Source organism: Pistacia vera, unplaced genomic scaffold (genome assembly GCF_008641045.1).
Source record: "Pistacia vera cultivar Batoury unplaced genomic scaffold, PisVer_v2 Contig160, whole genome shotgun sequence".
In the NCBI taxonomy this organism is placed as follows: domain Eukaryota; kingdom Viridiplantae; phylum Streptophyta; class Magnoliopsida; order Sapindales; family Anacardiaceae; genus Pistacia; species Pistacia vera.
The window spans coordinates 191,304-263,392 of record NW_022195685.1 but is presented as its reverse complement, the minus strand read 5'-3'; the positions used below and the strand labels follow the sequence as shown (position 1 = coordinate 263,392).

The window sequence follows — 72,089 nt, the reverse complement described above, 5'->3', positions numbered from 1 at the left end:
ATTGCTTTCCCCAACGCGGGTTTGACCCTCGCGATTACGGTTGAGGAAAGTCCGAAGGTCCGATTCCTCCATGCCTCGGCCAGCAGTTCTGACCGCTCTTGACACACACTGGCTAGAGTCTTGCGAGGGCGCTGACTGGTCCGAGGAACCCTCCCGACCTTGACGGTGGTGTGAACTGACCTGCGGATGGTGCGAACTTCCCACGCGACGACGATCGGAGTCGTCATTCTAGCGATGATAGGAATCTCCCCGCCTTGCACTTTTGTGGGAGTGCTCGCGCGACGTGGCACGGGACAGCTCGGGCCGCGACATGTCACCGAGTCTGCATGCCACGGGTATTCTACCTGGGGTGCGGTCGGTGTTCGCTGGTCCCTCGGAGCCTCTAGGCCCATTGTTTGCCACCTGCTTTCCCTTTCTTTAATGCGCTGTAGTGCGCGCGGCACGGGCTTGCCCTTTTCCGCACTTTCATATGACCTGTAAGCTTTTTTGGTTGTGGCACCGCCTCATTTGATTCAGGTGGCGCGACCCGATCCAAGCAGTCCAGCCTTTGGTTGACCATTTAGAGAGTATTGTTGAACCTCTCCAGGTAGCTCATGACGACTGGATCAAGCCGTGAGCTTGAAGAGATATCCCCCACGAGATTTTGCGGGATTGGGGGCACTTCGGAAGAAGTGTCCTCTTGCAACTAGGGGATCTCTTCCTTACCATGATTGGGTCACTCAGATTCGAATCGGCGAGCCATTTGTTGTTGGGCCGATTAGTCAGAGATTCTCTTGATGAAGGACGAGTACTAAATCAGGCTCTCCTTCTAGCGCCAAACTGTTGATGCGTGATTTTGACACCAACTAAACGCATGTGGAAATGTTGAGCTGACTCAGAAGACACAGGTGTACGGGGGTATTGAACTGAATAGAAGATGAAGAACAGTGTTTAAAGTGGTTCGGACGCTTAAGTAAGCGAATCCTACGTCCACTGGTATTGTATTAATATATGAGGTCAGGTCGCGTTTAGCGAGCTGACTTACAAGAGATTACAAGAGAGATAAAGTATATATATGATATTCCAGAGAGAAATTAGCTAATCCCACAAATGGGAGAGGAACCCTCTATTTATAGTGGGATGAGTTGAGGTGATGATTACTGAATTTGGGAGTGGGTCAGATTGCCGTGCAAATCCTTCCTTGCGTCTCGTTGTTCACCTGCTCGAGTGATTTACTCGACTTTTGTAGGGATTGGACACGTGAATCGCCTCTAGCCTTTCACCAGCCTGGCGCACACCCACTGCAATGGCAAGAGCATGCTGCTTGCGTCAGCGTGCGACATGGCTACGTCTAAATGGCTGCAAGACTTACATAAGCTCTGACCGCTTACGTTGACAGGGCTCTACGTCAGCCCTACTTTTCCAGGCATAACATATTATAAAATTTGTGAGAGAAGTATATATGGTCCAGTGTTGTTGAAAAGAATTTGAAGGCAATAAGAGAAACCTAAGGGGTGTTGTTTAAGCTTATAAGCTGGTTAAACTAACTTTTAAGCTCTAAAATTAACCTGACATGTTTGTTTATAACTTTTTTGAGCTTACAAGTTAAGCTTATAGGCAAAAAAAAAAAAAATAAGTTGGGGGGAGGTAATTTTTTTTTTTTTTTTTTTTTGCTATAAACACTCTGCTATAACTAGTTTGATCAATTTATTACTACATATCCTTGTTAATTTTAAATTTCATAGTTAACCTTTGTTTAATGTAGTACCCTTTTTAGTCATTTTTAATAAAATGTACTTATAAGCCACATTTTACCAAACACGTCAACTACTTATCAATCACTTATAAGTATTTTAACCAAACATGTAATTGCTTAAATTTCAAATGTTTATAGCTAAAATTAGCTTATAAGCACTTGTTGCTTATAAGCTAATTTTTATAAGCTCAGACAAGCACCCCTAATTGAAAATGGGCACATATCAATGGGAAACCGACTACTATATTCATGAGATCGAAAATGGATTGCTTACTTTTTACGGCAATTTGAAGCGTGTAGAAAGAGAGATTGTGACAGAATAACATTTTTTTTTTCAAGTAATCAACTAATATGTGCTCCTTTTACAAACCCATATCATTGAATCTATGATATGAATAGTTTGCTGGGTATTTTTGGTCATTTTTTAACAGGGCAATTTTTTTTTTTTTTTTTGGTAACGAGGCGTCCAAGCTAGTTTATGCGCACCTCAACTAATTACTGGTCCATTGAACAATCTACAAGCTCAAAGACCAGAATAACCACAATATTATTGTGGTAGGTGACTCCCGGTTTGAATCCAAGAACTCATGGAAGGGAGCAAACCTCCTTGACTACTAGGCTAACCCCTTGGGGTTCTAACTGGGCAAATATTCCCAAGCGTAAGACCTCAAACAATCACTGAACCTTAAATAGGGTACATGTGCAAGTATAATACCACCAAAAATTCTCTAACAAATATCAATTTAGAGATTTGTTATAGTTGCCCTTATAGATATACAATAAGAGTATCTCAGAATTTTTTTATATATTATGTTGATGCGTGATTTTGACACCAACTAAACGCACGTGGGAAATGCTGAGCTGACTTAGAAGCACACGTGTACGGGATATTAAACTGTAAAGAGGAGAACAGTGTTTAAAGTCGTTCGGATGCTTAAGTAAGCGAATCCTACGTCCACTGGTATCGTATTAATATATGTCAGGTCGCGTTTAGCGAGCTGACTTACAAGAGATTACAAGAGATAAAGTATATATATGCTATCCAGAGAAATTACGAATCCCACAAACGGGAGAGGAACCCTCTATTTATAGTGGGATGAGTTGAGGTGATGATTCCTGATTTGCGAATGGGTCAGATTGCCATGCAAATCCTTCCTTACGTTCTATTGTTCACCTGCTCGAGTGATTTACTCAACTCTTGCAGGGATTGGACACGTGATCGCCTCCGCCTTTCACCAGCCTGACGCACCCCCACTGCACTGGCAGAGCTGCCGCTTGTGTCAGCGTGGCGACGTGGCTGTGTCTGAATGGCTGTGGACTTACCTAAGCTCTGACCGCTTATGCTAACAGGGCTCTGCGTCAGCCCTACTTTTCCAAGCATAACAGAAGTCCCCTAGTTTTTAAGATTTGAGAATCGAACCTTGGAAACTACATATTATGCCTGATTTGATGTGTTGAAGAGATACTAGTCGATCCGACCTGGCTGCAAAGGGGTCGAAGAAACGTTTCATGCAGACGACCTAAAATGACTTACTCTAGGTCAGCGACCTATTCTTAGACATATTCGTGCCTAACGATGACTCTGGTCTTTATCCGAATTTCATGACCTTATGGCACTTAGCATAATTTTTGCCGAAGACAAGAAATCAAGGTTCTTCGCAACTGACGTAAACGAAGAGTGTTCTATATAATGACCTCTTCAATGTTATCCGTTGCACTTTTGTAGCTGATACATTTAATGAAATATCTTTTGTTCTGACAGACATGTCCTGTGCGTAATATGCCAGCCATGCGCATTAATGTGATCATGCTGAAACAACATTCCCTATCAGGGCATTAATGCCGATGGGGTGCATTTAATGTGGAGGAGGGAAATGTGCCGTCGTTTGAGTGTTTCAATAAGAGAACGATGATTTGGTTTCTCGAAGCGTACAGTCACTTTTCTTCGTTGATTTGCGACATGTGGTCACGATCAATGGTCAGATGCTTTTTTTCGCCCAAATGTCGTTTGACTTCGGAAACCAAAGCACCACTTCCTTCACTATAAAACTCCAAGCCCTTTCAAGTAATGCCACAATACTCCCCTCTCAGAAAGAGCAAAAATTTTTTGTGAGCCCGGTGCTTTGTCTATCTGACTGGTGCACGCTTGATATTCGAAGCAAGAGGATTCATCTTCTCATTCCAAGAGGTAAGATGGTTTCTCTGCCACTTTTATTATTTTTCTTGTTTTCGATAGTTGCCATGCGATGATAGTCTGCCGATAGTTGATCAGAGATGAATATTCTCCTTGGATTTGAGCCATTTGATGGTGGCCTAAAAGTATTCTGTTAGGGTTTTTCTAGGGTTTAAGGGAGGAAGCTTTTACTTTCTTCTCCACGTCATCGTACGAAACAGTGTACGAGACTGAATGATTCCCTGCATGTCATTTTTTTCAGACTGCAGTAGAATGGACTCCCCACGACTAGAATTGAGGATGGGACCAGCTCGCTTGTACAGGATGCTCCTGTGGTCCCCCTCAGAGATCCTGTCAATTATTATTGCCGAGGAGATTCAGAAGGTGGTAGATCAATACGCTCTCAGCATGGAGGTCTTCCAAGATAGGATACCATAGCTCGGAGTCCGCCACAAGGGATGGTTGCAATCTCCGAGAACATTTTCAAGAGTGGAGGGTTGATCCCTTTCCACCCTTTTGTCAGTTTGGAGATGTTCAGCATTCCAAGCTCATGGTACTTCAGAACCATTCAACCTTTTGAGATGATAAGTCTTCGGTCTTATCACTTTAGCGATGCAGTATGGGCCCTCCCAATTCGGTCCCAAAACTCCTGCACTTGGTATTTAGTATAAGAATGACTTCCTTCAAAACGAGGTCCCTGACCTAGAAGTCTCTTCTTCCGACCTTAGAGTCGAAGAATCTTTTCGTGCGTTGCTGATAGGCTACTATTCTTAGCTGACCCTTGCTGCGATGTTCTTCAACTAGATCCAGACTTGCACGCATAAACCCTCATTGTCTGTCTTGTTGAATAGGTCCCTTCGAAGTGAACCGGTTCCTACCTCCATAGGGATCATTGCCTCGCAGCCATATGCTAGCAAAAAAGGGGTTTCTAGGTAGGTTCTCGGAGTTGTCATGTATGCCACAAAACTTCAGGAAGGTCGTCTGCCCAATTTCCCTTGGCTGCCTAAGTTTGGCCTTCAAAGTGTGCTTGATGGTTTTGTTGATGGCTTCAACTTGACCTTTGCTTGCGGTCTTGTGACTGAGGCAAATATCTATGGATACCCAGCTCGTCGCAAAACTACTTGACACTCCTATTATTGAACTGCTTCCCGTTATTAGAGATAAGGGTATGAGGAATCCTATAGCGGCACACAATATTTTTGAAGACGAATTCTTTGAGCTTTTTGGTGGTGATCGCGGCTAATGGCTCTACTTCGAGCCACTTGTTGAAGTAGTCACCTCAACCACCGTATACTTAAATCCCTCTTTACCAACTAGCATGGGTCCGATGAGATCGATTCCCCACATAGAGAATGGCTAGGGGCTGGACATGGTTACTAGCTGGTGGGAAAGAGCTCGTGGTACGTTTGAACCGCTGGCACTTGTCACACGTTTTAACAAAGTTGTATGTTCTTCTTAATCAGGGGCTAGTAATACCTTGACAAACAACCTTGTGGCGAGGATCGTGTGGCCGTGTGATTACCACAGATTCCTTCATGTATCTCCCATGATAAGTCTGCTTCTCATCGGTTACACATCGAAGAAAAGGTGTTAAACCCTGCTTGTACAACTGATCTCCTATGAGTGTGTAACAGCAGATCTTGTTTGCATTTTCTTGCCTCGACCTTGTCGTTGGGCAAGATCCTATCTCGGAGTACTGAATGATAGAGGTCATCCAGGAGACTGATTCAGTTATATTCATGGCCTGTTCAAGCGAACTAATACTGGGGGCCTCTATGAATCGAATAGAATGCTCTTTGCACGTCCGAGTCTAGCGATGAGGTTATCTTTGCCAAGGCATCCACGACAGAATTTTTGTCCCTAGGAATCTGCGTGATCGTGAAGTACTTAAACGGCTCGAGTGCAACCCTAGCTTTCTTCAGATAGCCTCATGTTTTCTTCCTTAGCTTGATATTCCTCAAAAATTTAGTTGACAACTACATGGAGTCGTTGTGGATGCTGATCGCGGTTGATCCCATCTATCTGTCGACCGCAATCCAACAAGTAGACTTCATACACAGCCTCAGTTGGTCGCTTTGCACCCAAACTGGAGGATCCATGATATGATCCCTTTGGGACTTAGAGAAGAGGCTTCTCGGCCCTTTCCTGTCGATGATCCATCAACAATCAAGCTCCAGGTCACAGGTTCTGCACAGTTTTCTGGGTGCTTCGCTGGCTTGTTGCTCGATTCCTTATCTGTGATATGAGAATTTTGAGATGAAATCGACAACAGCCTGCCTTTTGATGGTTGCTTTCGGTCTATACTACAGATCGAACTAACTTAGTTCCATGCCCACTTGAGCTTTACCCGATACCGCTGGCTTCTGTAGCACTTGCTTGAGCGTAACTGGTCATTACATAGATTGTGTGGGCGTGGAAGTAAGGTCGCAACTCTGGAGGCGATCAGCAGGGCTAGGCCAATCACTCCATTTTTGGATACCACATCTTGGCATCCAGCAGACGCTTGCTCATGAATAAACTGGCCATTGAACCCTGTTCTCTTCCTGTACTAAAGCTACATTGACCGCATACTGAGAGACGAAATCAGTAGGAGAATTTCTTGGCGGAGAGGCTTGACAGAATAGTGGCTTTCCGAGGGTTCTTTAATGCTGGAATGCCTGTTCGCACTTGGGATTCCACTCAAACTTCTTATTGGCCTTGAGTATTTGAATAATGGCAAGCAACGATCTGTTGCCCTCGATATGAAGCGACTAAGTGCTACTATTACCCATTGAGACTCTAAACCTGTTTTCTATTGGTCGGGCTTTTCATGTCGAGAGACTTGGATTTTCTTGGGGCTGATCTCTATCCCCTTTGGTTAACCATGTACCCCAAAATTTTCCTGAGGATACTTTGAATGAGCATTTGAAGGGTTGAGCTTCATTTTGTACTTCCAGAGGATGTCGAACATCTCAGCGAGATGCGCTTGTGATCTAAAGCGACATGCGACTTGACTAGCATGTCATCGCATAGACTTCCCGATTTGCTCAAAACATTCGTTTAACCAGCCGCTGTAAATTGCTCTACGTTTTTCAGGCCGAGGGCATAACTTTATACAATACAGCCCTCATCTGTACAATGAGGTATGCTCTTCGTCCGCACATACATCAGAATTTGATTGTATCCCAATTATGCGTCCATAAAACTTAGCAGCTCATGCCTGGAGATGGCATCAACGAGTTGGTCGATCCTTGGTAGGGGAAAATTGTCTTTTAGGCAAGCTTTGTTGAGGTTGGTGAAGTCAACACAGGTCCGCCACTTGCCGTTGGGCTTTTTTACTAGAACTGGGTTGGCACCCAACTCGAGTATAGCGCTTCCCGGATGGACCCATTCTGAAGTAGATTATCTATCTTAATTTTCAAGGCAGCATATCGTTCTGGATCCATCGCTCTTCTTTTCTGGCGGACTAGCCTGGCTTCACTATCGATGTTCAAGGCAGGGCAAATAAGTTTGGGCTAATCCCGACCATATCAGCATGCGGCTATGCGAACATATCATATTTTCTCTAAGGAAGCTGGTCAAGTCAGTAGCGAGCTGGGGTTGAGATTGCTTCCAATCTTCAACACCCGGCTCGACTCTTCTGGTCGACTGACACTTCCGATAGATCCTCAACTGGCCCACTGGAAGGACATTCTTGGATACGAGGATCCATATATCCTCAGCTAGGCCAGGCTGTGGTTCGATCTAATTGATCGTCATTACCTGTTCGGGAATGCCACGGAGGATGCCTTTCCCTTGCACCCATCTGCACTGCCTCTACATAGCAGTCGGTGAGACGCGTGTTGAGATCCACTTACTTCCCCTATCCCCGTCGAGGTGGGAACTTCATCTTGAGAGTAGATCGAAGTGACTGCCTTGAAGTTTCTTAGTAGAGGTCGCCTTAGGATGCCATTGAAAGCGAAAGGGCAGTCCACTACCAAGATTCAGTGACCTTGGTCACTCGTCGGAGTCACCCAGCATGACTGCAAGCGAGATCGTTCCCTTGAGGTAGGTGATCCTCTGTAAAACCATATAGGAGGATAAGGCGGGCTTCAGGTCGGTCTCATCCAATTTCATTCTTTCGAAAGCTTGCTGGAACATGATGTTCACAGCGCTTCCTTTATCCACCAATATTCTGTGGCGTCGCAGCGCCCTATTTGGGGCGTGTTAACAAGAGCATCATCATGGGGATGATGCAATCGGACTGCGTCTTTTTCGGAGAAAGTGATTCCTCCTCCCTACGAACCTTTGATGGTTTGTTGCATCATGTTCATCACAATGATAGGGTCGTGATGGGCTGCGCGGCATATCTTTCTTGGGCACCTCGTGAGTTCCCTCTGGGGTGTGTTCCCCCAAAGATTATCCCCACGCTGTAGATACCTTTGCGATCATGACGTCTTACCCGTTCCTCTCGATTTTTCTCCCTACGGGAGCAGAGTCCAAAAAAAAAAAAAAAAAAGGCCTTGTAAATAGTTGCATGACAACAAGCAATACTTGTTGCAATTAAAGTATTTTTCAATGTGCCCATGCGCACACATTGTATAATGTTTTCATTTCACAATAAATGCAGTTGGCATGCTATAAAAAAATTTGTATTTAATGACGTTCAGAGTTTGTATTTAGATTTCAAAAATTTCAAATCTATTAACTGTTTGGTGAAATACAAACACTACTTAATGTGACTTTTAACTTTTGATTTGAATAATAGAATTAATGTAAATAAATAAATAAATGGATGAAAACATCGGTTAGAAGGATCATTTTCTACATATTTATTTATATATTTCTGGTATATGGAACGTAAATACATGACAACCAAACCAACCACCCGAAATAGTTTTTTACTTTTTTATTAATTGGCACAGCACGGAGAATTTAATGCTTCAATTTGGCCTTCTAGATTGAAGGATCTTTTATTTTTCAATTAAAGAGAAATCAGAACTGCAATCATGTATATATTATCAGTATATAGCTTATAGAAACGTACTTTCGTTTTGAAATGAATTCATATACTAGGGCATCAAGAGAAACAATAGAGTATTCGGAATAATACCATGTCCACAGTCCGATCTCACAACATTCTCTTATAACCTCAAGGTGACAGTTATCACGTCAGTTCTCATCATACTAAAGACATTAAATAATTTTAACTAGGCAAGAACAATTGTTCTTTCATAAGGAATAGTTATTCTTTTTAAGGAATGGTCGTTCCATTCATCAATAATTATTGTTCCTTATTTATAGAATAATCATTCCTTATGAATGAACAATCATTCGTCTTTAAGAAACGACCGTTCATGTTTGGTCAAAGTCATCAGTTGACGTGATAATATCAACTTTGCTGTCACGTTACAGCTATAAGAGAAGGTTGTAAGATTGGATTGTAAACGTAGTATTTTTGTTATTAAAAAAATTTAGTACTTAGAAAAGCACATGCAAAAAAATATGTTAATAATACATGAAATGTACCAGAAGATCCATTTTGTTGACTTAATTGGTGCATCAATGGAAGGCCTTACAGCCACAAAGATTTAATGTCTGCAATAGGGATAGAACACCGGCAATTAGGGCTATCAGACGAGCCGAGCTACTCGCGAGTCGGCTCGGCTCGTCTGAAGCTCGTTTATGACTCGACTCATGATTAGCCGAATCAACTTGGCTTGAGCTCGCTGTATAAAACGAGCCGAGTTCGAACATGGGGAAGCTCGGCTCTTAGGCTCGTGAGGCTGATGTGGCTCAGCTAAACAGGGTTCTATTTGTTATATTTTATAAACTGTGGGGACTGAAGTGTTATCTTCATTCTTTAGTTTTAAAAATTTGTAAAAACGACATTTAACCCCCCGATGTAATTAACCCTAAAACACAAAATTAAACCCAAAATCAGATTTCCCAAATCGACAAACCCTAACCCCTAAATTTGTTCTTGCAAATTTTAATAATCAAAAATCAAAATCAAAATCAAAATAAGGTTGTGTTGAGGAAGAACATGAAGACGAAGACGAAGATGAAGAAGAAGAAGACGAAGATGAAGATGAAGAAGATGGAGATGGAAGCAGCGTAAATCGTGATGTTCTGCAAGATGAAGAAGAGATAGAGACGAAAATGAAGATGAAGATGATGGAGATAAAGATGCAGATGATGAAGACTTGAGTGGTAGTGTGTGTATTGAGAGCGATGGATCTTCCATGTCTAGAAAAAGCTGCAAAGGAAAAAAAAAATTCTCCTTTCCTCTCCTTTCCTTGTATGTTTAAAATGGCAGATGTTAAAATGGAAAAAGTTTCAATGATATTCATCGTGTAGAGTGCTGGAAGGAAAAAGTGTGGTAATCCTAGTCGAGTCAGTCAAGTCGGCTCGAGTTTGAGTTCGAGTTCGAGTCCCTTTTATCTGACTCGACAGGTTCAAGCTTGAACTCGAGCTCGATCCTGTAGCAAACGAGCCGAGCTCAATAAGTCAAAAACTTGACTCGGCTCAGCTCGTTTACAACGCTACCGGCAATTAATAAGAGAAACTAACTGAAAATGGGCGCATTTATTTGGGCTGTAAACTAAATGCTTATAGGACAAACCAATGGAAACCGACTACTATATTCATGAGATCGGCAAATGGATTGCTTACTTTTTCCGGCAAATTTGAAGCGTGTAGAAAGAGAGATTGTGACAGAATAACATTTTTTTTTTCAAGTAATCAACTAATATGTGCTCCTTTTACAAACCCATATCATTGAATCTATGATATGAATAGTTGCTGGGTAATTTTGGTCATATTTTAACAGGGCAATTTTTTTTTTTTTTTTGGTAACGAGGCGTCCAAGCTAGTTTATGCGCACCTCAACTAATTACTGGGGTCCATTGAACAATCTACAAGCTCAAAGACCAGATAAACCACAATATTATTGTGGTAGGTGACTCCAAGGTTTGAATCCAAGAACTCATGGAAGGGAGCAAACCTCCTTGACTACTAGGCTAACCCCTTGGGGTTCTAACTGGGCAAATATTCCCAAGCGGTAAGACCTCAAACAAATCACTGAACCTTAAAATAGGGATACATGTGCAAGTATAATACCACCAAAAATTCACTAACAAATATCAATTTAGAGATTTGTTAATAGCTGCCCTTATAGATATACAATAGGAAAATAATACAGCCACCGACGGTAGTGCACCGAATTCGTGCACCGAATGACGTGACAAAATCTTGACCGTTGATTAATTTTAACTTAATATTAATCAACGGTCAGGGTTTTACCACGTTATTTGGTGCACAAATTCGGTGCACTACCATCGATGACTGTAGCATTACTCTATACAATAAGAGTATCCACATAAATTTTTTAATATATTATAAAATTTGTGAGGGAAGTATATATGGTCCAGTGTTGTTGAAAAGAATTTGAAGGCGTTTAATTTTTATGGTAACCAAAATCTAGAGGGGTAAGTTATTGATGAATGTGTAACCTCCATGATATGACCTAATACTAATAGCATGTGGAGAGCATGAGAATAAATAAAAAATTTCGGTATTAATGGCCAAACAACTATTGAACTACATTATTTTCTTTTGGTCAATGGGGGTATCCGAGTCAACTTGTTTACACCTTAACTAATTTTCTAAGACTTTAAAATTATCAACTGGGTAAGAGTCGCAGTATCCATCCCTATTAGTGCCTGGAGGGACTTACACTCAGGAGCTCATAAAATCTCCTTTTACTTTTTTATCATCAGACCATCCAATAATGGTTTACTAAACTGCATTTTCCAGCTATGGACAGAGTACCTTGTCCTTAATATTTACATTATTAACTGTTATCACACAAAAAAAGAAGAAACTGATCGAGCAATATACACCATCCAAATCAAGCTTAAATTTCGCATTAATCTTACTTCATGAATCCTGAATTTCGGTAAATTTACACGTACTGGTTAGATAACAAGTAAATTGACAAGCTAATTTCTAGCCTCATCTTCAATCAACTGGACTCTGATATAGCTATGGGGTGAAGCAAATTGAAGTTATCAAAGTCAGATGCTGTGGCCATCAAGAGTTTGGATAAATCAAGCGTGTGTCCACCAGTCAGATGCTCCAATGCATTGAATCCAGATCACCTTATTTGTATAATACTCCATATATCTTCCTTGTATTTTAAGCAAGTAATCATCCCCTTTAGTCACGGTGAATTTCATTGTTTATGAAGAAGCGTGTGACATTAATTCGTATTATAACCTCCATATTAATCTATGAATTCTACAATCAAGGTTGGCAATTCTTGCATCCCAAGAAATGACCTGCATAGAGATGGAGGAATTCGACATTTGTTCACACTGCAAAGAATTAATCTGAAACATGCTGTGAGAATAACAGGTTCAACTGTTCCTCTGCTATACATTTTTGACAGAGATTACCCGAATAAAGGAAATATTCTTTTATGATTTTCTGTGTTCAACAATTTGTTACAAAATGCTGATCATTCAGATGCGTTAAGCGCATAAACATAGTAACTTTCTGCAAACTAATCTAAAGTATTAGGAACAAGATCCGCTTATTTAAATCACAGTTCAAAATGCAGCTGAATAATATTTTCATATATTATTATAAACCCAGGAAGAGTTTTGTTAAATGGGAAAAGCTGAGAGAGGAAAGGAATGTCTGGAAAGGGCATTACCTTTGAGCTTTTAATGCAGGAATCTACATAGGAATTAACAAGGATTACAAAAAGTGAATTGTACATTAAAATTAACATTTTAAAACCTCTTAGCTTGACTCTACTATTCTTACCCTGCATTTTTTATTTGTACACCAACTTCATCCTTGAAACTGCAGTAACTTGAATGATATGTCAAAGGAATTTTTATAATATTGGCTCTTATGAACTTTGTTATTTGTGCTTCTCACCTCTAGTTTCTGAATTCTTTCAACTTGCCCTTAGACTTCCATCCTTTATCTTCAAGAACTAATAAAATATGATAAAAGAATGCGAACAGATCATAATACAAATTGTATTTATTTATTGAGGGAAGAAAATGGAAGAAGGGTAAGTAAGCAAAAAGAAAATTATTCTCTGACTAATCATAATCTAGCCAGCTGTTACTCAACTTAATTCTATGATTACGTGCGTAATTGATCATGAATTACAGGAAGGGTTTCCATAATTTATATACAAAACATAGCATCTATATTCAATAAAGCCGCACAAATGATTAGAACAACCACACAAGTCAACCAAAGAGCATTAAAATATACAAAAACCCAACTCTTTCATAATGTTTGAAACCAAATATACTCCATGAAATTAGCTGGTGTGTGAATTTAATCACAAGTTTCCAACTTATTTCCAATCGGATAAAGCATTAGCTGAGTTGTTTAAATAACGCGTCCAAATAACTTTATAATTCTCCGATTTCAAAACTTTCTCTATTCCAAAAAATTCTCTAAAACCTTGGAATACTGATGTGTAATGGTAACATGGCTATACAAAATAATCATCGTGCGGGATCCGAAGCAATACTAGAGAACGTATGGGCAAGCTTCATTGGCACTGAAGATGGGGTTGAAAAACGAACAAGTGATGCAGCAGAATTGTCAAAATCATGGGAAGAATTGCCTTATCTTGATGGAAGAGATGGATCAATGGATATTTTACAGAGGCTGCCAAGTCTAGGGAGGTGGTTATCAATGGGAGCTGAAGCTTGGGAGGAACTACTTGATGGAATTATGCCTACAACCAATATAGAAAAATCTTGCAATGATAATTCAAAGAGCAATAAAACAACTAGTTCTTCAGGGCCTAAAACGAATGCCGAGAGAGCAGAAAAGGTGGCTACGCAACACTACCGGGGAGTGCGAAGGCGGCCGTGGGGTAAGTACGCGGCAGAGATAAGAGATTCGACAAGAAAAGGAGCTCGAGTTTGGCTTGGAACTTTTTACACAGCTGAGGAAGCGGCATTGGCTTATGATAAAGCTGCTTTACGAATTAGAGGCCCAAAGGCACACCTGAACTTCCCAGTTGAGACAGTTGCTAAGGCTATGGGCATTGAATGTTCAAGAAATGAAGTCAGTGATACTCCGATGCTTTCTGAAGAGAATGTTTCGATCCCTCGAAAGCGAGCATCGAGAGAGTGGGAGCAAAACAATGGGATGATGATATTGAATCATGAACAACCTGAAATGAAGAGAATGAGTTGTATGAAAGATAGTTGTGGTGATGAATTTGATGTGCTGGAGTTTCAGGACCTGGGTGTTGAATATTTGGATAATTTGCTATCTTCTTTTTGACAAAATTAAGAACAAGGTAGCCAAAGTTTTACTTTGGAGGTGTTTCTATACGTTATTATAGACCTATTACATGATTGAACTATATGTAATTATGTGGATTGATCGTCTAGTGAGTCCGGGTTTTGTTACTCGTAGAAAGGCATTAGAGGATTATGTAGTAGAACTATATCAATAGTTCCATTCGTTTATCTGTAAATGATGAAGAATTACACATGTTTTGTTTTCTATGTTCTTTTTATTTGCGTATTTCCTTAGTGCTCATTGATGATATAACAATGGAAGAGAATGTATGATATTCCTTTTGGATTATTTTAAGACGGTGTCAAATCTTATTCTCAGACGACAAGTAGCAATACAAGTAGTGATGGCAATGGCCATGCCGAGACCGGGTACCCCTTGGCCCAGGCCCAAGCCCAACCTCATGACAAAGGCCTAAGCCCGGCCTAGGCCCGTCACGGGTATAACAGGTAAAACCCAAGCTCGGTCCGATAGGCTTTTTGTATCCTTAAGCCCGACCCAAGTCCGGCCTGGGCCCGTCACGGGTATGACAGGTAAAGCCCAAGCCCAGTCTGACGAGCTTTTTGTAACCTCAGGCTTGGCCCAAGCCCGCTCATTTTTATAATGTGAATTTTTAAATATTAATAAATTTTAATTTTTTTTTATATTTTTAGTTCTAGAAATAATTTTTAAATATTAATTTATTTTTGAATACTCACCAAATATATAAATAACTTCCACAAAGTACATCCATCCATTCATGTAGGGTTTGAAAAAAATGAGTAAATATGTCGGATAATCTTGTAATTAAATATATAGTATAAGGGTAATTTAGTATAATTAATACTAAAATTGTTGGGTCGGGCCTGAAAACATACCTAGGCTTAGCCTATACCCGAGGTCGGGTCTTAAAATCAGGCCCAAGTCCACAAACATCGGGTAAGGCCCAACTTTATTAGGTCGGGCCGGATACCCAGAAATATCGGGCCCATTGCCATCCCTAAATAGAAGTAGGTCGGAACATGATGTGCAACAGTAGAGGTTTACATGGGCCTGGCTTTGGTGCCTAAAATATATTGCCTCTGCCACCTAGTTAGGTACCTCTTTTGTTTAATACAAAAATAAAGCAAAGAAATTAACTTACTATTAATTTTAAGTAGAATAATTCTAAAAAACTGAGTTTATAAATCTTTGAAAAATGGAAGTAAACTAGCTGCCCTGTCTTCACAACCATAGATGTTACTTTCAAATCAGGGGGATCAACATATCTGTTGTTTTTACTTAGAGAATACTGAATTCAAATCAGGGGGATTAATATGGCTTCTGACAGATTGGAATCAGTCAACAGTATAAGAAAAGATTTACTTATGCATGTAAAGATCAGATTAAAAATACCGATGAAGAGATTAGATGAAGAATATAAAAAAATAACCCTCTACCATAAAATATTGAAACAGTCCATATTCACTTAACAAATTTCAGAAAGATACCTAAACAGAAAAGTCAACTTTTACATTTTATATTGTATCCTGTTTTTTGATGAATTAACCCTCTACGATAATATATTAAACTTTCCCCTCCTTTTCTTTGTGAATAAGAAGCAAATTTCAATAGCTCTGGCCATTTTTTTTTTTTTACCTATCTCTGTCTCATTCCCTTATCTATTTCATATTTTGAGATAGATGTAAGTTACACTCTAATTAATTCTAAGTACTTTTGATTTACTTGATATTTTAAAAATTTTAAAAATTAATTATTGAATGACTAAAATTGATAATTGATGAATTGCTGATAGATATTAGAATAATATATTTTACGGGCCAAAAATTGTAACAGACCTTGTCAGACTGAAAAACGAGACAAGTCTTGCATAGCCCAGTGTCATGACCCAATTCTGATTGAACCCATGTTAGAACCCATTCTATAAGTCAGTCCATTCCACGAATTAGGCTACTTAATAAGATGGGCCATTATATGACCAATGCCACACCATAAGTTGGGCCTAGTTACGTGCCCATATGGGTTTTAGCCCATCAGCCCTTGTCCACTCCAAAATAGGACTCTACATTCTATGCACTTACTAATTTATCCAAAATCTCGAATCTTACATGAATTAAAACTCCTAATACTGAAAAGATAAGTCATACAACTTCCTTATACAATCATACTCCAAAAAAGAACTTAGAGTCTCATCAACTTCCTAATTCATTCAAGAATAATACTACACATACATCATACATCATTTCCATACAACATTTCTTATACAATATTATGTGTCAAGATGTGATTGGGTAAAAGTTTAATTTTAACTTTAAATTAGCTAATCATATCTTGCCACATAATATTGTATGGGAAATATTGTATAAAAATGATGTATGTGTAGTATTACTCTTCATTCAAAATCTTGAATCTCACATGGTATTCCTAAACCGATAAGGGCAAGTAACACGAGTCCCTTTCTAACTTAAACTCTCATACCAAATAGGTCTTAGAGTCCTACTAGGACTCAAGCCTTCTTGGTTCACTATACAAACAGAGGCATGCTCTCTCATTATACATTCAATCACACTATCACCTATTTGCTCCTAAAGTTCTTACTCTTAAGAACCATTGTCATCCCTTGCCGTAATCCTAAACTCCAATAAGATTCTGGTAACCTTCCCTTCTTTAGCCTTCACTAACCTTTCAAGCTTTATTGACTTGAGTCTCGGAGTTTTTACGGTAGATACCACACGGTGTCCCCTGTGAGCTTCGTGCTTATCTTTGTATGTGCAGTAGCCTCAATCTCACAGGATTTGTTCCTTCTATAACCGTAGATTTTACCGTCTGCATATATAAAATCTTCTTTGTTATGAAATATGTTTAAGAGAAAATTGTATATTTTACAAATATAATCGTATTATATGTAATCGAACAAATTCTCTTATCAATCGATGAAATTTCCTTCTATTAAGCAGTGTAATTGTGTAAGGGTACTTTTAATTTGTTTTATTGACATTTGATAGGGACCATAGTGTTACTAAATAATTTTAGAGGATCTCCAAAGACAGAATCATATTTTTTCTCTCTTTACGAAAATCTTTAAGAAATCTTAAAGTGAAAGTGATTAAATTATGAGTTACACATGTGAGGCAGCCACGTGAATAATGAGCGTTATGAGTTTTTTTCCTGTGAGATTCTGGAACAAAGTTGTCAATTTTGTCTTGCAACACCTAATTATATAGTTCATGTTATGTCTCATATGGACAAATAGCATCAACTTCTAAGTCGTAAAATCAAAGACTACTGTGTTCAATGGTTGACCATGTGAACATGAGACGCTCGGATGTGGTGGAAGACTTACAGCAGACAGATAAGACTTTTAATCAGATCATCATCTTTTACAAATTCTGGTCAAATTCGACTACATTATTATTTTAATTAATGTTGATACACCAACCAGATTGGACCATTTCGTACGTAAGAGTTTTTGGTTGGGTTTAAACGTAGGCTAATTTTGAAGCTTTGCTTTTCATTAATTGTGGTTTCTAATTGGCTATTCAAACTGGTAATTGAATTTGTACGAGGATGTATACCTAAATTCCACTTTGTTGTTCAAAGCCTCCACGATTGAAAAGATAAACCCCAGTCGACTACCTAACACTTGGTGAAATGTCAGTGCCTTTGAGTTGTATTTGAATTGACAACTAAAGAATTTTTAATCACAAAGTTTCATTACTTTATAGTATTTGGACCTGCTCTTGATGAATGATACTGATAAGTGATTGAGAGAAGGTTAATTATACATAATTAACAAATTAAAATATATTCCAATTCTACTACATTTTTCTCCCTTGGACCCCTTGGTCTCAAGCATGTGTTTATATGTGCAAATTGCATATGCATGCATTTATGAATATATGTATATTTATTTTATTGGGGATCGATAAATATAACCTGAAACTATCGGTCGGGTAAAAGTTTCAGTGGCTATCTCTATTAGCACCCGAGAAAGGACTTGAACTCAAGACCCCTTGAGTAATAATCCCAATGGTTGGCCTAGCGGTCAAGGAGGTTTACTCTCTTGTTCCTAGATTCAAATCTTGGGGTCACCTACTACAATAACATTGTGACTTACTTGGTCATTTGAGTTTGTAGGGTGTTCAATATATCTCAGAGATTAATTGAGGTACGTGTAAACTAGCGTGAACATAAAATATAAAAAAATCCAAGAGTCCGTATCGAACCACTCAACCATCCAGAAATAGTTGATTGTAATTGTTGCAAATTGTTGATTAATAAGAAATAACATGGCCAGACCAAAAGAATCGAAGAGTAAAATTAAAAAGACAATCTAATCAATTAACCCTTTGGATTGTAACATTGGGATTTTGTCCCTGTACATAATAAACATTAACACCTAGTTTTAATATCATCATCAATCCATACCTAGCCATATGATCGATCAAAATCTCACTATTCTTTCAACAATTTCTCCAACCCATCTTTCCCTGTGTACTGTGACTCCCCACTTGTGCTACTCTCCGATTCTGATCTTGATGTCCCAATTGAAATCGTGCTAGAACTCCCACTCCCACTTACCTCTGAATTATTCTTCATTAAGCTAGACGACGTCAAGCTCATATTTGGTTTAAATATTTTTTGCAACGCTGAATTAGAAGAAGCTGCTACAACTTCAGCTGGAAAGTTAAGCAAAGCCTTAGCACCACGCATCTTAAAAGCAGCTTTATCATATGCCAAAGCCGCTTCTTCCGCTGTTTCAAACGTGCCTAGCCATACACGTTGACCGTGTCTCGCCGAGTCGCGAATCTCCGCCGCGAATTTCCCCCATGGACGGCGCCTGACGCCTCTGTAGTGTTTCTTGGAGATGGCCCGGCCGGCTTGGAGCATGTTGGAGGAGTTAACTTGGGACGTTCTTGCTTTCATTAGGCTACTTAATAAGATGGGCCATTATATGACCAATGCCACTCCATAAGTTGGGCCTAGTTACGTGCCCATATGGGTTCTAGCCCATCGACCCTTCTCCACTCCAAAATAGGACTCTGCATCCTACGCACTTACTAGAATCTCGAATCTTACATGAATTAAAACTCCTAATACTGAAAGGATAAGTCATACAACTTCCTTGTACAATCATACTCCAAAAAAGAACTCAAAGCCCCATCAACTTCCTAATTCATTCAAAATCTTGAATCTTATATGAATCGGTATTCCTAAACCAATAAAGGCAAGTAACACGAGTCTCTTTCTAACTTAAACTCTTATACCAAGTAGGACTTAGAGTCCTACTAGGACTCAAGCCTTCTTGTTTCATTATACAAACAGAGACATGCTCTCTCATTATTCATTTAATCACACTATCACCTACTTGCTCCTAAAGTTCTTGCTCTCAAGAACCATCTTCACCCCTTGCCGTAATCCTAAACTCCAACAAGATTCTGGTAACCTTCCCTTCTTTAGCCTTCACTAAATTACCTTTCAAGCCTTACTGACTTGAGCATCGGAGTTTTTACGAAAAATGCCACACCGGTGTCCCTGTGAGCTTCGTGCTTATCTCTGTGTGTGCAATGACCTCAATCTTATAGGATTCGTCTCTTCCGTAACTGTAGATTTTACCGTCTGCATATATAAAATCTTCTTTGTTATGAAATATGTTTAAGAGAAAATTGTATATTTTACAAATATAATCATATTATGTATAATCTAACAAATTCTCTTATCAATCGATGAAATTTCCTTCTAATGAAGCAGTGTAATTGTGTAAGGGTACTTTTAATTTGTTTTATTGACATTTGATAGGGACGATAGTGTTACTAAATAATTTTAGAGGATCTCCAAAGACAGAATCATAATTTCTCTCTCTTTACGAAAATCTTTAAGAAATCTTAAAGTGAAAGTGATTATGAGTTACACTTACACATGTCAGGCAGCCACGTGAATAACGAGCGTTATGAGTTTTTTTCCAGTGAGATTCTAGAACAAAGTTGTCAATTTTGTCTTGTAACACCTAATTATATAGTTCATGTTATGTCTCATATGGACAAATAGCATCAACTTCTAAGTCGTAAAATCAAAGACTACTGTGTTCAATGGTTGACCATGTGAACATGAGACACTCGGATTTGGTGGAAGACTTACAGCAGACAGATAAGATTTTTAATCAGATCATCATCTTTTACAAATTCTGGTCAAATTCGACTACATTATTATTTTAATTAATGTTGATACACCAACCAGATTGGACCATTTCGTACGTAAGAGTTTTTGGTTGGGTTTAAACGTAGGCTAATTTTGAAGCTTTGCTTTTCATTAATTGTGGTTTCTAATTGGCTATTCAAACTGGTAATTGAATTTGTACGAGGATGTATACCTAAATTCCACTTTGTTGTTCAAAGCCTCCACGATTGAAAAGATAAACCCCAGTCGACTACCTAACACTTGGTGAAATGTCAGTGCCTTTGAGTTGTATTTGAATTGACAACTAAAGAATTTTTAATCACAAAGTTTCATTACTTTATAGTATTTGGACCTGCTCTTGATGAATGATACTGATAAGTGATTGAGAGAAGGTTAATTATACATAATTAACAAATTAAAATATATTCCAATTCTACTACATTTTTCTCCCTTGGTCACAAGCATGTGTTTATATGTGCAAATTGCATATGCATGCATTTATGAATATATGTATATTTATTTTATTGGGGACGGATAAATATAACCTGAAACTACCGGTCGGATAAAAACTCCAGTGACTATCCCTATTAGCACCCAAGGAATGACTTGAACTCAGGACCCCTTGAGTAATAACCCTAACGATTGGCCTAGAGGTCAATGGTGTTTGCTCTCTTGTTCCTAGATTCAAACCTTGGGGCCACCTATTATAATAACATTGTGACTTACCTGGTCCTTTGAGATTGTAGGGTGTTTAATAGATTTTAGAGATTAGTTGAGGCACGTATAAGTTGGCGTGAACATAAAATAAAAAAACATCAAAGAGTCCGTATCGAACCACTCAACCATCCAGAAATAGTTGATATTACTTGTTGCTCTTTTGTTCCTAGATTCAAACCTTGAGGCCACCTATTACAATAACTTGTTGCAATTTGTTGATTAATAAGAAATAACATGGCCAGACCAAAAGAATGGAAGAGTAAAATTAAAAAGACAATCTAATCAGTTAACCCTTTGGATTGTGACATTGGGATTTTGTCCCTGTACATAATAAACATTAACACCTAGTTTTTAATCATCGTCAATCCATACCTAGCCATATGATCGATCAAAATCTCAATATTCTTTCAACAATTTCCCCAACCCATCTTTCCCTGTGTACTGTGACTCCCCACTTGTGCTACTCTCCGATTCTGATATTGATGTCCCAATTGAAATCGTGCTAGAACTCCCACTCCCACTTACCTCTGAATTATTGTTCATTAAGCTAGACGACGTCAAGCTCATATTTGGTTTAAATATTTTTTGCAACGTTGAATTAGAAGAAGCTGCCACAACTTCAGCTGGAAAGTTAAGCAAAGCCTTAGCACCACGCATCTTAAAAGCAGCTTTATCATATGCCAAAGCCGCTTCTTCCGCTGTTTCAAACGTGCCTAGCCATACACGTTGACCGTGTCTCGCCGAGTCGCGAATCTCCGCCGCGAATTTCCCCCATGGACGGCGCCTGACGCCTCTGTAGTGTTTCTTGGCGATGGCCCGGCCGGCTTGGAGCATGTTGGAGGAGTTAGCTTGGGACGTTCTTGGAGGCATGAATGTGACGTTTTGTGGCACGACTTCATTTATGACTTGATAAATGACCATGTCTTGTGAATCGTTCTCGTTTAATGGTAGCTCAATTTGGGAGGTAGTTGGAAACATAGCTCAAAGCTTCTGAGCTTTCTGATCTTCTGGGCTGGCTTATGGATAGTGTTGAAAATGGAAGGCTCTGTTTTTGGTGGTTTTGAAGATGCCTGAAGTTTGTGAGAAGTGGGTATAGGATAGTATTTAAGTTTGGAAATAATTTAAATAGGCACATCAAGGGGGTGGGGTCCTTGGATTTTATAGTTAGGCAGAACGAAGGTGAGAGGAATTGAGAACATGAATTTGCATGTTTTTCCATTGACTTCTTGTTTGGTGGGTGGGTGGATGAAAGGCATTTTCTAATTTTGGCACTTGCTTCCTCCTCATATTACAAGAATACATTCTTGTAACTCTCCTTTTTATTCTATATTGTTATTAACTTTCAAATACTCAATTTTGACCAACCCATTTATATAATTTTATATTTTAACTCAGTACTTTAAGCCTACACATAAAATACAGTATACAAATATATATTATTTTTAGCTTCTAATTAACTTGTTTTGCTTAATTACCTTTTTATGTTTGATCAGTTCGATAGAGACTTTTGAGTGTATTACTCAATATTTCTTGTGTTCGAGTTTTTCTTTGAGTGCTGATATGGGTAATCATTGAAGCTTTTATCTGACCTATATTTTTAGAGTTTTTTTGGATTATTTGATATACGCGTAAATTTTTTTGCTTAAACTTTTGGTATTTGAAATGTTTATAAATTATAAAATATTAAGGGATTTCTTGTGCCCCATGCTACTCATGTCAAAGTGTAAGTGAGTAAAACTTTTGGTTATTGGACTCTCACCATCTAGGATGCAACACTCTAACGCTTTGCCTAGGAGCATGATGCTTCTTGTTATGCCTGGGAAATCAAGGGCTGACGTGGGAAATCACGTGATGGGGTGTGACCTGCTCCTGTCAGAACGGTAAGCACGCGCCAGACCTGCCAAACACTGTGGAGATCCCACGTGTCCATTCCCTGCTCCAAATCGCATGAAATCAGTTTGGAAGGTGGGCAATGTGACATAAAGCCGGATTTCATCCTGACATTCACACCAACCCACAGATTTAATGATGATTACTTGCACTCATCTCACTATAAAAAGGAGAAGAACCCTTCATTGAGGGGATTCAGCCATTTTACACTCTGAATTAACTATCCCTCTCTCTCTTGTATCTTTGCATTTACTTTTTATTAATCATTTGTAAGTCAGTCCGCTGTTGCGACCTGACCCACAATATTAATACAATTATCAGTGGACGTAGGACTTGCTACCTTAGCATCCGAACCACTTTAAAAAGCTCTCACTACTACATTTATTACGCACTTTATCCATACTCACATGTGTCTCTTGGCCAACCAACGTTACGCATGTGGCGATTAGCTAGTGTCAAAATCACGCATCAACAGTTTGGTGCTAGAAGGAGGGCCAGATTTAGTGTTCATCCTTCATCAGAAGAATCTCTAACCTACTGGTCCTACAGCAACAAATGGCCCGCCAATCTAAGCCTGAGCAAGCCAACCAACGCGCTGAGGGAGTTCCCCTAACCCAAGGGGATACCTCTTCCAAGATACTTCCAGTTCCACAAAATGCTGCGGTGGATATCCCAGCAACTTTGCAGCTTGATCCCGCCATCAGAAGCTACCTGGAGAGGTTCAACAGTACTCTCCAAACGGTCAACCAAAGGTTGGACCGTCTGGACCAAGGCGTGCCATCTAGAATAGCTGGGGCGGTGCAACTGCCAAAAACACCTACATGTCGCGCGAAAGCGCGGCAAAGGAAAATAGCCCGTGTCGCGAGCACTGCAGCGCGTAGATGTAAGGGTAAACAAGTAGCAAAAAGCAAGCCTACGGGCTCCAAAGGGCCAGCGAACACAAACCGTGCCCCAAGCAGGGTGCCGACAAAGCTGAGACTCAACGAAAAAGTAAATCCCGAGCTGTCCCATGCCACGTCGCAGGTGAACCCAACCAAAAGTGCTGGGCGGGGCGATTCTCATCACCACCAGCAGAACGATCCTGATTGCTATCATGTGGGTGGTCCCCACACCTCGAGGGGCGGTTCGTACCATCGCGAGGGTCGTGAAAATACCCCGTACCATACATCGCCTTCACGCGACTCTAGCCAGTGTGTGTTGAGAGAGGCCAGAAATGTCGGCCTAGGCGAAGAGGAGTCCGACCTCTGGACTTTCCTGAACCGTAATCACGAGGGCCGGACTCGCATGGGTGAAAGCAATCCCCAACTGGCTCTGTTACCACAAATTGAGGAGCTGCAACGAGCTCTGGACAAACTGAGAGAGCAGCAAAATAGCAGCCCCAGGTCGCATCCGTATCCCCCTTCTCTCCCGAAGTATTAGCTGCTCCACTCCCACCGGGGTTCAGGATGCCCGACATGCGACCGTTTGATGGGAACCATGACCCGCAGGATCATTTGTATGAGTTCAACGACTTGATGGAGCTTCACCAGGTTTCGGATCTTGCAAAATACCGTTGTTTGGCCGTGACTTTAACTTCTCATGCCAAACGGTGGTTAAAGTCGTTCCCAGCAGGATCGATCAGTTCGTGGCCTCAGATGAGCACGACGTTCCTACGGCATTTCTAAGTAAGTAGAAAGTTTTCGATGCCTTTGAGCTATCTCAGCAACATAAGGCAAGAGAGGGATGAATCCCTACAATCCTACATTGACCATTTCCATAGGGAACTCAACAAGGTGGCTCATGCTCCCGAAGAGTCCGTCCGAACACTCATAATAGCTGGAGTTTGCCCGCAAACCTACCTATGGAAAGAATTACAGGCTGAGGACGATGTTTCCCTTACCAGATTCTATAACCTTGCGGAGAAATACCTCCGGATAGAAAATTCGCCGGCGACATTCCGCCGTTGCGACTCCGACGCTTCTGGCAATATGTCTGGTAGGGGGGAAAGCCGAAGGGCTGATCGCGGAGGGGCCGCCAACGATCAGCAAAAAAGGAAGAAACCTCGCTACGAGCGTAGAAAGTCCTATGCACCCGTTCCTCATCGCGATCGCGACAGGCACCAATATACTCCACTGAACGCCTTTGTATCTACCATTCTTGATAAATCCGAAGAAGCCAGTCTGCTCGGAGAGCCCGAGCCCATGAAAACCCCCGCTACAACTAGAAATAATAAAAAGTATTGTCGCTATCATGGGACAATGGGCACCATACTGATGAGTGTCGCGCTCTGAAACAAGCAATCGAAGAGCTTATCAAGAAGGGGCATTTCAAGGAATACATCGATGACTCTACTCCCTCGAAAGAAAAAGATCGGGGGGAGCCGAGTAAGAAGCGTCGCGATCAGAAAGGGGTATTCAGTCTCAACTTGATTTTTGGGGGACCGCACTTTGCTGGAAATTCGTGAGGTGCCCTCGAAAGGTATGCTCACGAAGCACATCACGACCCCATTAGAGTGATGAGTGCGGAGCAGTGACCACAAAAGGTTCGCAGGGAGGTGGAAATCTCCTTCTCCGAACAGGATGTGGCCAGGTTGCATCATCCCCACGACGATGCCCTTGTAATCACTCCCCTGATAAGGCGCTATAACACCCAGAGAATGTTAGTGGATAACAGAAGTGCTATGAACATCCTGTTCGCATCCACTTTTGAAAGGATGAATCTGGACGAGGCCGACCTAAAGCCTGCCTCGTTCTCGCTGTATGGATTCATGGGAGACCATCTACTCCCTAAGGGAACAATCTCACTCCCAGTCACGCTGGGCGATTTTGACAAAGTGACCAAGGTAATTGAGTTCTTAGTGGTAGACTGCCAATCAACCTTCAATGGGATCCTTGGGCGACCTCTGCTAAGACAGTTCAAGGCGGTCACCTCAATTTACCATTTGAAGATGAAGTTCCCCACCCCGACGGGGATCAGGGAAGTCAGCAGGTCTCAGTGCGCATCGCACGAATGCTATGTAAAAGCGGTCCAGATGGCATACAAAGGAAAGGGCACCTTGCGCGGCATTCACAGGCAGGCCATGGCGATCAGTAGGATCGATCCACGACCTAGTCCGGCCGAGGACAACCTAGACCCTCGCATTCAAGACTGCCCTTCCAGTGGGCCAGTTGAGGACCTGACTGAAGTGCTGGTCGACCAGAAAGAGCCGAGCAAGGTGTTAAGAGTCGGTAAAAATCTCAATCCCCAGCTCGCTACCGAACTGACAGGCTTCCTCAGACAAATCATCGATGTGTTCGCATGGTCGCGCACAGATATGGTCGGGATCAACCTGGATGTCATTTGCCATGCATTAAATATCGATAGTGAAGCCAAACCAGTTCTCTAGAAATAAAGAGCGATGGATCCAGAGCGGTACTTAGCCCTAAAGCTAGAGGTAGACAACCTCCTCAATAACGGATCCATCCGAGAGGCACTATACCCGACCTGGGTTGCCAACCCGGTTCTGGTAAAGAAGCCCAATGGCAAGTGGCGAACCTGCGTCGACTTCAGCAACCTCAACAAAGCTTGCCCTAAAGACAGCTTCCCCCTGCCAATGATTGACCAACTTGTGGATGCCACCTCGGGGCACGAGCTGCTAAGTTTCATGGACGCATACTCTGGGTATAATCAGATTCTGATGTATGGGCCAGACGAAGAGCACACATCTTTCATTAAAGATCGAGGACTGTATTGCTATAAGGTCATGCCCTTCGGCCTCAAGAACGCTAGTGTGACCTACCAACGGCTGGTTAACCGGATGTTCTCCGACCAGATTGGCAAGTCAATAGAGGTCTACGTAGATGACATGCTGGTCAAATCCCATGTCGCTTCAGATCACGTAGAACATCTCACAGAGATCTTTGATATCCTCTGGCTGTACAGAATGAAACTGAACCCGCTCAAGTATTCGTTTGGGGTATCCTCGGGTAAGTTCTTAGGGTACATGGTTAACCAGTAGGGAATAGAAGTCAACCCTGAAAAAATTCAAGCTCTCCTCGATATGGAAAGCCTGACCAGCAAAAAATAGGTCATGAGTCTTAACGGACGAATAGCGGCACTTAGTCGTTTCATATCGAGGTTAACAGATCGCTGCTTGCCGTTTTTCAATGTTCTAAAGGCCAATAAGAAATTCGAATGGACTCCGGAATGCGAACAGGCATTCCAAAGTATAAAAGAACGTATCGGGAAGCCACCTCTCCTCTTCAAGCCTCTTCCGCAAGAGATCTTGCCTCTGTACCTGTCCGTCTCTCAGTTCGCGGTCAGTGCAGCCCTAGTTCGAGACGAGGAAAAAGTTCAATGGCATGTTTACTACTCGAGCAAGCACCTGTCGGATGTTGAGATGCGGTATCCAGAAATGGAACGATTAGCCTATGCCCTGCTGATCACATCCAGAAAGCTGCGACCTTACTTCCACGCTCATACGATCCACGTAATGACTAATTACCCCCTCAAGCAGGTCCTCCAGAAGCCAGAAGCCTCGGGTAAACTGCTCAAATGGGCCATGGAATTAAGCCAGTTCGACCTAAAGTACAAGCCCAGGTCGACCATCAAAGGGCAAGCTGTTGCTGACTTCATTTTAGAATTCTCTTATCTCCCGAATGAGTCAGAGCAACAGCCCAGCGAAGCCATCCAAGAGACCATTCAGAACCTATCGACCTGGAGCCTCTATGTTGACGGGTCATCGACCAGGAAAAAGGCAGGAGCAGGTCTCCTCCTCTTGAGTCCCGAAGGGGCTCGCATTCACGGCATCATGCGGTTCGGATTCAAGGTGACCAACAATGAAGCTGAGTGTGAAGCTCTGCTAGCTGGATTACAGTTGGCCGGAGAAATGGGCATAACCGCGATCAGCGTCCACAGCGACTCTATGCTAGTTGTCAACCAAATTCTAGGAGAATACCAAGCCAAGGAAGAAAACATGATCCATTATTCGAAAGAAGCTAAGGCCGCGCTCAAGCCGTTCAAGCACTTCACGATCACCCAGATCCCCAGAGATAGCAACTCTGTAGCAGATGCCTTGGAAAAGATAGCCTCATCGTTGGACTCAAAGGCACCTGATAGCATTCCTGTTCGGTTTATCGAGGCCCCGAGCATCAGCCCGACCGAACAGGCCATGAATGTAACTTAATCAGATTCCTGGATGACGCCCATTTACTAGTATCTCAAGGATGTGATCTTGCCCGACGGCGAGGTCGAGGTACGGGTTCTGCGAACAAGATCTGCTCATTACTCTCTCGTCGGAGACCAGCTGGACAGGCAAGGATTCAGTGCCCCTCTCCTCCGATGTGTGACTAGTGAAGAGGCAGATTATATCATGAGGGAAATTCATGAAGGGATCTGCAGTAATCACACCGCCGCACGATCTCTCGCGAACAAGGTTGTTCGTCAAGGGTATTATTGGCCCCGGATCCAAGAAGATACCCGCAATTTTGTCAAAAGATGTGACAAGTGTCAGCGGTTCGCGAACATTCCGCGAGCCCCCTCTCACGAGCTGATAACGATGACTAGCCCCTGGCCATTTTCAATGTGGGGGATCGACACCATTCGAAAAAGGGGGAGTCAAGTATGCCATGGTCACGGTAGACTATTTCACAAAATGGGTGGAAGCTGAACTGTTGGCCGCGATCACGACCAGAAAGCTGAAAGACTTCATTTTCAAGAATATAGTGTGCCGCTACGGAATTCCTTACACCCTTATCTCGGATAATGGAAAGCAATTCGACAACGAGGAGTTCAAGCAATTCTACGACGAGCTGGGCATCCATAAAAAATTTGCCTCAGTCGCAAGACTGCAAGCAAATAGCCAACTTGAAGCTGTCAACAAGACCATCAAGCACACTCTAAAGGCCAAACTTGGGGCAGCCAAGGGAAATTGGGCCGACGATCTCCCCAAAGTCCTATGGGCATATAGGACAACTTCGAGAACTTCCACCTCAGAAACGCCATTTTCGCTAGCCTATGGTTGCGAAGCAATGATTCCTGTGGAGGTAGGAACTGGTTCTCTTCGGAGGGACTTGTACGATGAGGTTGAAAATGAAGCACTTATGAGAGCGAGTTTGGATCTTGTTGAAGAACACCGCAGCAAAGCTTCGCTAAGGATTGCAGTCTACCAGGAACGCGCAAAGAGGTTCTTCGATTCAAAGGTCAAGCGAAGAGACTTTCAGGTCGGTGACCTTATGCTAAAAGAAGTTCTCCTCAGAACCAGTGAGCCGAATGCGAGGGTACTTGGACCGAATTGGGAAGGTCCGTACCGGGTCGACAAGGTGATCAGACAAGGGACTTACCATCTCAAAAGGCTGAATGGTTCCAAAGTACCCCGAGCTTGGAATGCCGAGCACTTCCGGCCATACTATCAGTAATCCCGAACTCAGCTGTCATCGTAAATTAGCTTTTGATTTTGTTAAAGTTTCCTTTTTCCTTGTAAAATATTATTTTGTTCGCTTGTCACAGTTCGCATGTAATATTGCCTATGTAAATAAACTGAATTGTAAACTGCACTCATGTATGATTAAGTGAACAGCAATTGAAAACAAAATGTATTTCATTTATGTACAAAAAAAACTGTTGACCCTATTGACTCCTATTGGGTCGGCCTCATCGCACTAGGCCTGGTCGGTCGGGGGTTTCTTCGAGGCAGAACCCGAACCCTCTGCTTGGTCGGATCCTCGGGCGGCCGCTGCTCTATCATCTTCCATCACCAAAGTCTGTAAGGCTTCTTGCCACTCCTCCAGGAGGTCGGACATATCCAGATTTGGGTTCTTTGGTCGCAGGGCATAGATGGACCGGATCGCCCAGTCGACGGCCTTATCCTCGACCTCCTCCGATTGGTTTCGCATTTCTTCGGTCAAGGAAGCAACCTTTCCTTGACTCTCCTGGAGCTCGGCCTTAAGAGCTACCTTCTCTTTTCGGAGGCCTCCGTTTCTTGTTCTGCTCTCTGAGCCCGCATTAAGGTCGTTTGGAGCTCCTGGTCCTTCTTTCCGACCTCCTTGGAGAGTCTAGTGGTTGTCCTCTGAAGCTCCTTAACTTCCTTCACGCGTTGCTCAAGCTCCGTCTTTTGGAAGTCCACTGTACACATAGTGACCGTCTTTTGGTTCAAGTATCTGTTCGCTGCCTCAGCGGACAATGCTCTTTCCACTTCGACGTCCTCCAGGCTCTGTTTGAGCTTCGCAATCTCCTCTTTCAGATCATTTTCCCCCTTCGCGGCTCCCAGCCGAGCCTTCTCCGGGGACATTCTCATGGCGAGCAGAGCCTGCGAACAAGAAATGAGTTAGAATGAAAATGGTGGACAAACTCTTCAAGAACAGTTCGTTCACCTTGCTTAGATGCTGAACCGACGTGGTCATCAGGTCAACATCGCTCGAATCGATGAACTCATCGTATGATTCCGATAGTCCACACTCAAGTAGAGAGTAGACTACCGGCTGTAGGTATTCGGGTATGTTCCCCAGCGCGTCCAGCACTGGTGTGTCCTTCGCCTTATCGGCAGCAACCGTCTCATCTGCGGGTTCCTTGCTCGACCTCCTTCTGGCGTCCAGTCGCGACCTTAGGGGTTGATCAGCCTCAGATTCGGTCTCTAACTCGTCGACTTGAATCTGCTTCCTCTTCTTCGACCGTTGAGCCATTGTCTTCCGCCTCGAGCGAGCAGGCGATGGATGAGCGACCTGTTCTATCCTGGTCATTTCTTCCTCAGGATGGGGCTCGGAAGGCGCGACAGTTCATACCGGTTGTGCCGCTATGGGGCGAGCAGCTTTGGTCGCCTTGGCCCTCCTCGATCGAGGGAAGTTAAATGGTGCTCGCCGGGGCTGCTCGGACTCTTTCTGAGGCATGGTCGCTGCATGCAAGTACGTTAGTAACTAAACAAAAATTATTCTATGACCAGAAAGGAATCAGTCGGCCCAACTTACACTCTGGGGACTCTAAAGACGCGTTATTGCTGAAAAAACCGTACTTCCGCAAGTTCGCTGTGGTCACAAGCTTCTTCGCGTCTCGGCTTTCTTCGGGGAGAACCCCAAAAGACACGATCCTGTCCGGGTCGGTGAGCAGGTTCAGGCTGGTCGACTTGTTAACTACAAAAGAATGCAGGTCGTTTGAAAAAGAAACGCGAAGTTAATGAATCTAGCGAAGAGGAACCTACTTGGATCCTGAAAGCGGCAATAGCCGTCGCAACAGAAAAAGAAAAACTTCGTCTCATAGGCCCCCGCGTTGCTGGGATAGCTATGTATCCCTGCGGCAATGGTAGGTCGCCGGGACAAGTAATATGAGTCCTTGTCTTTACTCCTTTTGAGGAAATACGCACAGCCGAGCTCCACCGCTGTTAGCTCGCCCAAGCCGCTCTCGCGGAACGCGATGTACATCGTAACAGCGATGACGTACGCGTTTGGCGTTAACTGTATTGGTGCAATCCCGAAGTGATCCAAGACTGACCTAATAAAAGGGTGGAAAGGAATCATCCCTCCACCCTTGAAGATCTCTTTGGAGATCGCAGCTAAGCCATCAAAGGATGCCGCGACGACCAGGTGGCGTGGAGGAACACCTCCGCGCGGACGTCGAACTGTCTCTTTACCCTCTTGAACTCCTCTCGGGTGAGAACCGAGAAGACCTCAAGGGATGCGTCCGTGGGAACATCCAGCGAAGACGAGTCGACTCCTTCCTTGGATCTGGACGCTGAGGGTTCCATTCTGCAGTCTGCAACAGCGACAGACAGAAGGTCATTTTAGCCATCATACGTTGCCCTGTACAGCGGCATGGAACAAATTCCCTAAACCCTAACAGTGACTCGAGCCGCCATTTACGGCTCGAACCCTACTCCAGCGTCATGTCTCTGATGAAACATCAGAAGACCCAACGCCATTGCACCACCAAACCATGAAAGCAAAAAAAAAAAAAAAAAAAAGAAAAAAACCTTACCTTTTGGGGCACGTGACCGTGGACGGTTCTTGCTTCGGGTATCAAAGAGATGCCAATCGGAAAAGAAAAGCTTCCGGTTTGCAAAGATTTTTCGCTCGAGGCAAAAGAGATTCTAGTGGCATCGTCTGAGAAATTTGGGCTTTTATATGGGCTATGAACCGGCGTTTACCACCCCTCGGAATCAAAACGACTCCTTTCTCTCTCTGCGCATTAATTGCGCCCCACATCGCATTTAATGCTGTGATAAGAGTTGTCGTTTCGAGCGTGTCATGCAATTAATGCTCTGTCAAAGCAATGGCACGTCAGCACACAACGCATTTAATGCGCCTGGCAGACGCTTAACATGAGCAGAGTGCCTGTCAACGCAGAAACTGCTTCATTAAACCTCCATCCCTAAGGTACGGTAAGGAACACCTGGTGAAGTCAGGTCGCTTGGGCGAGGGCCGTCAGGTCGCTTGAGCGATAGCTGTCAGGTCGTTGGACGTGGTTCGTGTAAGGTCGTGTTCGCAAAAGGTTCTATCCCGAGCTTCTTTCATTTAGGTCGGAATTGTCAGAACTTCCAGAAAACCTCCAATCGCGGCATGGCTTAGTTTCCAAGGTTCGATCCTCAAACCTTAAAAACTAGGGGACTTCTGTTATGCTTGGGAAATCAAGGGCTGACGTGGGAAATCACGTGATGGAGTGTGACCTGCTCCTGTCAGAACGGTAAGCGCGTGCCAGACCTGCCAGACACTGTGGAGATCCCACGTGTCCATTCCCTGCTCCAAATCGCGTGAAATCAGTTTGGAAGGTGGGTAATGTGACATAAAGCCGAATTTCGTCCTGACATTCACACCAACCCACAGATTTAATGATGATTACTTGCACTCATCTCACTATAAAAAGGAGAAGACCCCTTCATTGAGGGGATTCGGCCATTTTACACTCTGAATTAGCTATCTCTCTCTCTCTTGTATCTTTGCATTTACTTTTTACTAATCATTTGTAAGTCAGTCCGCTGTTACGACCTGACCCACAATGTTAATATAATTATCAGTGGACGTAGGACTTGCTACTTTAGCATCCGAACCACTTTAAAAAGCTCTCACTACTACATTTATTACGCACTTTATCCATACTCACGTATGTCTCTTGGTCAACCAACGTTACGCACGTGGCGATTAGTTAGTGTCAAAATCACGCATCAATACTTCTATTGCTCTCTCACAGTTTCGTTTTTTTTTCGATTTACACTGTTTTCATTTTGCTCCTTATTACTGTATAAATCCTTTTTGTTTTCTTATAATCTGACTACTAAAATGCTTTAATTAAGTTTGAACCCTATAAGTTCTAACGGATCCAAATCCAATACCCAATAAAAATACATCAATAGATAATTTTCCTTAAACAAGATAAAAAGACGTGAATTGGTACAATTATTTATAGTGGTAGTATCATATTTAGGATTCCAACCGATATTGCGTTGGGTGTTTTTTCTTTTTCTTTTTCGACTCCCCTCAATTCCGGTATGTAATGTAATAATTATTGTTTGTGCTTAACATATTAGAAGGGCCAACCTTCCAACACGATTGTCGTAGAGGAATCAACGTGTTACCGTGTCAATAGATGAAAAGGGCCAAGGTCAAGTCAACAGTTCTCTAAAATTTCTCATGTACAAATTCATTGTATAAAGAAAAGTAAGCCAATAATTTTCTAACCATTACTTCAATGGAAAATTACAAGAAGTTGACGTGCCTTTGACTCCCAAAATCGTTTTATGCTTAAATTGATAAAACATTTTTACAACAAGCAGTGATTCCGTTATGATGTGAAGAGGAAATAAAAAAGTACATACATGAACTGATCTTCATTTCTCTTAGGTTTATTTTATTTTTAATGATCGAAGATGTTTGGGCCAATCAACTGGTTTCTGAGACTCTGAAATTATCAGTTGGATTTGAGGAGAAACTTGAACTCAGAATTTATTGAATAATGCACCTAAGAATCTCTATCAAATCACTCGATCACTCAGAAATAGTTTATTTTTCTTAGTTTCCACAATTGAATTTTGCAATAATTTCTTTGAAGTCTAAACTTCTATTAGCGATTGGTTGATTAGGATTTTTTTTTTTTTTTTTTTTGGTATGAAATTTATTTGTATTAGCAATTATAAGAAGAATAATAAAAAAAAAATGTCACGGGGGTAGTAAAGCAATTTTCGGAAGATTGAAGGGCAAACGTAGAGGCAACACTTTTTTCTTCTAGTAAGTTTCATGTGTGGGTGACGTCACCATGGACGTTTCTGGTTGAGTGACGTAAGAGTTTGTAATCTAATAGAATTCTGTACGCATTTGAGCTAATATGAGCGTCGTCAGATTTCTTTGAACAGGGGGACCACACCAATCTACATCTTTGACTATTCTAATTTGTGATTACTTTTGAAAAAGAAGAAAGAAAAGGAACCGCACGATCCACCAGATGAATAAGGGTCCCACTTGAAGACTTAATTACACGTCGTTTGAATTCCAATGATAGATAAAATTTATCCGCTTAATATGACATTCACAAACATTTTTTACCAACTTTCTTTCGTAAATGTCACATATTGGTTTGTAATTAATCAGTTTATATGGATTTCATTTATCTAATAATAGATCATATCTAATTAAATTAATTATAAATTATCGCATAGGATTAGTGAGAGGTATTAATAAGAGATGTTTGTGAGGTTAATATTATTGAATTTATATACAACGAAATATTGACCGGCGTAGAAATATTTTTTCGGCTGTTTCAAAGGCCTCCCCTAAGCTTTTAGAAAATGAATGAAACCCTATAAATATAAAAAATTTCCCTCTCCCCCTCGTTGCTATTAATAAACGATTAAGCCTATTTGATAAGGGACAAGAAAATATGTGGATGATATTAATTAACAAGTGATTTTATTTGTAAAAGGAATGTACTCGAGGCTTTGAAAGGACAACACAAAGACTTTAAAAAGACAATACACACACTGCATATTTATTCATGGAACAAACAATCTTTCAATAAGCTAATACACAATGTATAATTGTATAAAAATAGGCACTATACAGTATACAATGTCCAAAATCAAGATGCAAGGAGTAAGTTATTGATCACTTGCTCNTTTCTTTTAATTTTAGTGTTTTTAAATTAGTGTTAATTTTTATTTTGAGTTATTGTAGTTTAATATTTGCATTGAATAAAGTTCTATTTTTAATTTTTCATCATTTTTTAAATTATATCATTATTATAAATAATAATCAAATTAAATTAAATACAAATACTCAAATTTAGTGTGATTTTTGGTGTAAAATTTAATACCCAAATTAACTTAACAAAATTAAAAAAAAACCAAAAAACCAAAATTAAAAAAAAAAAATATATGTTTTTTATTTGTGTTACAGCGCTGCGCCATTTTGGCGCAGTGCTACAGTGTTACGCCAAATTTGGCGCAATACTATAGCACTGTGTCAAAATAACGCAGTGTTTGACGTGGGTTGGAGTACCAACCCACGCCAATTTGGTGTTTTTTGCACCATTTTGGCGTGGGTTGGAGATGCCCTAAGGGACAAGAAAATATGTGGATGATATTAATTAACAAGTGATTTTATTTGTAAAAGGAATTTACTCGAGGCCTTGAAAGGACAACACAAAGACTTTAAAAAGACAATACACACACTGCATATTTATTCATGGAACAAACAATCTTTCAATAAGCTAATACACAATGTATAATTGTATAAAAATAGGCACTATACAGTATACAATGTCCAAAATCAAGATGCAAGGAGTAAGTTATTGATCACTTGCTCCACTACCTAATATCTCCTAAAAGTAAGCTACTTATGTAGATCAAATACATGTCTACCACAACATCTCGTTCTTGAAACCAATTAACTAGAATCCTAAAGACTATGACTACACAGATTGATAAACTACAAATCACTAATTTATTCAATAGTCTCTCCCTTAAACTAATGTTCCAGACATAACATTCAGTTTAATAAGAGTCAAACTTCAAAGCACAATTCCTCAAATCGAATCATCTGAAGTACAAACACCAAGAAGCTTCCCGAACCTCTGAAATGCCAGATATTTAAGGGGCCTAGTTAGAATATTAGCAATTTGGTAGTTACTTTTGTAGTAAATTAAATTAATAACCGTTAAGGAAATGTGTAAGTGACAGGCTATTCGTAAGTGTATAAAATCAATATGACTAAATTTAGGGTACAGATTTTACACTAATTTAATCCTATGTATTGACAATTATTACTAACCTAATTAAGCTTATTCTAAAAGCCAAATTCATTGATATTCCACTAACTTTTTCTCGAACAATTAGCGAATTAACCCTTAAGCAACAACTCAAAATATCTCTAAGTTGAATTTAGAAGTTAAGAGATCATTAAGTTCTATAGAATTTACCAGAGCCTCATAGATCGCGGTAACCTATCTCTAGCGTTCACTCAATCTATGGTTTTATTACCTTAGACAAATCAGGTTTCATCTCTCGATCTCAACCCAACCCATGATATCATTCAACTCTTGGGTCCTTAAGAATTGAAAGCATTATGCACAATAATAAAACTTAGAATTAAATGCTCAATAAGAATTAACAACAAATTAAATCAACACATATTCATAAATTGGGGTACATCTTTAGCCCTAGAAAAGAGATTTAGTTCATAATTACAGTAATAAAAACAACCATTGTATTTAATAACATGAGTTCAAGAAATAAAAATAGAAACACTTCTCTAATTTGTGAACGAGAATCGCAAGAATTCCGATCTCCAAAGTAGTAGCCGTCTTTTCTCCTCCTTCAAATCTCTCTTAAAACTACTTGAAGGCCCTTATTTATAGTACTAGAGTTTTCAGGTTACTTAGGAAAAGAATTAAAATCCTTAACCCACTCAAATTCGGATTAGGAAAATGCAATAACCCAAACAGGCCCGTGACCCATCGCTGTGGCGATGAGAATTGGTCACTGCGGTGATCGTTCTTTCTGTTCCTAGAGTCCGTGAACTTTAGAATTTGGTAAAGTCATCAACACAAACTTTGCAGCTCTTTGAATAAGCTTTCCAAAGCCACAAGAATCGTCGAATTCCGATTACCACAGCTCAAGTTATGATCAAAACATCAAAGCATGTTCATTTTAAAGGATTTCCAGATTTTACGTTGTAGTTTCGATGCGTCGCAACTTTCTCGTTTCAACTCTGATTCTTGCACCGTTTGTTCCTACTCCTCATGAATTCCATCCACATCATTCTTTTTCCTTCACATATTGGTTTGAACCTGAAAATACTCAAAATACACTCGTGATCCCGTAAAAGGTATTTATGAAATAATTCATTCAAATTCCACAATTTAAATACATTTTTTCACAAATAATCCAATTAAATCACTAACAAAATATATACTTTCAAGCTCTTATCACAACCGCCAACCAGCTTTTCGCTAGTCCCTAGCAAACTAAGCGATAAAATAAGTTCCTAAGCTTGAAAATAAAACAACCAATGAAAACCTATATCTAAACTATCCTAAATCACTTGTTTAGATTGACACGATTGCATTTAGCGTATGCAACAAGCCTTTAAAACCCTAGGTGGCCCAGTTGGACGGTTGTAGTCTCGTGAGGTTTCCAGCGATGATACCCACAAACACTATACTAAACTAATCATAAATTCCAAAAATAAAAATAAACAAAAAAGAACTAAAACTAACAAAAATTCTTGGATCAATTCATAAAGGTGTCTCAAAAATAGCATATACACAAAAACAAATAGAATAATTAAAAATTGCCTAAACTCACAGGCAATGCAAATGTCAATTCCATTTTCGTTATCAACCCTAAAACATTCATACAACCACAAACCATTAGTATACAAACCCGGATGGTTTTGCATAACATTCATGAACAAAATTTTGATCTCAGTATTCGGGTTATGACTTATAGTTGAATCATGGAATCAAACTCCATAGGCTCACTTTTCAAACTACTCTCCACTAATGTAGAATTTCACATTACCTTGGATCAATAGTTTTGTAAAGGTTGAATGTTAGGTAGGGTATGAGTTCACGAAGGAACGAAAAGGGAAATTAACCAAAATCAAATTAAGAGACTTAATTTTCATTCATTCTTATTACTATCATACAAAAGCACTTCCTTTTCACTAGTAGCTTCCCAACCTTTACGAGCTGTTTTTCAACAGTAATATAAACCCATTTGTATAATTCCAAATCTTTACAATGCTTTTCAATGCCCACTTTTCTTTCTTCTCTTTTTTTATTTTTTTTAATTTTTTTACACAATAATAAGAAGAAAGTAGAAAAAACTACTAGCCCCACTGATCTTACAAGCACTCCACAACCCCAACCAATTTCTTCGCATAAACTTGGGTTGTGGCAAAACTACACTTCCTCACCAATACTCGTATAGTCGTACTAAGCTTGAATAACAATTAAGTCTCTTAAGGATAAAATGGGTAGGATTGTGTTTTTAGGCTCATAATCAAGGTAGGTAAAAATTAAGTTCAAAGAAAGAAAAAGAAGGTTAAATTGTGTTTAAAAGGCTCAAAGGGTTAACTAGTGATGACAATAAAATGGGGCGGCTTGAAGGCTCAATCGGTTTAAAAAGAGCTAAATCATTTCCTAAGTGATGTGAACTCTAGGATTTCGCCTCAAGTGGTTATCAAATAAGTTCTAGAGTTTGTTGAAGCGCAAAATGTCCATGAAATATTCCACATAAAACGTCTCAAGTAAGTAAACTTAACCACTTTCAATCCACAAACCGCTAGGGTCTCAACTAAATGTCATTAATATTCACAATCATCCATAATTAAAGGCAAAAATTAATATCCTCTACTGTTACATATTATTGCAATCATATTCCTATCATAGACATATAAATTAATCCAAGAGGAAAAAAGAGGAAAAAAAAAAAAAAAAAAACTATAAAAGAAAAAATATGCTCCCTAAATCCAATGTCTATAATTTGCACAAAGGTGGAATTCTTACCCCCAACCTTAAATCAACATGTCCCCAATGTACAAATGTAAACAAAAGGAAATAGAGAAAAAGAAAAGTTAACCCCTTTTGCAATAGTGAAGTGCGAATACGTGACAATTCGATCACAACTCGTTTCATTCCATTGTCGCCTTTTAATTTTGTCAAAAAAAGAACTTACGGTGCACCCACGGAAACACACATCACGTGTTAAAGTTATGAATTAGAGAAACAAACACAACATCAAAATTATTTCACAAACAAAAAATGAAAAAAAAAAAATTAAACGTACTTGAAAATTAACACCTGCAAAAATAACACACAATCATAAAGAAAAAAAAATTAAAAAAAAAAAAAACTTGGGTTGCCTCCCAGAAGCGCTTTGTTAAAGTCGTAAGCTTGACTTTTCGTTTTCTTCAATTCGGATCATTAGGAGAATCCAAGCCCTTGTATCCTTAATTTCACCATTCACATAGGGCTTTAATCGTTGTTCATCTACCATCTCAAAGTCAGCCTCCATAGTCCCAGAGTTGACTAAACAATTCTCTAGGGGTGAATTAGGGTAGTTTCTTCTAATTTTTTATTCACCATGTTATCAAGGATACTAATCTCCAAGCATGTGTCAAAGTCGGATGGACGCTTCTTAGCATCAAAACACATTAAACTCTACTGCTCATCTTCACCCTTAAGATTAGTTTCCCTTGATGAACATCTATCAATGCTCTACCCATTGCTGAAAAGGTCGTCCTAGGATTAAAAGCATCCCGATCTTCCTCCATGTCTAACACTATGAAATCTATTGGAAAATCAGTTGTCTACCTAATTAAGACGTCTTCTACCACCCCCCTAGGATATGTATTGATCGATAAGCTATTGGAGAGACACGGTGGTTGGCTCTCCTAATCCAAGCTTCTTGTAGATGGAGAACGACATTAAGTTAATACTGCGCCTAAATCACCTAACACTTTATTAAAATAACAACTACCAATAATACAAGGGATAGTAAAACTCCCCGATCTCGTAGTTTAGGTGGTAGTTTCTTTTGAATCAACACGCTGCACCTCTGTGAGCATAACTTTCTCGTGTTCCTTGAATTTTCTCTGTGCGTGAGGATCTCTTTCAAAAATTTTGCATACTTCGGATCTGTTCTAGCATATCAACAAAAGGGATATTAATGTAAACTTCGAAACATGTCAATAAACTTACCAAATTGCTTATCGAGCTTCTGATTTTTCAACCGTTGTGGGTATGAAGGGTTGCCTGACTTGAAGGAGTTTCTGCTCAGATGCACGCTCGCCACGGCCACAAGATTCATCACCGCGGCGGGATTAGTTGAAATTTCTGACGAATTGTGAGCAAGATCACGCTCGCCACGACCACAGTATCATCACCGCAGCGATAGTCCATGTTTCTGACGAGTTTTCACATTCTCGTGATCGCTACAGCGACCGGTATCATAGCTGCGGCGATCGTCTTTTGCTCAGCTTCCAGGTCTTGTTCTTGCCTCGGTTTTTCACCTTTGAATTCTCTAACATTCGTCCACTCCTCAAAGTGATTGCATGCACTTGTTCCTTGGGATTTTTCTCTGTATCACTTGGCAAAACCCCTTGAATTTTCCCGCTAAATGTTATAATCTGCCCAATTTGAGTAAAGTTCCTAATAAAGGCTGATTGATTTTGGACAAAGATGTCAGTTTCTCAAACCTCTGCTCGTCTCTTTAATGAATTTGGTAAGCACATCTTCCAAAATGATTTCTTCTCTTGAGCTTGATAACCACGAGGTGGCGTAAGATCGTTGTTGTTGCTTCAGGATGATTCTGCCATGTTGGCGTTATATTGTTGAATATCGATCCCTTGCCTTTGGAAGTGTTACGTAATTGAAGTGTTCGGGTTGTGCAAACAGACTTCCTCTTGGCAATCTCTATTCACAAACTGAAGTAGGAGACTTGATAGCATTAACTTTGAGTGCAGCACCCAATGTTGTTGAATAGTTGAAACTTGAGCGGCCAAAGCAGTGTAACTATCTAAATCTAATTCATGAACTCTGCACTCTCCTTGAAAAATTCCATTCCGAAGGCACATATAGTTGTTGCTTGCCATCACTTTTCTTAATTGTCAGATTGTTCTCGATTTTAGGGTCAAGGGATTAAGACACCACCACCTTTTGAACGTAAGCTCTCAAGATCTAACTAAAAGAAACAAACAAAACAAATTAAAATTAATTTCTGAGCAAAAATAAACAAGTCAAATTAGCACACTAAATATTCGTGTTGATATTGGTAAAAAAATAATTCTCCGGCAATGGCGCCAAAAAACTTGACAAGTTATTCGCAGGTGTGTGAAACGCTCAAGTAATAAAGCTCGAGTAAACGAGTGTCGAATCCCAAGAGAACTACTACCAAGTACAAACTAGTCTATTTTATGCTATTTGATGAAACAAAATTTTAATAATGAATTTAATGAAAAGATAACAAACTAAAAATTAAACAAAGGCAGAATTTATTAATACTATGGTAAACAAATTATATGACTAAACCTAGGGCAATATTTCACACCAATTTAATCCTATGCATGACAATTATTGTAACTAATTAAGCTTATTCTAAAGGCCAAATTCCTTGATATTCACTAACTTTTCTCGAACAATTAGCGAATTACCCTTAAGCAACAACCCAAAATATCTCTAAGTGAATTAGGAGTTAAGAGATCATTAAGTTCTATAGAATTTACCAGAGCCTCACAGATCGCAGTAACCTAACTCTAGCGTTCAATCAATCTATGGTTTTATTACCTTAGACAAATCAGGTTTCATCTCTCGATCTCAACCAACCCATGATATCATTCAACTCTCGGATCCTTAAGAATTGAAGCATTGCACAATAAAAACTTAGAATTAAATGCTCAATAAGAATTAACAATAAATTAAATCACACATATCATAAATTGGGGTACATCTAGCCCTAGAAAGGAGATTTAGTTCATAATTACAGTAATAAAAACAACCATTGTATTTAATAACTGAGTTCAAGAAATAAAATAGAAAAACTTATCTAATTTGTGAACGAGAATCGCAAGAATTCCGACTCCAAAGTAGAGCCGTCATTTCTCCTCCTTCAAATCTCTCTTAAAACTACTAAGGCCCTTATTTATAGTACTAGGGTTTTCAGGTTACTTAGGAAAAGAATTAAAATCCTTAACCCACTCAAATTGGATTAGGAAAATGCAATAACCCAAACAGGCCCGTGACCATCGTGCGGCGATGAGAAACGTCGCTGCAGCGATCGTTCTTTCGTCTCAGAGTCTGTTAACTTCAGAATTTGGTAAAATCATCAACACAAACTTGTAGCTCTTGAAATAACTTTCCAAAGCCACAAGAATCGTCGAATTTGATTACCACAGCTCAAGTTATGATCAAAACATCAAAGCATGTTCATTTTAAGGATTTCCAGATTTACGTTGTATGTTTCGATGCTCTACAAACTTTCTCGTTTCAACTCCGATTCGTTACTGTTGTTCTACTCTCATGAATTCCATCGACACTCATTCTTTTCCTTCACATATTGGTTTGAACCTGAAAATACTCAAAATACATCCGTGATCCCGTAAAAGGTATTATGAAATAATTAATTCAAATTCCACAATTAAACACATTTTTCTACAATAAACCAATTAAATCACTAACAAATATATTCTTTCAAGCTCTTATCAGCAAGCTACACTCAAAGTTAAATTCAGCCATTAGTTGAAGTAACAAACGGTAACTAAGTGTTAGACTTCTTTAAAACTAGTCACTGTCAAAATAGTCAAGAAATTAATTAGTTGAAGTCGAATATAATATGGAAAAAGATAGATCAATTCTTGTGAGCTGGCTAATTTCATCAATATCAGAAAACAATGTTTCGTCATATTGCTAGGTGTGATATTGCTTATGATATTTGGCGTAGTTGGAGATGCACTTTTTCACTGACTCAAAGGCCAAAATTTTACATCTAAAAATCTATTTCAATCTACCAACAGAGAACTTGAGTATAAATGAATACATTCTAAAGATGAAAGAATTTGCAGTTTTTACTGCTAGTGAAGTAAATTAGTGATGAAGAATTGTTGCTATATGTTTTAGATGGCCCAGGGTCTGAGTTTGATGCTGTAGTAGCAAATTGACTTCAAGAAGTAGTGAAATTCTTTGCAAAGGCACAGTTTCTATTACACAAACATGAAATCGATTGTAAAGACAAAATCTACATATATAGGATTTCATTAAGCTTTTGCCTTTCTATCAACAAAACAAACACCAACAAATCAAGCTTTTGCTCCCACCATTAACCAGCCAAACACTCAAACAACTTTTCAGAACTTTCCAGTTACAAAGTCATACTATCCCCAAACCATAGATCCAATTTTAATCCTAACTTCAAAAACAATTTTGATTACAATTTTAATCCAAGTTTTAGCAAAGGTAGGGGTAAAGGCCGAAATTTTTTTAAGCCAAGAAGAGAGTTAGTTATGTGATAAATCTAGGCATGTAACTTTGCAATGCTACCACAGATTCGACACCTCTTTTCAGGGAAGACAGAATCATGGCAATTATAAAACAAATGATACTAGAATCTTGCCACAAGATAACTAGTCAAGAGCACAAGCGTATTTTTTTGCTTCAAACTTTAACTTTCAAGGAAATCCAAACTATGAAACTTGGCATGGTCCTACATATTGTGGAAACCTTCAAATGCTCTGCCCTTCACAACAAAGTGGAAACATTCAAACTAGATTGTCAGGTTGGAGTTATAGTTCGTATAAGAATAGTGCTGGAGTGAATTAGCAATTGATTCAGTTAAATTCATCTCAAGAACTAAATGCAGTATCCCAACAATTCAAACAGTTTTCTAACTTGGGACAATTTTCAACAGCTTTCTCAATAGCCTGATCTTGCTGCACCAGTTACTGTTGTAGACTCTGATTGGTATATTCACTCAAGGGCTACTCATTTTGTTACAACTAATCCACATAATTTGTCATTCAAAACTGATTACTTTGGCTTAGAGAAGCTACAAGTAGGGAATGGACAGAATTTACCTATATCATACGCAGGTTTGATTTTTATACCATCTACATCAAGGAACAAATCTGTACATCTTAAAAATATTCTTTGTGTGCCTCATATTACAAAGAATCTTCTTAGCATTTCAAAGATCACTAAAGATAACAATGTATTAGTAGAATTTTCAGCTAGTGATTGTGTTATTAAAGATAAGAATTCTCAGGAGATTCTGCTGCAAGGATTTCTGCATAATGGACTCTATAAATTGGTCATTCCATCCAGCGCAGTTGACTCAAATTCTGATGCTCTTCGTCAGACAATTCAAAGCTATCAAGATCTTTGGATTATCCCCTATCATCCCCCAGAATAAACTCAATTCAGTCAAGGAGTGAGGACAATGTAGAGGTTAATACTAGGTGCAATGTAAATAAGACAGTTCAGTTATGGCACTAGCGGTTAGGCCATCCTCATACACCTATGCTGAAATTCATTTTGGAAAAACTACATGTACCTTTCTCTGACAAGAGTAAATCTGATTCTTGTGAAGCTTGTGTGTTTGGTGAACTTCATGAGGGCACTTTTTCTTCTTCTTCCACTAACTTCACTACTCCCTTTGAGCTAGTCTATGCTGATGTATGGGGACCTGCTCCCACAATTTCCTTAACATGATTTAAATACTACTTGCAGTTTGTTGATGATTTTACCAGGTATTATTGGATTTATCCATTAAAACTTAAGTCAGAAGTTGCCATGGCAGTTCAACAGTTCCACAAGCTTGTAGAACAGCAGTTTGATGCCGAAATCAGAAGTTTCTAATTAGACTGGGGAAGGGAGTTCAAATCACTTGTTTCTTATTTTTCTTCTCAAGGGATACACTATAGACATCCTTGTCCTCATGTTCATCAACATAATGTAAAAGTTGAACTCAAACACAGACATATTACTGTGGTTGGTATTACTCTCCTTGCTCAAGCTTTGATGCCCCTTCATTTTTGGTGGTTTGCCTTCCATGCGGCAGTATATCTTATAAACAGGTTACCTTTAGCTATACTAAGTCATCAATCACGCTTTGAAAAGTTGTTTCACAAGTCACCAGCTTATGCTTCTCTTAGGACCTTTGGTTGCTTATGTTACCCTTATATAAGACCTTACCTTAAGCACAAATTCTCCTTTCATAGTGAACAATGTGTATTTTTAGGGTACAACTCTCATCACAAAGGATATGTTTGGTTGAATAAGCTATGAAAAGTTTACACTGCTCAAACTATTAAGTTTGATGAAGTAGTTTTTGCTTTTGCCAAAGGTTCCTTTCTCTCTCATACATATCCAGAAACACAGTCTCAATCCAATCTCAAACCAACTATTTCAAACTATTGGACTATTCCATCACAAATCATTAGTCCTTCTTTCACACACTGTTAGTAACTGACCGGATTCGCTCAACGGAAAAACGTAATATTTAAAACGAATCGATCAATTACACGAACCAAGATCCGAGTACAGATTATAACGTTTTCATGCATAAACTGAATCGTAAAATAAAACTGTATTAAAAATAAATCATAGTAAATAATCCATACAAGGATTAAGAACATACTGACGTTTGGAGGCTCCTCCGAATATCTCTAATTTTGGACATGAACACTGTTCACCGTCTACTGTTCACCAGTTACTGTTCACCATCTACTGTTCACGTGATTTTTCGCTAATCAATCCAATGTAGGATCACACTCACGGAAGTCCACACGAAGATAATTCGAAGAACCGACAATTGTTTTGCTAGAACACATCAAGAATCAAGAACAATCAAAATTGAAAAATTTTCTTCTTCACTTGAAGAAGAAAACATGAGAGAGAGAGAACCTTCTGGATGGCTAGGGTTTTAATTGAATGAATCTTTTTTTCACTTTGTTTTAATTTTAAGTTGCACTTATATAGTGCAACAATTAAAACCCTATTCCACTTAGGAATAGCCATGGGCTCTAACCCTAGTTCACTCTTTCATCTTAACACACCTTTTATGGTATTTTAATTAATTAATTATTATTATAATTAAAATTAATTAATATATATAGTAATATATTAACATTTAATTAATAATAATAATTCATTTAAATATATACAGAGATATATTTAAATATAATCTCACTAATTTAATTTTAATATTAAAATTAAATACAGGCAACAACCTCAGCAAATTTAATTGCACTGTGAGATTACCAAAATACCATTTCATCCTAAAAGACGAAAATACCGTTCTCACAAATTGATTATTAAATTATTTTCTAAGTGTGTGACCCGTAGGCTCCTCATCATATCGACAATATATAGTATTGCGATTAACACTAATTAATCGTCTCAATACATACAGACCAAGATTGGCCCCTAGCAAGGCATCATGGCCACCCGATAGATTCGGATTCAACGAAATCGTAGCCTGTCAACAATAAGGTTACCATGCAATCAAATCATTTCATCAACTGTTATCTCATTGAGACTGAGGTACAGAAATAGTGTCAACCTCAGATATTCTCTACATGTTTGTATTCAGTTACTGGACCAATGACATGAATATTAAATTGGATTGAGCATCAACTCAATCCCACTGTGGCCACAAATTTAGTGTCATTGTCATTTACTGAACTACCCAGTGAGATAACTTCTCCTGTACCTAGGAGTGATGAATCCTTTGTTGATCTACCATAGTCTCGATACACTTCTCAACGTAGTCAATCTCTACCGTATTGATAACTGTGAATAGAACTACGTTGAGCTAGTGTCAAACTACACCAATTGGTGCATAAGGCGCTTTGGTGATCTCAAGTCTAAGGATCACATGCACCACCATCCGTTAGAGGATTTATTCTATAGACACAAGGGTTACCATCCATATGGAATCCTCTAGTGGGTCTGTCCAGTGAGCTTGCTTACAGCAAACACCCATGTGTCGCACTAGGTTGTCGGTAAACAACCTTGACAAGTGAGATTAGTTACTGCCTTTTGACAGGGTCGTTCAACAGTATGATAGCCTTACCGTATTATCTATGTCCTTGGTCAAAATAATACTGGGGCTACGGACATTTCTAGAATGGCCACCATATGTGATCATAGGGTTCTCACTATCAAGATTTGAAACACTTGATACTCTCGTCACGGTTCTACCATCCTAAGGACATATATCAATACACATAATATGATTTACGTGATATAGTGGATAATGCCTTTTTATTGATTAATAAACATTATTCAAAGAGTGAATTCCACAATAATTGATTGGCTCTAGGGCACCTACTCCAACAATCTCTCACTTGCACTATAGCTAATCATTATCGAATGACCCAAGTGTTCATCATGCTTCTGCTCAAACAAAAACTTCAACAGTGGGTTAGTAGGTATTCTGTAAATCTGCACATTCTCTTTCTGATTGACTTCTTAGGTCAGATTGAATCGACTAAGTAAGTATTTGGATTACTGGTGAGACTGTGATTCCTCAGCCACAACAATGGCTCCATTGTTATTGCAGTAGAACTTTACTGGATCAATAATGCTTGGAACCACATCAAGTTCAGTAATGAATTTCTTGATCCAAACTGCCTATACAACTGCATTAAACAATGCGTTACACTTAGCATCAATCGTAGAATCCGCTATAGTACTTAACTTCGAGCTCTTATAGCTCACTACAGCTGTATTGAGACAAAATATAAACTCGAATTGTAAGCGAAAATCATATTTATCTGTTTGGAGATTATCATCATTGTATCTTCTTACAGTGAGCTCATCTTCCCCTCCATAATCCAAGATCATATCCTTAGCCCTTTTTTGGGTATTTAAGGATGTCTATTAACACTTATCCAGTGTCACTCACTTGGATCTGATTAATATCTTCTACAAGTGCTGAATGCACATAAGACATCAATCTGAGTACATAATACATTGCTCACCAAGGTCCTATTGATATCTTCTGCAAGTGTTTAATGCACATAAGATATCAGTCCAAGCATGCATTCACAGCATCGCTCTCTTGGATCCGATTAATATCCCTTACAAGTGCTTGATGCACATGAGACATCAATCTGAGCATACAAGAAGGATCCACTTGCTGAAGTATGTGGGATCCTCTTCATTCTATCTCCCTCAATGTGTGATTTAGGACACATATCCTCAAAGAGATAGACACTATGTGCCATCAGAAGAGATTCCTTCTTTGATTCTTCCACACTGAATCCCTTCAGTACCTTGTCTATGTACTCCGACTTGGGCTAAGCAAACTTCTTGATCTATTACGATAGATCTTCATTCTAAGAATGTAAGCTATTTCTCCTAAGTCCTTTATAGAGAATCACTTGGATAACCAAGTGTTTACCGACTGCAAGTTTGGTATATCATTCCCATCAGAAGTATGTCATTAACATACAACACTAGGAATGCCACTACGCTCCCACTCACCCTTTTGTAAACATATGTCTCATTTTCGTTCTTGATGAAACCAAAGTATTTTATGGCTTCATCGAAACGAATATTCCAGCTCCTTGAAGCTTGCTTGAGTCCATAAATAGACCTCTGCAACTTACAGATCCTTTTAGCTTGTCCATCAAGAACGAAGCCATTGGGATATGCCATATACAAATCCTCTTCAAGGTTTCCATTCAGGAAAGCATCATTGACATCCATTTGTCAAATCTCATAATCATGATATGCAACAATCGCAAGCATAATCCGGATGGATTTAATCATGGCAACCGGCAAAAGGTTTCTTCATTGTCAATACCATGAATTTATTTGAAACCTTTGGCAACCAGTCGTGCCTTATAAGTGTGCACCTTGCCATCCATGTTAGTCTTCTTCTTAAAGACTCATTTACACCCTATGGGTGTTACCCCTTTAGGTGGTTCCACCAGAGACCATACTTGGTTCCGGTACATGGAGTCTATCTCATATTTCATGGCTTTAAGTCATTTAATAGAATCTGGATCCGATATAACGTCTTCGTAGGTTCTAGGTTCATCGTCTTGGTAGACTAGTATGTCATCATGTTGAGTCACGAGATAACCGTATCTCTCTGGCTCATGACGTACACTCACAGATCTACATAGCTCTTGTGCTACTTGAGGTGGTTCACTTTGATCCACAAGTTGTGGAGTAACCTCCTCCTAATGTTCAACCACTTTCTGTGGCACATCATCCTGTCCTTATCTAATGTATCTTGTTGTACTAGAACTTCATCGAGTTCTACTTTTCTCTCACTAGCACTTCTTAGGAAAAATTTCTTTTCTAGGAAGACACCAGTACGAGCGACAAAAATTATGCGCTCTTCTGGGTGGTAGAAATAATACCCTTTGGTTTCCCTAGGATACCCCACAAAAACACTTTCGTAAGATTTCGAGCTCAGCTTGTTCGAAGTCAATTTCTTGACATAAGCTTCACCATCCCAAATCCTTAGATAAGACAAGTTAGGCTTTAGCCCACTCCATTGTTCATACAGAGTCTTATCTACAGACCTTGGCAGTACACGGTCTAGTGCATGAGTCGTAGTCTTTAGGGCATAACCCAGAATTATGTGGGTAGATCACAAAAAACTCATCATGGACCTAACTCCCACATTCCTTCAGGTATGTTTAACTCAACATGCCACATTCGGAGTAGTTATGACTTTGAGAATATTCTTATTGTCTATTTTGAAAACATATTATTATGAAACAGTTCCATAGAATATTAATTATATTAAAAAACAACAATCCATTAGTAAAGCAATATTCTTACTTGTCCAAAGTAGACATAGAAAAATTATTTCTAGAAACTGAATGAATATCATAACAATCCACAAGTTCCAAGTAACAAGCCCATAGGCAAAATCCAACAATAAGATCTTACAGCTAATGCAGCATCATGTGCTTCATCTCCAACTGGTAGGTTCACCTCTCCCTCGGCGAGCAATCTACTCTACCGTAATCCCTGCACATTAGAACAAATGTGAGTGTCACATCCTGTGTTAATGACCCGAGATGTTGATGGGAGAATCTCAATCAAGAACATACCTAACGAAGAAGTAACATTCTTCTTTCTTTTTGCTAGAAAGGCCTTGCAATGTTTCCTCCAGTGGCTGGGATTCCCACAATGAGGACAAACGCCCTTTCTATCTTTAGCAGTTCCTTCCAACGACTTCTGAGCCCTTACCTTCTCACTTGAGTTGGTTTCAACCAACGTCAATGTTTCTGACATTCTCATGCCTGACTCAATAGCATTCAACATATCCATAAGCTCGGAAATGGTATTCCTCTTATCATCCTCAATGAAGTCATAGACAAATTGAGAGTAAGAATCTGGCAAAGACTGTAATGTTAGGTCTATTGCTAAACCTTCATTAAGTCTGCATCCCAAAATCTCAAGCCTGTTCATACTCGGTCAACTTGAGTATATGATCGCCAATTTTGGTAACCTCTTCCATCCTACATCTGAATAATGACTAAGACACCATATGCTTCTCATTTCTTTGAAGCTTCTCATTTCTTTGAAGAAAATGAAGAATAGAAGCCAAGTCCATTCTCTGGCACTGTTGTCGCAGTAATTGTGTCATTGATGCAAGCACAATGTATCTAGTCATTTCTGCTTTCGCATCACGTGTATGCTTCACATATACATACCTAGTCTCATGGATAGAACTATCAGCAGGCTCTGGTGACAAAGTCTGCTCAATGATGTATAATTTATCGCTTGACTGAAGTATATCGTTCATACTTCTATACCAGTCAACAAAATTCTCACCATTCCATTTCTCTCCTAGTTCAATGATTTGTAGCAATGATGTTGGGATTATTTTGCTCAATTAAAGTGAAACTACAAGTGAAAAATAAAGCAAAATTATTATCATGTTTATTTTTATTTAATAAGGCCTTTTCTTAAATAAACGCTCCCACTATTTTCCTCAAGCCAATAGCCCTCACTATTAACTCGGAAAGCCCATTAGCATTCCTAGTGGACTGAAATCCCATCTAGCCCATTTCAAACCTTCACTTTGGCGAACAAGCCAAAATGGGTTGATTAGATAGGCCAACAAAGTTAATCCACACCAGTTGATAGCTCCCACTACCAACCTCAAATGTGAAGCAAGCCAACAAGCCAATCTCATAATATGACGACCAAAGTCATTGTCCTCAAGTGTGATTCTCAATATCAGTATAGTAGACACTACATGTCGCCACGTACACATAACGAGTGTACTTCTCTACTATGCCTAGAACGTGTTTATCAACCTTCGCTTTAGCGAACAAGGTTTCGACAAACAGTGGTTTGATTAAAACCATGGTGATGGAAGGCATACATGACTTAATATACTTAAGTTGAGGGTTTTTATTTAATGTCTCACCAGATTATTATCTTTGTTAGAATGTCATTGTTTGGGATGTTATTGAACATTCAACCTGAGCATGCATTCTAAACAAAATAAAACGTGTCGGTACATGGCCCACTAAAACTAATTTCCTTGAGCCTAGAGGAATCGGTGGGTCAACCTAGGGGTTTAAAATTAAATCTTGGGTCTTCAAGTTATTCCTCTTCATAGCTCCTTCATTTATTCTTCACGATCATTACAAAGTATTTTATAATAAAAATCCTATTCTAATTTACATCGATAAAATAAAAACCTCGCGTTACATACGAGGGGAGTGAGATGAGAAGAAGAAATACATGGAGATATAAGAGAGAGAGGCAGGACACATAGGTCCTATTTTTTTATGAAATTACAAACAAAGCCAAAATTACAAAAACATATCAAAGGTCTAAGACTCATGTACCAGGCACCATGCAATTTCAAACAAGAATATTGCATACATCCAAAATTAAGATTTTGAATTTGGGTGGGTAGAATTATTAAATTACCCATTTTATATGTGTAGAATTATTATTGGCTTTATAGGTTCAAAAACTGCAATTTGGCCCCCCTATGCGAAAAACAGAAAAGAAAAATGGAACAGTAGCTTTCTTGCCGCAGCGAATAAATTTTTCACCCTGGCGAAGTTCATACACATGGTCGCTGCAGTGAAGTTTTATTTCGTTGCAGCAAACTTCATAAACTTCCAGAAAACACAAAACGTTCTAGAGAGTTTCATGCCGCGACGAAGTTTTATTTCACCGCGGCTAACACCGCAAAACAATGAATCGCACAATAACCCTTTTGCAATTTTTCACGTAATGATATGGATCTAAATCAAATCGAATACACAAGCATTCGACCAAGACATCAACCAACCAATAAGTCACTCATCAACACATCATTAGTTAGAGCTGGGCATTTGGGACCGGGCCCAAAAGCCTAGCATCAAAACCCGGTCTTAGGACCGGTCCTTGCCTGGTCCCAAAACAGGACCAGGCCTAAGGAGGAGGGCCCGGGCCCAAAATTTTTTTGCACTTTATCATTTTAGTCCTTTGTAAAATTATATTAAACCCCTTGAATAAGTATAAATTATAAGGGCTAAAATGAAATTTTATAAAATTTATTTAAAAATAAAAAATAAAAAATTTAACTTTTTATAACTATAAAATTTTATAATCGTTGGCTGCCAACAGTCACAACAGCAGCCAACGGTTATAAACTAAATAGTAAATACTTATAAGTTCTTTTTTTTTTCATTTTCCCCCCCACAACTAAACTATAAATAACCCTAAAACCTTTCATTTTATTCACTCCAATCAATCTCTCATTCTTTCATTCTCTCAATCTCTCTACTCCAAATCTCCAATCAATTTCTCATTCAATTTATATTTATAATTTATTTATATTATTCAAATTTTTTTCTATTTTTCAATATCATCATAATTTCATATTATTATTTAATTTCTTTTCATTTTAATTATTTATTATTTTATCATAAATTTATAATGTCTTCCCCAAATGAGTTTTACGTTCCATCCACCGAAGAAATTGAAGCCTTCAATCCATTTTCACCATTTCCTCCAGAGGATGCAGCTGTAATTCCACAACCACATTCGGCCGGGACGAGGTGTAGCCAAACACATGTGAGCTGCGAGTCAACGGGCACGGACATAGCCCAACCCCCCCGACCGTCAAAGAGGGTCGTGTCCGATGTCTGGCGATACTTCACCAAATCAAAACGGCCAAAGACAAATGGGGAGGGGGAAGAATCGTGTGGGATATGTAATTTATGTGGAACCATTATTGGGGCTGAGAAGGGGACTTCGACGATGCGACGACACGTAGAGAAGAAGCATCCCCAAATAAATGCATCTTCAAGCGGATCAGGTAGACAAATTCAAACTCAACTTAATTTTAATCCACAATCCTCAACTCTCTCAACATGGCAATACAATACACATGTTGCACGAGAGGAAATAGCAAGATATATAGTTGCTACAGACTCTCCCATTTGTTTATCTGAAAATCCTTTTTTTGTTAATATGGTTAAAACTGCATTTTGTCCAGCATATACCCCTGTTAGTAGAAGTACAAGTAGAAGAGATATACTAAAACTTTATAACAAAATAAATAATAAACTTAAAAACGAATTTCAAAATTTTAGGAATATATCTATTGCACTTACATCAGACATATGGGCTTGTAGATCAAAAACCGATTTTTTAACTGTCACAGTACATTTCTTAGATCATAATTGGGGTTTACAACAAAAATTGATAGGTTTTAAACCATTATATGAAAAACATAGTGCTGAAACTATTTATTTTACAATTCTTGAAGTTTTGCAAGAATATTTATTAACTGATAGAGTTGTAGCGCTAACGCTTGATAATGCAGCTGCTAACACCGCGACAATCTCTTTATTTGAAAAGAAATTGGATCCGCTTGGTGAAGGCAAATTTTATCACCAGAGATGTGCTTGTCACATCATCAATTTGATAGTTAAAGCAGGTTTAGATGCTATACATTCAAAGATTGAGAGGGTGCGTAGAGCTATCGGATTTATCGTCGGCGGTAGCAATAAAAGATGGCAGGAGTACGTCAAATATTGTAAGCAAGAGGACCCACCGGTTCGACCTTTGAAGTTATGTACAGACATGCCTATCCGTTGGAACTCTACCTACTTGATGTTGGAAAAAGCTTTGCCAACCGCGAAACAAATTACAGATTTCGTCAACCGGAAGAACTATCCAGAGGAAGTTGTCAACTATGATGATTGGGCGGTTTGTGAACTTTTTTATTCATTTCTTAAAATTTTTTATGATGCTACTAATACATTAAGTGGTATTTATTATCCAACTACTAATTTAGTGTTAGATATTTTAGTTCAAATTGCTAAAACTTTTGATCAATATAGACATGATAACATTTTTAGTGAAATTGTTTCAAGTATGGAAGAAAAATATAAGAGATATTGGTTAGATATTCCATTCTTATATGGATTAGGCCTTTTTCTAGATCCTAGGTTTAAATTATCCGTAGTTAACGGTGTAATTACTGAGCTAGGCCATTATTTAGAATATGATTATACGTCTTATTTGACTGACTTTAAAAACAAATTGGATAGGCTTTTTTCTTTATATGAGAACAGATACAATGCAAGTAGAAGTGGAAGTGGAAGTGGAAGTGGAACATCTGGGAGAGGCGATCAGGACCTTGATGTAGCCCCCCCTCAATGGTCGAGCAAGTGGGCGTATGTGGGACGTAGCGGAAGCTCCAGCTCTAGCTCCAGCTCGTACATACATAGACCAAATGAGATGACTCGCTACCTACAGGTGGACTTGACCTTTATGACGATGAAGGAGCAACTTGACATGGATATTCTTCAATGGTGGAACCAACAAGAAAGTCAATTCCCCATTATATCCCAAATGGCACGTGACATTTTATCTGTGCCGGTTTCTACAATTGCATCCGAGTCAACATTTTCAACGAGTGGTCGGATTGTTGAAGACAGAAGATGTTCTTTAACCGATGAGATGATTGAAGTGATAACGTGTTTACGGGATTGGACTCATGGAGAAAGAAGACTACAACAGCACCCTGAAGATCCCGAACTACTCGAACTCTTTAGGAATACAGATTTGAATAATGTAACTAGTGTTGACGATGAAATTGAAGATGAATAATTTAATAAAAAAATTATTTAATTGTTTATTTGTGAAGCGTGAATGTGTGAAATGTGAATATTACATTTATGTTAAAAATTAAAATTAACTATTAATTTATTATTTTTTAAAATTAATTAAATTTTTAGAAACTTACTAATCAACCCCTAAAAAATACTAAAAACCCCCTATAAAATTTTGTTTTGCCCCCAAAATATAAAAAAAAATTAAGGGGGGAAAATAAAATTATCCAAACCCCATGGGACCGGTCCTGGGCCCATGGGACCAGTCTCGACCAGGCCTAAGGCCTGGTTCGGGTCCTGGTTTTTCTTATGGGCCTGGGACCAATCCCAGGCCCATGAGTGACTAGTCCCATTTGGGACCAGTCCCAAACGGGCCCAAGCCTGGGCCCGCAAGGGACCGGTCCCTTGCCCACCTCTATCATTAGTCAATTGATCAATTGATCAATTAAACAAAATTTTATAGATTTAAAAACAATCAATTTATGCATCAACATGTTATCAATCAACGATTAAACATTATAATCTGGTACCCGAGGCTCTGATACCACTGTTAGTAAGTGACTGGATTCGCGCAACGGAAAAACGTAATATTTAAAACGAATCAATCAATTACATGAACCAAGATCTGACTACAGATTATAACATTTTCATGCAGAAACTGAAACGTAAAATAAAACTGTATTAAAAATAAATCATAGTAAATAATCTATACAAGGATTAAGAACATACCGACGTTTGGAGGCTCCTCCGAATATCTCTGATTTTGGAAACGAACACTGTTCACCAGCTACTATTCATCAGTTACTATTCACCATCTACTGTTCACCGGTTACTGTTCACGTTATTCTTCGTTAATCGATCCAATGTAGGATCGCACAGAAGTCCACACGAAGATAATCCGAATAATCGACAATTATTTTGCTAGAACAATTGCCGGCATCAAGAATCAAGAATAATCAAAATTGAAAAATTTTCTTCTTCACTTGAAGAAAACTTGAGAGAGAGAGAGAGAGAGAGAGAGAGAACCTTTTGGGTGGCTAGGGTTTTAATTGAATGAATCTTTTTTTCACTTTGTTTTAATTTTAAGTTGCACTTATATAGTGCAACAATTAAAACTCTATTCCACTTAGGAATAGTCATTGGCTCCAACCCTAGTTCACCCTTGCAGCCAAATACACCCTTTATGGTATTTTAATTAATTAATTATTATTATAATTAAAATCAATTAATATATATAATAATATATTAACATTTAATTAATAATAATAATTCATTTAAATATATACAGAGATATATTTAAATATAATCTCACTAATTTAATTTTAATATTAAAATTAAATACAGGAAACAATCTCAGAAAATTTAATTGCGTTGTGAAATTACCAAAATACCCTTTTATCCTAAAAGACAAAAATACCGTTCTCACAAATTGATTCTTAAATTATCTTCTAAGTGTGTGACTCATAGGCTCCTCATCATATCGGCAGTGTGTAGTATCACGATTAACACCAATTAATTATCTCACTACACACAGACCAAGATTGGCCCCTAGCAAGGCATCATGGCCACCCGATAGATTTGGATTCAGCGAAATCGCAGCCTGTCAATGGTAAGGTTACCGTGCAATCAAATTATTTCATCAACTGTTATCTCATCGAGACTAAGGTACAGAAATAGTGTCAACCTCAGATATCCTCTACATGTTTATATTCAGTTACTGGACCAATGACAGGAATATTAAATTGGATTGAGCATCAACTCAATCCCACTGTGGCCACAGATTTAGTGTCATTGTCATTTACTGAATTACCCAGTGAGATAACTTCTCCTGTACCCAAGAGTGATGAATCATTTGTCGATCCACCATAGTCTCGATACACTTCTCAATGTAGCTAATCACTACCATATTGATAGCTCTGAATAGAACTACGTTGGGCTAGTGTCAAACTACACTAATTAGTGCACAAGGCGCTCCGTTGATCTCAAGTCTAAGGATCACATGCACCACCATCCGTTAGAGGATTTATTCCATATTCACTTGGGTTACCATCCATATTGAATCCTCTAGTGAGTCTTTCCAGTGAACTTGCCTACAGCAAGCACCCATGTGTTTCACTAGGTTGTTTGCAAACAACCTTGACAAGTGAGATCAGTCACTGCTTTTTGACAGGGTCGTTCAACACTATGATAGTCTTACCGTATTATCTATGTCCTTGGTCAGAATAATACTGGGGCTACAGACATTTCTAGAATGGTCACCATATGTGATCATAGGGTTCTCACTATCAAGATCTGAAACACTTCATACCCTTGTCACGGTTCTACCATCCTAAGGACATTTATCTATACACATAATGTGATTTACGTGATATAGTGGATAATGCATTTTTTATTGATTAATAAACATTATTTCAAAGAGTCAATTCCACAATAATTGATTGGCTCTAAGGCACATACTCCAACACACACCGTCTCTTCTGTTACACGAGTATCCTCTTTATTTTCACACTTTGAATCCACATCAGTTTTTGAATCCATTCACTCACCTCAAACCATTCAATCTGGCAAATCCTATCGAGATATTCCTCTCTATGTGGATATCCAAATTCCTTCTACCCTTTCACTAGATGTTACCTTTTCTACAAACACTATTGCTCTAGAAACAAAGTAGCTGCTCTTCTAGCATCATCAACCACCACATCTCCACCTAGTGAACTAAAATCAGTATCTATAGCCTTACAGGATCCAAATTGGTAGAATGTTATGACATATGAGTATACAACTTTAATGAAGAATAATACCTGGTCCTTGGTTCCTTATTCTAAAGACATGAATCTTTTGGGCAACAAATGGATCTTTAAAATTAAATATAATGTTGATGGCACACTACAAATGTATAAAGCCAGACTTGTGGCAAAGGGGTTTCATCAAACTCCTGGTTTGGACTATCTCGAAACTTTTTCTCCTATAGTGAAAGTTTCCAGAATCAGATTTGTTGTCTCTTTAGCAGTATTTCACGATTGGTAGGTAACCCAACTTGATGTAAACAATGCTTTCCTCAAAGGTGATTTAACTGAAAATGTTTACATGGTACAACTTGAAGGGTTTGTAAGTTCACATCATCCTACTCATGTTTGTAAATTGCATAAGGCCCTTTATGGATTAAAACAAGCTCTAAGAGCCTGGTTCGACAAATTGAAGGGTGCACTTCTAGCTTGGGGATTCAATAATTCCACATTTAGTGCTAGTTTGATCTACTATCACCAAGGTACTAATATTCTTTACATTCTAGTATATGTTGATGATATAGTTATCACACGAACTAATTCTCAATTGATTGATCAAGTAGTATGTGATTTGAATGGCAATTTTGTTCTAAAAATTCTAGGACAGTTGCATTATTTTCTTGGCATTGAGGTTACTCGAACTAAAACTTGTATGAAATTGAGTTAGCAAAAATATACTCAAGATTTACTATTGAAAACAATACATATACACAATTGCAAACCTTGTTCCATTCCTTTGGTGGTCTATTCAAAACTCCATCTTGAAGACAATCCCTTGTTTGATTAGCCTTATGTGTATAAAAGCACTATTGGAGCTATTCAGTACTTTACCTTAATGAGACCAGATCTATCCTTTGCTGTCAATAAGCTTAGCCAATTTCTTAAAGCTCTTACTGTCAACCATTGGCAAGTTTGCAAGCATGTGTTAAGATATATTAAGGGCACTTCTCACTGCGGTTTGACATTGCAATTTGGAGGAGAACTAAAGCTTGAAGTGTATCTGGATGCTGACTGGGCCAACAACCTTTCTAATCGTTGATCAACTAGTGGGTTTTGTATATATCTTGGTCCAAAATTGATTTAGTGGAGTTCTAAGAAGCAGTATGTAGTAGCACTCTCATCCACTGAAGCTGAATATTGAGCTCTTGCTCAAGCTTCTACTAAGATAGCTTGGATTCAAAATGTATTTTAAGAGCTCAACATTTTTGTCACTTCTACACCAATACTCTAGTGTGACAATACTAGTACTGGTGCTTTAGCTTCAAATCTTATTCTCCATGCTCGCACAAAGCACATTGAGATAGATGTGTTTCATGCGTGAAATGGTTGCTTTTAAACGATTAATTGTGCAATATGTATCCTCTGAATTTTAGATTGCTGATCTTCACACTAAGCCACTCTTTGGTCCACGTTTTCAACAATTAAGAGATCAACTCACAATTCTTCTTGGTTCTAATTCTATTGTTTCTGATTCACCTAAAATTACTCAAATACATTGCTCATCTCCACTGAAGTCTTGTCTAAGGGACGAAGTTACAAGTCATCCAAGACTTGTTTTGAGGGACGAAGAGAAACTGAGTGAGGAAGTTGGTCCTTTAGTTAAACAATTCTAATTAGTCAGTAGTAATCTGAATGGCGATTGATGATGACAGAAATGTTATAATGCAAAAGAAGCTTGCTTTGAATGTTGAAAATGGAAGCTAGTAATTTTTAGTAGTAATCTGAATGGTGGTTGATGATGACAGAAATATTACAATGCAAGAGAAGCTTGCTTTGGATGTTGAAAATGAAAGTAATTTTAATTTGCTTTGATGGAATTTGCTTTACTGGAGTTATTTTTCTATATAACTGAATGCAGAAAAGACGGTTGATGGTTCGATGATTCTGATGTTGCAAATAATTTGTGTGTTGTTGGTTGTTATTACTGAATGCAGAAAAGAGTTGCTACTTTTATGTTCTGATATTGATGGTTATTACTGGATTTAAGTGGTGATCTGTTGTTGATAGCAAGTTGTAGGAAAGCTTTTGGATTTAGTAATGTTGCAAATAATACTACAGAATTCTTTGAGTTTGCTTGAGGGACGATGTTGAAGAAATGTGCAAGTTGCACTCAAAGTTAAATTCAGTCGTTAGTTCAAGTAATAGACATTACGTAAGTGTTAGACTTTTCTTCTCAAGACTAGTTACTGGAAAGTGTTAGTGTTTGAACTTTCCCTCTCAAGACTAGTTATATTCTGGAAAAAAAGCACCTCTCCTACTATAAGCAAGTACAAAAGTGCAACAGATCGAATGGTCAGTTTGAGCTAAAATTTTTTGTTTCCAATTGGTTTTGACAGTTAAGATCAATTTTGTTTCTCTTTTACTTGGATCACTCTCTCTATTGTATATAAACAACTTTCCAAATTGGATGAAAAATATATAGCAAAATTCCTCCTTCTTTTTATTGTTCATATTTTACAAAACTTTCTCTTTGTTGATCCCTAGAGTTTATTTTGCAAATCTTGAATAATCTTCACAATAACTCCATCATTCATGAAATCCCTCAAGAAATGATACTTCACATCTATTTGTTTGCTTCAACTGTGTAGAACATGATTTTTGGAGAGTTTTATTGATGAACTATTATCACAATAAATTACAATAGCTCTCTCTTGCTTGAAATGCAACTCTTCAAGTATTTTCTTTAGCCAAATAGGTTGACAAGCACAGGTTGATGTAGCAACAAATTCAGGTTCAGTGGTTGATAAGGTGATGATTGGTTGCTTCTTCGATGACCATGAAACAACCCATGAACTCAGCATAAAAGCATATCTCAAAGTGCTCTTCCAATCATTTAAATCTCCAGCATAATCACTATTAGTGAACCCAATCAAATCTGACTTTTCTCCCTTCTTTTAGAACAACCCAAAATCAGTAGTACCCTTCAAGTATCTAAATATCCTATTGGTAGCTAGGAGATGTAGTTCTATTGTTTTCCATGTACCTGCTAATAAGACTCACAACATGCATGATATTTGGCCTTGTTGCTGTCAAGTACATCAAGCTTCCTACAATTTGCTTGTAGAGAGGGCCATCAATTTTCTTTCCTTCAGGATTTTTTGTTAGTTTCAACCCAACTTCTGTTGGTGAGGTAACAGGATTGTAATTGCTCATTTGAAACCTGTCTAAAATTTCTTGCACATACTTCTTTTGAGAAATAAATACTCCATCAACATATTGCATTACTTGTAATCCAAGAAAGTAATGCATCATTCCAAGATCCGACATGTCAAATTCAAGCATTATGAACTTTTTAAAATTTTCAATCATGTTACAAGCATAAAATAAGCATTTTTCCCTCATCATCATGTTTTGTGTAAAGAGTATGCTCATGTGGGCATTTTTTAGAGCCTTCCTTGTGAAAATAAGCATCTATATGACTATACCAAGCTCTACGTGCTTGTTTTAGTTCATATATAGCTTTTTTTAATTTATAAACTTTATGCTTTTTACCAATTTCCACATAGCTAGGAGGTTGTTCAATAAATATCTGCTCTTGCAAATCTCCATGTAAAAATGCCGACTTTACATCTAGTTGGTAAAAGGGTCATGAGCTTTGGGCAGCAAATGCAATCACCAATCTAATTGTATCATGCATTGCAACAGGAGCAAAAACTTCTTTGTAATCCATACCAAACTCTTGTTTGTAGCCCTTAGCCACCAAACGTGCCCTATACTTGTCAACTTCTCCATTCTTAGTTAGTTTTGTTTCGTAGACTCACTTTATACTACAACAAAAAAGGCTTTTAGCCACGATTTTGTTAGCGACAATTTCAAAATTCGTCGCCAAAGGTAACTATTAGCGACGAAATATGAAATTGGTTGCCAATAGTTTCACGGACTTTCTAATCCTCGCACGAGATGGCGGGAAGCAAATTGGCGACGGATATAGTGACTACATAATTCGTCATACAATGTTTTTGCCAATGAAAACAATGTTTTAAAACCCAGCTTGGCCTAGCCGGTTTAACCTGTTCAACTGGGATCCGAAAGCTTCAACGGGTCGGGTTTATATTTTTCCCATTCACCCAAAACCCTAGGATTTGGGAGGATTATCAGCGAACAATTGACAGTTGGAATGTTAAGGCTTTTGAAGAGAAAGTTTCAGTGAATGCAATGGTGGTGATGGAGTTGATTTCAGGTGAGTAAATCGATCAAAAACCAAAGAAAACTGGCAACGGCAACAACCGGCTTTTGCCAGCAATTGGCGAGGCTAACGAGGGTAGGGAAAGGTGGGTTTTGGTTGGGAGGAAGAGGGGAGTAATTTCTAGGTGATGGGGAGTGTTTTCGATGTCGGCGTAAATGAGATCTAGCCTGGAATACCGACGCTGGCATCGGTGAGATCTGGCAGAAATCAAAGCTATTTCGGCCAGATCTTGGGTATATTTTAACGGGAATGGGCTCAAGGGACGATTGGGGTTGCATCTGGGGTGTGGCCGCCAACAACCAGTCGCCAGCCGATTTGTATTTGGGGTGTGTTTACTAAATTTCAAACCTATAGGGACTTAACGAATTTCCAAGGGTGTATTTGCTGAATTTTAGAAGTTTTTGTCAACCGGTCAACCCGAGACCCGTCAACTTTGCTGGGTTTCACCCGAGTTGGGTTTTAAAACATTGGATGAAAATACAAAAAGCGACGCCCAAGTTGTTTTGTGACGTAACTATATGTCACCATAGATACTTTTAAGAGACGAAAATAATACAAAACGTAGCCAAAAGTATTCATCAACCCAAATGCACGGTGCTGTAAAATGTTTTCTTGTGACGAACATATAAAAAGTGACGCCAACGAGGTTTGGCTATGTAGCAAAAGGCCCGTCGGTACACCTTTTTGGTGATGAAAATATAAAAAACAACACAAAATTCATTTGGCTATGCAACAAATCGTGCATCGAAAAACGTTTTTGGCGACAAAAATATAAACAACGACGCAAAATCCATCTAGCTACGCAACATATTGTGCATCGGGAAACGTTTTTGGCAATGAAAATATAAAAAACGATGCAAAATCCATCTAGCTACGCAACAAATTGTGCATTGGGAAACGTTTTTGGCAACAAAAATATAAAAAACAACGCAAAATCCATCTGGCTACGCAACAAATTTTCGTCAGGAAATGTTTTTGGCGATGAAAATATAAAAAACAACGCAAAATCCATTTGGCTACGCAACAAATTGTTTGTTGGGAAACTTTTTTGGCAACGCAGATATAAAAAACAACGCCAAAAACGTATTACGATGCAATCTATGTTCCTTCATGAAAACATTTTGGTGTCAATTTTCTTAAAATCATTTCTATTAGTAAGTTAGAATTTAATTTTTAACATAATTTTATATTTATATGACAATAACTGAAAGTGTAAAACCAATCAGTAATTAATAAAAGAAATCAAAATTATTATTACTATTATTTATCTTGTAAATACGAAAAGCACCATGGGGTAAATTGTTTTTCAGGTTTTCACTATTGGTAGCTTAAGTTTGGTACTTGTTTGTTGCTGTTTAGAATCATTATTATTTATTATTGTTATTATTATTAGGTTATGGTTAGTAATATTTTTTATTTTATTATAATATTATTTAATATTAATATTTAAATGTTAAATTTAGTACATTAAATTAATAATATTTATTAATATTAAAGAAAACAAATTAAAATTAATGCACAAAGAAAAATCACATCACAATTATGCAAATTAAATTTGGATGACAATAATAAATATTATTAATTCTCAATATCATCTTCAAATTGTACATCTCCACTTTCGGTGGTGCAATTTTCATTACTCATCTCATTTTCACTATCATCATTTATGAAACCGGTATGTTCATCACTAACTCTACTACTGGGCTCCATAAATTGAACCCTCTGGTTCCATATTCACCCTATGAAGTTCTTCTTGTTCATTAACTTCTGCATCAATATGAAAACTAAATTCATTTGAATTATTGGCTTGATATGCATTATGCGTGGTCGATTGATCTTCCTCAATTTTATCGTAAATGTCATACAAATGCCTATGTTGCACCTTCTGTATAACTTTCCAATTGGCCCCTAACTTAGGATCATCAATGTAGAAAACTTGTTTAGCTTGATATGCTAACACATAAGGATCATCGGCATACCATTTGTGACTCACATTAATGCTTGTAAAGTGAAAATCCCTTCGCACCCATTTCTTTTTAGGGTCAGTTTCAAACCAAGTGCATTTAAACAAAATCACACTTCTGTCATAAATATAATTCACTTCAACAACTGAATCAAGAATTCCATAAAATTCCATCATCTCACCACCACCACCACTACCACCATTATCATCATCTTCAAGATCCACATACACTAAAACACCACTATTTTGGGTTGTGAGTCGATCATCACGATCTTTTGATTACACCAATTGTTTTGAGCCCTTTAGGAAGATCAGATAACTCCCAAGTATCATTTCTTTCGATGGCCGTAATTTTAGCATCCATAGCCTTCTGCCATTTTGATTCTTTAATAGTACTTTCAAAAGTTGTTGGGTAACAATATGAAAATATAGCAAATTGAGTGAGTGGATCTTCAGATTGATCAATTTCGATTACCTCATAATCTGACATCCATACTGGTCTCTTTTGAACATGATGAGGACGTGAACCAGCTATTGTTTCAACCTGTTCATCAACTTCTAGTGTTACTGGTGTGATTTCAAAGGCTATAAGACCTTTATTTTGAGGATTCTTAAGAGCAGTTGTTGCTGAAACAAGCTGTTGCTAGGGTTACTTTGCTTCCTTAACATTTTCTCCATCAAAGCTTGTTGGAATTTGTTCTCTAACAACAGTTTTGTTCCATGGCTAGGTTTAATAAGTATTTTCTTAGTGTTTGGATTGTAAAGCTTATAAGTTTTTTATTGATCACTAACACCAAGAAAAATGCATTTAATGCATTTCTCTCCCTTGTCATCTAGCTTTTTCCTCTTCTCGTATGGAATATAGGCATAGGCAACACACCTAAAAATTCTTAAATGACCTACCGTAGGTTTTCGTTCGCTCCATGCTTCCTCTAGTGTCATATTTTGAATAGCAAGTGTAAGGCTTCTGTTCAATAAATGATGTTCAATATATGAATGCTCCAATTGACTACTTCGGGCAAAAAAAATCTTTGAAATACCACTCCTTATCAAAATTACGGCTTCACACCATATTCAAAATAGTGTGATTCTTCTTCTTACAAACACCTATAAGCTTGAAACCAATTAATTAGAATCCTTTAGCCTTTCAAGCTCTGTTTTTTGTGCATCTATCAACGCAACACCTTTTACTGGTTCTGCTACTCCAAAAACAACAACTGGACAATAGTCTTTGGACCTCAAGAACTTCCCCATGAGCATGCTCCAATGGTCATAATGACCATTAAAGCGTGGAATGGTTGGTTGGGTAAAGGTTTTGGAAGCCATCTGTGCACTTCTCCTTGAACTCTCCACCTCACAGTTTTCTTACTCTCCTTTTGTGGTTTTGATACCACTATTGCAACTAAAATAAAATAATGTAAAAAGAATTCATTCAAAGGCTTTGAAAAGACAACACAAAAACTTTGAAAATACAATATACACTCTGCATATTTATTCATGGAACAAACTTTTATATAGGCTTGTTATGCCTAAAAAGTCACGCTGATGCCAGCTCAATAAGTGCCTAAAAGACAAATTGTACTTCCTGTCAAGCCCATACCGCCTCAAAGATATCTTATACCAACCCTATCTCATTTTAAGAGAAGAACGGATGAGAGTTGTCCATGTGTCAAGGCAACTTGCAAAACACTCATTACATTGACCTCAAATGTGTATAAATTGGCACTTCTCTTCACGAAAATGAGGAGTTGGGCATATGAGAGCTGGGCATAGATTTGAGCTTCATTATTTCTCTCTGTAAACAAATTATTTCTCTATCTTTGTATGCCTTATGGGCAATATCATAGAAATAGCTAGAGAATATAAAATAACAGTGGATGTAGGATTTGCTTTAAGCATCCGAACCACTATAAAAATCTCTCTTGTCAGTCTATTATTTATGTTTTCTGCAACATATATAATCTCAGTACCATATTCTAATCTCATGGATCCATCACGTGTAATTTCTAAGACTCTCTTAGCACTTTGCACGTGCAAGTCATTGGTGTCCAATATCAAGCATCAACAGTTTGCTGGCCCATGCAGGTCTCAAACCTGCGTCCAAGTTCCCTGATGGCGTGGTCAAATCGTAGATTACACGCGTCAGAGTTCTCAGATCGCGTGGCCAGATCGCACACCTTAGAGTTCTCAGATCACGTGACCAGATCACAGATCGCAAGTGTCAGAGTTCTCCGATCGCATGGCCTGATCGCTGATCGCACGCCTTAGAGTTCTCAGATCGCGTGGCCAGATCATTGATTGCATGCATCAGAGTTCTCAGATCGCATGGCCAGATTGCTGATCGCACGCATCAAAGTTTTCAGATCGCGTGGCCGGATCGCTGATCACACACTCAGATAGTCTTGATCTTCAGCTTCAGATCGCTAATCTTTAGCCTCAGATCGCATGGCCAGATCGCTAATCGCACGCTTAGATCGCTGATCTTCAGCTTCAGATCGTTGATCTTTAGCTCTCTGATCGCGTGGCCAGATCGCTGATCACACGCTCAGATCGTTGATCTCGAGTTCTCAGATCAAGCTTCGCGCTTTCTGATAGAACTCCTTCAGCACTTTCTAATCGAGCTCCTTATGCTCTGATTGAGCTCATAAGCTCGCTCATTTCTTGAGATTGTGTGCATTAGATCGTTCAGATCGTATGCCTCAGACTCTCAGGTCGAGCTCTTAGCTCTCAAATCACGATCAGCTCTTAGCTCTGATATTGTGAACAGCTTCAGGTCATGTTCTCAATTCTCAGATCACGATCAGTTCTCAGTTCTCAATTCTCAGATCGTGACCAACTGCTAGCGTTAGAAAAAACTCGTAGAAAACTCAAAACAGCCCTGAAACATGCCAAAACAGTGGATTTTGGCCTCGAAAATGGCCTTAATAGGGTTTTCGTGGTTCCCCAATTGCCACGACGTAGAGCTCGGAACAAGCTTTCCATGGATATCTTACGGGCTCCAAAACTCCTCCCGGATCAAAAGTTATGGCTGTTTTAAGTTGGCTTATCCTTTTAAGGTCTCTAAGCCATGCGTTTGGGCTTCTGACACTAGCTCCATCCAGGAATTCATCTATTGGACATTTCATGTTAGTTATCAATCGCGCTCGACTTTAGATCGCTCCAAGCTTTCAGATCGCAATCCTAGCTCTCAGCACCCGATCGCGCCAGGTATAGTTCGAGCTCTTCAGTTCGAGACTGCAACCTGCAGTGCGACAGCCATTCAGATCAAAGACCTGAGTTTTTGAAGCACGATTACGCACTCTAAAAACTTGGGGGGGGGGGGGGGGGGGGGGTTCTGTTATGTCTAAAAAGTCACGTTGATGACAGCTCAATAAGTGTCTAAAAGACAAATTGTACTTCCTGTCAAGCCCATACTGCCTCAAAGATATCTTATACCAACCCTATCTCATTTTAAGAGAAGAACGGATGAGAGATGTCCATGTGTCAAGGCAACTTGCAAAACACTCATTACATTGACCTCAAATGTGTATAAATTGCACTTCTCTTCACGAAAAGGAGGAGTTGGGCATATGAGAGCTGGGCATAGATTTGAGCTTCATTATTTCTCTCTGTAAACAAAGTATTTCTCCATCTTTGTATGCCTTACGGGCAATATCATAGAAATAGCCAGAGAATATAAAATAACAGTGGATGTAGGATTTGCTTTAAGCATCCGAACCACTATAAAAACCTCTCTTGTCAGTCTATTATTTATGTTTTCTACAACATATATAATCTCAGCACCATATTCTAATCTCATGGATCCATCACGTGTAATTTCTAAGACTCTCTTAGCACTTTGCATGTGTGAGTCGTTGGTGTCAAAAATCAAGCATCAACAAGGCCAATACACAATGGATAGTTAATTGCATAAAAATAGGCACTACACAAAGTGCAAAATCGAGATGCAAAGACTAAGCTACTAACCACTTGCTCCACTACCTAATATCTCTAAAAGTAAACTGCTCATGTAGATCAAGTGCATGTCTACCACAACATCTCATTCTTGAAACCAATTAATTAGAATCCTAAAGACTAAGACAACACGTTTTAATAGAAAAAATGCAAATCACTAATTTATTCAACACTATTGGCACCATAAGACCTCTCATCTTTTGATCTATTCACTATTACTAATTTCTTTATTAATCTAACTTTTTGACATGTTTGTTAGATTTTGTTAGAAATTTATCGTTTAGCTTTGTTGAGAGGGTATTATAGAATTAGGATTGTCTTATCATATACTTTTAGGACAGTTAGCTATTTAAAGTTATTGATGAAATACTACATTTTTTATATTAAATTCATTGTTTTAGATTTAATCTGCGGAAAGACTTTTACAAATATGTAGATGGTAAAATCTACTGTTGATTCAAAGGGACGGATCTTGTGAGAAGCAAGCCATTGCCAATCTGATGGACCTACACAAAGAGAAAGCACGAACGTGAAGGCTTTGGGACACCGGTGTGGTGTCTATCATAAGCGCTCCGACGCTCAAGTCAGCACGATTAAAGGTATTTAGTGAGGGTTGAGAGCGGGAAGGGTTTACCGTAATAATGTGACTAAGACTAAACTAACACAAAGTGGTCGGAGCACAACTTTGCGGTGGCTGAGGGTGGTGAAGTTAGTCAGAACTAAGCTTCATGTCGAGAAAAGGCGATGATTCTTGAGAGCAAGAATTTAGGAGGTTAAGCTATGGGTGATTTTTGAATGAATAATGAGAGTTCTGACCTTTGTTTATATAGTAAACCAAAGAGGTTGGAGTCCTAGTAGAACTCTGAGTCCTACTTGGTTGAGGAGTCTGAATTAGGAAGGAAGTGATATTGCTTACGTTTATCAAATTAGGGTTACCAATTCAAGTAAGATTCAGGATCTTGACTAAAGTGGAAAGTAAATAGGATTCTGATTCCTATTTTGGGACTGTTGTGAGTTAATGGGCTGGAGCCCGATTTTGTTTAACTTGTGGGATAACCCAACTCATAGAGTGGTCAATCCACAAGGTGGATTTAAGCATAGATCCAATCGAAATTGGGTTAAGACATTGGGCCGTAATATATTTGTTTTGTTATTAGATCTCGTCAAGGCCAATACGATTATCGGCCCATACAAAATACAAAACTCAAAAGATATGAATAAAATAAAATTTGACTAAATATAAGTTTAAGAAAATATAGATATAAATGCCAACGTATTATTATGGGATACTTTCCTCATATTTGTCAATATTTTTCTCCTTTTATTTTTTGCAGTTTTTTTTTTTTTTAATTACCAATTACAAAATTGTTTTCATTTCCCAGCAATCTTTAATTTTTTTTTTAATGAAAAAAAAAATACTAAAATTCACCTCTTTGTTCTTTATATAGGTACTTTGCTAGACATGTAAATTTTCTATCATGATTATATTTTATTTTATTTTATTTTTTTTTTTTTTTGGTTACAAAAAATAGCCTTCAGTATTCTTGAACTTATGATATAATTACTGTTATGTTATTTCTTGTCATATTATAAATAGTAAATGATCATATTACATATATTTATTTTCATAATAATTAAATTTTAAATATATTTTTTTATGCTTAAAAGATATTTTATATTTCAGCCACCACTTAATTATGATCCCAGCATTGCTATGATTTTATTCATAGAAATATTACCTTTAAAGGACAAATTTGACACTAATCATTTTAGTTAAGCTAAGGTGAGTGATATTTTTTAAGGGGACGTTACTGATCCTTTTTTATACTTGTGGGATCTTGTGTAATATTTGAAATCTAAGGGAAGATTATTGATAATTGCCCATAATTTTATTCAAAGAAATACAAGAGAGAGTCAAACTCATGTGCTATTAAAGATGACATGTCAACAATTAATAAAATTTTATGTTGAATGTGAAATCTTATATATAGGAATAATTGCAATATAATATGGGATCAAATCAAAGTAGTAGTATTATATCAAAAAAATATACGACTTTAATTCTTTAATACCCACTCTCCTCGTTTTTCTTATGATTCTAAATACCAAAACGAGATTTTAATTTCTTTCTTTTTAAATATAAGAAAAAGGAAAAATAACCTCAAAGGTGGACCAATCTAGAATAATATGAAATCAAGATAGAAAACATACACAAATATCAATCGAGTAAATAAAAAGAAAAAAAATATACGTGTGATTTACTTTGGTTCACCCAATTATCAGATTATATCCAGCAGAGTCAATATTATTGTAATGCTGTCTCACCTCTTTCGTTACAATGAAAGTAATTTGTCATATGATTTACTATCACTCACATGCAAAAGAAAAAGAAATTTATATATTAGGTTTAAAAGGCAAAACCTAATATTACAAAGATCTTATTTCTTAAGCCCAAACCCAATTAGAAATTTATAATTTAAAAAAAATCTTTTAACGACTCTTTATGGAATAAGCCCAAATCATCTACGTGACCCATTATCGTTGAAATGGTCAACAACTCTAGCTCTAACAAAATGAACCTTTTGAAGGGTGTGAATATTGAAAATGACCAATTTTCTAAGGGTCTTGCGGAACAGCTGAAGACCCTTCATCTCAATTTGGTTTCAACTTGAGCCATAGAAAAATTGAAAGCAAAATGAGAACTTTCCCGATTTTTCACCTTACACACAATAAATAATTCCATATTTTTTCAATGCTATTTTGAATCTTAAAAATTATTAATTGATATGTAGTATGAGCATGCTTAAGAAATTAAGTTTTGGTTTTGTAAATCAGATTAGATTAATGGAACAGAAATTAGTTTATTTGGGTTAAAGATGGGTGTTTTGATGTTTTATCTCCTGAAAGATGGGCAAGGAAGATGTGAATTTGAGGAAATAAGATTGGGTGTTCACTGCAATTGACCGACAAATTCTCCACAATATTGTGAAAGAGTGTTCACAAAAAAACCTTGAAAAGTTTGTATTTTTTCGATTCAACCCCGAATTAAAATAGGTTAATTTAGTAATTAAAAACTATAAATACAGTATATATCATCATAGGGAGAATGTGGGCATCTTCTCATATGATACTGTACAATGTATGTATAATTGATAAAGTATAATTCTATATAAGAAAACTAATATATGTTCATCTTGTGTTCGATCCTTCTCCATCGTAAGGTCTCAATTGATTATTTTGATCTACAATAAATAAAAAAAATAAAGATTAAAATAGATTTACATAAGTTTTCAACACCTAAAAGAATATATGGATTTCCTCTTACACGATATTATCTTTTGCAAAACTACATATAACAAAAACATTTAAAAAATCAATTTAATTCCAAAATTGAGCAAAAAAATAGCTTGACTGCTTATATTATTTCTATACGATAAGATTAAGCAGTTCTTTTATTTCACATGAATCTTAATAAAATTTTGAGAATAATAATACCTCAAGTTGAGATCAACCTGTAAAATCTATCATCTTTGAATCTGCAACCAATTATATATTACTACATATGAAAATTTGTACTTAGACATAGCACTATACACTCGTCCAAATTATCCAATTCTAGATCCATGTTTCCCTTAATTAAATGATAAGACTCTACTAAGTAATCCCATATCTATGGTTCATTCAAATTCAATTTAAAGAAAATCTGTTTTAGTCCGATGGCAAAGCAAATTTTATATGATTAATTTTCTTTGTTACGACAAATTAAGAAAAACATACCAAAACAAAGTGTTGTGTTTACCTTGAACATTGAAGTAGCCAATCTGATTATTGTTCGGAAAATCCTGTGGTTGTTGATCGGTAAAGCCATCAATGTTTACACAATTATCCCAACAAGAGGAGAAAATATTTTGGCTAAACTTTTGTAATGAATCAACATAATTTGATGCAATTTGACCTCTTCCTCTTTGTTGTTCTGGCCAAAAACTACCACTGTTATGACCACTTTGATCTCTTCCATGGTGATTTGTCGTCCTTTGATAATCAGGAGCTCTGCTATGTGAATTTGTTGTTTGTTGTTCGACAGGTCGAATAGAACCAAAATTGGCAGAAGAACTACCGCCATCGAGTACTGTATTTCTTTCTCCCCTCTCATATGCTGGGTGAGCCAAAGTAACATCTCTTCCTTGGCTTAAT

General features: G+C 38.4%; 4 protein-coding genes across 4 annotated transcripts; 1 reads left to right on the top strand and 3 right to left on the bottom strand.

The window, feature by feature from the left end:
• Nucleotides 1-13,290: 13,290 nt before the first annotated feature.
• On the top strand, nucleotides 13,291-14,410 carry LOC116125172 (ethylene-responsive transcription factor ERF091). The gene has a single exon (XM_031410903.1). The coding sequence runs from the start codon at nucleotides 13,371-13,373 to the stop codon at nucleotides 14,193-14,195; it is 825 nt and encodes a 274-aa protein (XP_031266763.1). The 5' UTR covers nucleotides 13,291-13,370; the 3' UTR covers nucleotides 14,196-14,410.
• Nucleotides 14,411-18,632: 4,222 nt separating this feature from the next.
• Nucleotides 18,633-19,118, bottom strand: LOC116125079 (ethylene-responsive transcription factor ERF096-like). Its single transcript, XM_031410809.1, has one exon. It carries the CDS (start codon nucleotides 19,116-19,118, stop codon nucleotides 18,648-18,650), a length of 471 nt encoding a protein of 156 aa, XP_031266669.1. The 3' UTR covers nucleotides 18,633-18,647.
• Nucleotides 19,119-21,278: 2,160 nt separating this feature from the next.
• LOC116125145 (pathogenesis-related genes transcriptional activator PTI5-like) lies at nucleotides 21,279-22,195 on the bottom strand. The gene has a single exon (XM_031410861.1). It carries the CDS (start codon nucleotides 22,062-22,064, stop codon nucleotides 21,483-21,485), a length of 582 nt encoding a protein of 193 aa, XP_031266721.1. The 5' UTR covers nucleotides 22,065-22,195; the 3' UTR covers nucleotides 21,279-21,482.
• A 9,281-nt stretch (nucleotides 22,196-31,476) lies between these two features.
• Nucleotides 31,477-61,059, bottom strand: LOC116125078 (uncharacterized mitochondrial protein AtMg00810-like). The gene is made up of 3 exons (XM_031410808.1): nucleotides 60,793-61,059; nucleotides 60,500-60,680; nucleotides 31,477-31,676 (listed from the first exon to the last, which is right to left on the bottom strand). Exons 1-3 carry the CDS (start codon nucleotides 61,057-61,059, stop codon nucleotides 31,477-31,479), a joined length of 648 nt encoding a protein of 215 aa, XP_031266668.1.
• Between the last annotated feature and the right edge of the window lie 11,030 nt (nucleotides 61,060-72,089).

Excerpts from the sequence above, each read along its gene's own strand:
- LOC116125145 (XM_031410861.1), bottom strand. The coding sequence starts at position 22,064 with ATGTTTCCAACTACCTCCCAAATTGAGCTACCATTAAACGAGAACGAT.
- LOC116125079 (XM_031410809.1), bottom strand. The coding sequence starts at position 19,118 with ATGAAAGCAAGAACGTCCCAAGTTAACTCCTCCAACATGCTCCAAGCC.
- LOC116125172 (XM_031410903.1), top strand. The coding sequence starts at position 13,371 with ATGTGTAATGGTAACATGGCTATACAAAATAATCATCGTGCGGGATCC.
- LOC116125078 (XM_031410808.1), bottom strand. The coding sequence starts at position 61,059 with ATGTCGGATCTTGGAATGATGCATTACTTTCTTGGATTACAAGTAATG. Across the intron at positions 60,681-60,792 it reads GGCCAAATATCATGCATGTT|GGAGAAAAGTCAGATTTGAT; the intron begins GTGAGTCTTATT and ends TTCTAAAAGAAG. Across the intron at positions 31,677-60,499 it reads ATTTGTTGCTACATCAACCT|ACTGCAGAATGGAACCCTCA; the intron begins GTGCTTGTCAAC and ends TCGCTGTTGCAG.